Below are 64,872 nucleotides of genomic sequence, written 5' to 3'. Positions count from 1 at the left end.
AGTACGGCACCATCACTATACATTAGAGCCAACTCAACATTATACTCAATAGTATAGTGATTCAAAGGGCCTTCCCACTCCCAAATCAAGGTGAAAAATACCCCACAAGTCCTACCGACACTAAATTTCTCAAAATACAACCTCTCCTTGCCAAGGGCACCAAGTTCTATAGGGACAGAATATCACTTCGCACCATCATTAACCCTCGACTCAAGGAAGCAGCAACATTCCTATCCACAATCCTAGGGGTTAAGTGTAGCAAGAACTGATCCCTCCCACTCTACCGATCCCTCCCACTCTGCACATTTGTTTTGCTGAGTAGGCAGCTAAAGTAAGACTGGGGATCCAGCACTTAGTCATCTTCTTCACAAAGAAACTAGATGGTTTAGCTGGCCAAAAATGCAAAACTCCACAACTATTGGCTAAAATCATCAGTAAGGAAATAAAAGAGAAAGAAATGACTCGGCCTTCATCGCCAAAAGCTTTTTTTTTTTTTGGGCAAACAAAATTTTGTTTATATCTTAATCATCTGTACAATGTTGTCAAACCTTTGATAGAAAAGTTCACCTCTAATGAAGGTTTCCCGCATACAAAAAAACCTCTTTCTATAAATAAGAGGAAACAAAACCAATATCTTAACTTTAGGAAGTTTCTAGGTCTCAAAATATGTATCCCAGTTAAGTCCTTGATAGCCCAAAGAGGAGACAGAGTTTCATGGTAAACAGAAGAAAATAGCAGGGATTTGATGATATGCCATCTTTCAACACTGGAGCCTTTAGTAGTAACCTATGCATAGAGCATAAACAAGTGAGGAGCAGGATCCAGTTGGAGTAGACTATTCAGCTGGTTCTTCTTTGACTGGGCAGAGTGGAGGGAGGAGCTGAGCCTGCATGTCCAGCCTTGCACTTGAACATCTGCCTGCCTCTTGAGTGTGTGTAGACAATTCTGATAGCAATTGAGTAATCAGATCATTGTAGTTATGAAATTCTTGATCCAAGAGAAACTTTGCCTGGGGCACAACAGAGAATGTTCAATTGCATTGCCACCCCTGCCTTCATCATGACTTGTATAGAACCATATTCTTCTACTGTCAACTCTTTTTAGTCTCTTTTCCAAAGTGTGATTGTCACTTTAACCTCTTGTAAAGCAAGAAAAGTTGGAGACTGTGAGTTGAAAAGAGAATGGTTTATTTACCATTCTTGCTCTTCCCCTTTTTTAGCTTTGGGGGTTGGGCTTTTGGGTGGGGCACTCTGACCTTTTACTTGGGAGATCCTTCTTTTGTTCAGAGTTGTGGCTTGAGGTTTAGCTGGAGGTCTAGGAGAATTATTCTGGTTTTGGGCCAAGGGGAGTTCTTCCTCAGAGTCTCCTGGCTCTGACTCACTCATACTGACATCCACTTGATTTACATCTTCTTCAAACTCTCTGGACCATCCAGGTTTAATATCAGCTTCCTCCATTTGGGCATCTTGAATCCACTCTTCAGTTTCTTTGTCAATAAGAGCTTCAAAGGTATTATTGGTAGCCAAAGAAAAGGTTACCCTCTCCTTTTCTAGAGGTATAGTAGGTTTCTTCTACATCTCTATCTACTTGACTGATTTGTTTTCTGTCTCTATTTCAACAGACTTCTCCAAGTCCTGAGTTTTTGTCTTTCCTTTGACAGTCCACTTTGGTTTGGGAGGAGGAATGGATTGTTGTTGGGCTGGCTCCTATACTGGCTTAGGTCCATTTCTCTTTAGTGGGCAACCTTTGACTGTGTGATTTGAAAGCCCACACAGAAAGCAGGAATTGGGGAGGTTTTTGTAGATAAGGGGCTGCTCCATGAATACACTTCCATTCCTGTTAACTATAACCAGGGTTTCAGGAAGTTCCTTAGCTCTACATCCAATCTAACACAGATCTGAGGGCGACCTCTAGGGTTAAAAAATTGCTCCATTTCAACATCTATAACTTGGCCTAAGCTTCTACACAGGTTAGGAGCTTGGTTGACTAGGGAGAAAGGCAGATCAAGAAGTTCTACCCAAACAGGAACAAAAGTGGATCTTGGTTTGTGTCAGGGTTAAATCTTGAGACCAAAACTCAAGATAGAGACGTTGATGTCTTATAGTCCATAAAGCATGGTGTAGGGCCCTCCAAGCCATATCTTCAGTTCTAAAAAGAAAGAAAAAGAAGCCTTTTCTTAAAAATTTGACACTGGTAACTACAAGGCCTTTTCTAATCCAATTATTTCTGAGCCAACCTTCTAAGAAAGCAGTAGGGGGACTAGGGTCAGGCAAGTACCCAGTCAAGGCATGAGATTCTAACCAGTCAATTGATTGCTCATCATCTAGGAAAGCTGCCACCTTACCTTTAAAATGTGAGCTCTCCTTAGCTTCAAGCTGTTGATCTTGATGTTGAGGTTGTCGTGAGTCTGCTGATGGATGGCCTTCAGCTTCTCTTCTACTGTCTTTTTTAATGGTTCCTCCCTCTGTACTTGTGGATTTGGAGGCGGGTCCTAAGCCATTTGGTGGTTGAGAACTGGGGTGTCCTCCCTCCGATTTTCCTGCTATGTTTGCATAAACCTAAAGGTGGGGAGCAGGGTTCTAGTTGGGCGATGGAAGACTCTCTTCTTTATGGCTCTAAAAGAACCCAGTAGGCCAGCTGTCGGTATCAGGAACACTTGACCTTCATTTTGTTCTCCTCATTTGAGTTCTCCACATGATGAAGCTACTGCATTCTAGCTTGGTCTATTGTTGGCAAAGCATGGCCTGAGGGGGCTATAAGCTCCTCCTGATCCTTCATGGCTACCTTTGCTGGTAAGGCTAGCAATACTATGCATGAATGGGGGGTGAAGAGCCCTCCTCTAAAATTCTTGCACCACCCTCGCATAAGAGGGCCTTGGAGTCTACTGGGAGTCTCTACTGCCAAAGGCTATAGTGATAGAGTTTGCAGCGAGAGGTCTTGCACGTTGATTATCAAAAGAGCCACCAAGGGAGTTACTTACCCTATTCTAGGTGAAATCTAAGTGGTGGATCGTTGATAAAGGTGGAGTCTTGAGGGAGCATCCTACTTAGGCAAAATTAGCATGGATGGAGGGTAGTTTTCATGATAGTTTGACCCCCTGTTAGCGCGAAGCTCTCTTCAAGGCGCATGTCTATGTGCTATCAAACCTTGAATCAAACACTACAACAAAAAGTTATGTCTCTGTGTTTGACAGTCTATATTCATGATAATTTTTACCCCCGTCTAGTAAACTGCCCATAACTTTCTGGCTGCTTCTTTGTTTCTTACGAAATGTATATCATCGCAAAGCCCATCTCAAGGCGCATCTCTATATGTGTTTAAATCTTTGGTATCATGTCTCTACTGAAAGTTATAGGCCTCTATGTCTAATGATAGTTTGCAAAGTATTTTGAGCTGTGTAAAGGTATCTATGAAGGAGGTGTTAGATATCAATGCTCCACTCTCGTGTAACTACGCGGGAACCTAGCTAACTCTACTTGTAAGCCCCCCATATGAGGAGAAGACATTTGAGTAGCTCAATTACCCGGTAGGTCTTGGTTTGGACACCAGATGGGGGCCATGTGTGGCCTGATGGCTGGACGGCTTCAGATAGAGTTGGCACACCGCCAACTAGGCTACATGCAAGTGCAGGAAGGCATCCCTTGACTGACTGCACTAAGGGTAGACGGAGCATTTCCTAAGGCAGCCCACTCTCGGGTTGCGGGGCCCGTTTGGAGCCTCAGATGATCTCGGATGGTGGGCCGAACGGAGACCGTAGGCAAGTTGCTATGTTTTGCGCACCAGTTCTATCGTATAGTCGGTGGCCTATTTCAAGACCGACCCCCACTCGACCATTTTCGGTGGATTGGGTCGGTCACCCAATTGAGCCTAACTGACTATGACTGGTGGCTATATAAGAGCAAGCTCGTGAAGCCCATTTCATCATTGGCTACAGCAACCCTAATTCCTTAGCATCCAACCTCCGTCTTCTACTATTTCCAGCATGCCATCAAAGATTCTTTCACATGAGCGCACGATTGGGAGGCAGCGCCATCTATTGTATCAGTTCTACAGTAATCAAATTTTTGATTCTCCATACTATCTTGTTTTCTCTCTTGCGTACGAGATCCTGTTATTTGTTGAGCATAGACGTATTATTTTCTTACATGGTATCAGAGCCTCGACTCTAGCAAGAAGATTTGGTAGTTTGCGAGCAAATTGTGAGAGATGGCCCAGCCCACAAGACTACAAATCCCACCGTTCGGCGAAAGCAAAAAGTTGGATGGCTCTAACTATCCATTCTAGAAGTTCAAGATGAAGACCATCCTAAGTGCATATGAGCTTTGGGACACTGCTACTGGGGTGGACGTGAGGCCGGTTGTGAGATCAGATCCAGCCAATGCAGGACAATAGATAGTACCCATTGCAGACGAGATTCTCGTGTGGACAAGAAGAAATGCAAATGCACTGTGTTCTATTGTCTGCAGTGTTAGTGATTCCGTCATGGCGTTAATTCAACATGTCACCACAGCGGACGAGGCATGGACGGTCTTGAAAAATCGGTACAAGACCATGAATTAGATGCGGATTCAGAATCTGGAGACTCAACTTGCAAATGAGAAGTTGTCTGAGTCTGAAGCGGTATAGAAGTTCATCACCAAGGTGAAGAATCTGCATGATCAGATGACTGCGATTGACATCACCATCACCAGCGAGAATCTAGCAGGAAGGTGCATACGAATTCTCCCACCAAAGTACGACGGTCTTGTTACAGTGCTGAATACGCAGAACAAAAATCCGCCCCTCAACTTTGAGGATTTTAGCACGATGCTTCTGGAGGAGGAGATGTGTCAAAAGACGAAGATTTGCCAAAGACTTTCTGGGTTGAAGCATGTAACACTATAGTTTACATCCTAAATCATAGCTACACGAAGGCTATGAATGGGATGACTCCACTGCAAGCCTTTTCTGGTAAGAAACCTTCAGCTGCACATTTCAGAGTTTTTGGATGTGACTGTTTTGTGCATGTCCCTGATGCTACCAGGACAAAATGGGAACCGAAGAGCCGGAAGTGTATTTTCTTGGGCTACAGTGAAGAGGCGAAGGGTTATCGTCTCTATAAGCATGTTACCAAGAAGATAATTGTAAGTCGCGATGAGTCAAGATGTGGTCTTTTCAAAATAGCCGCATCAATTGGAGGAGGATGCTTCCTTCCCAAACAACCAAGACTAGGATATCCATCCAGTACCGCCACCAATAGTAAGCCGAACTCCCCCAACGATGCTTGGGAGGATTCAAGATAAAGAAGATGAAGAAGAGCCTACAGAACCACAATGGCAACGGCCATTCCCGAAGTGGGTAAAGTAGCATTTGGACGGCAAAGAACCTCCAGCCATTGAGGAGGAACCATCCGAACACCACCGGTCCAAGAGATTAGAGGAGCAAAGAAGGGCACATAAACACTTGGTCAACTATGCTTTGATGACACAAGTGATTCGTGTTGATGAACCCAAGTGTCTTGAAGAAGCACATGGCGATGATAGGTGGATGGAGGCTATGCAATCGGAGTATGGCTCCATAATGAAGAACAACACTTGAGACCTTGTGGATAGACCACCAAAATGCAAGGTAATCAGAACCAAGTGGGTGTACAAGACCAAGTACAAGTCCGACGACACGTTGGATAAGTATAAGGCTTAGCTCATGGCAAAAGGATTTGCACAGGTACATGGTTTTGATTATCAAAATACTTTTGCTCCCACAGCTCGACTAACCACAATTCGTAGTGTTTTGGCTTTAGCTGCCCAGGGAAGTTGGCCCGTGTTTCAGATGGATGTGAAATCTGCCTTTCTGAATGGAGATCTCAAGGAGGAGGTATAGGTGGAACAACCACCAGGTTTTGAGATCCCCGGTTCATAAGGTAAAGTCTGCAAACTGAAGAAGGCACTTTACGGGCTGAAACAGGCCCACGAGCGTGGTACCAGTGAATTGATGCCTACTTTCTGCAAAACGGGTTTAGGAGAAGCCCATCTGATGCAAATTTGTATATCTTCAGAGGAGGCAGGTGTATGATCGTGGTCCTTTATGTGGACGACCTTGTTATAACAAGGAACCATGAAGAGAAGATCTCTCAGACGAAGCATTTGCTAGGAAGAGAGTTTGAAATGACAAACCTCGGACTGATGCATTTCTGTTTGGGGATTGAAGTTTGGCAGGAGCCGAAATAGATCTTCATTTCACAGCTGAAGTATGCTGGAGAGATACTGAAGGGATTTGGCATGGCTGAGTGCAAGATAGCTGGTACCCCTATGGAGGTTGACGCGAAGCTCTCAAACGAGGATTCATCACCACTGGTGGACGAAGCGAAGTACAGAAGGCTTATGGGCTGCTTGATTTACCTGTGCAACACTCGACCGGACATCAGTTTTCCGGCTGGTGTACTAAGCAATTTTTCCAATAAGCTTCGAGAGAACCATTGGAGGGCAGGGATGCGGGTGCTGAAATACATCAAAGGCACACTTGATTATGGCATCACCTATACCAAGGGCAACATCTTGACCGGATTCTGTGACTCGGATTGGGCAGGAGACGTGGACAATAGGAGATACTGTTTCTCACTTGGATTTGGAGAGTTGTCATGGGTTAGCAAGAAGCAACCCACAGTTGTTCTTTCTTCTACCGAGGCCGAGTATAAATCTGCATGCTTTGCTTCTTGTGAGGTCGACTTGGTGTACTGTCTGACTATAGAGAGAATGCTGCGGACATCTTCACGAAGGCTTTTGGAAGAGACTTGCTGGAGAGGCATCTTCATCGACTTGGCATTCGGCCCAAAATTTAAGTTCACTTGCGGGTGGACATTAAGGGGGGGTGTTAGATATCAATGCTCCACTCTCGTGTAACTACGTGGGAACCAGCTAACTCTACTTATAAGCCCCCCATATGAGGAGAAGGCATTTGAGTAGCTCGGTTATTCGGTAGGTCCTAGTTTGGACACCAGATGGGGGCCATGTGTGGCCTGATGGCTGGACGGCTTTAGATAGAGTTGGCACACCGCGAACTAGGCTACATGCAAGTGCGGGAAGGCATCCCTTGACTGACCGCACTGAGGGTAGACGGAGCATTTTCCGAGGCAGTCCACTCTCGGGTTGCGGGGCCCGTTTGAAGCCTCAGATGATCCTGGATGGCTTTGGGCCGAACAGTAACCTTAGGTTAGTTGCTCTGTTTTGCGCACCGGTTCTATCGTATGGTCGATGGCCTATTCCAGGACCAACCCCCAGTCGACCATTTTGGGTGGACTGGGTCGGTCACCCAATTGAGCCTAACCGACTATGACTGGTGGCTGTATAAGAGCAAGCCCGTGAAGCCCATTTCATCACTGGCTCCAGCAACCCTGATTCCTTAGCATCCAGCCTCCGTCTTCTACTGTTTCCAGCACGCCATCGAAGCTTCTTTCATAGGAGCACACGGTTGGGAGGCAGCGCCATCTATTGTGTCAGTTCTACAGTAATCAAATTTTTCATTCTCCATACTATCTTGTTTTCTCTCTTGCATACGAGATCCTGATATGTATTTAGCACAGACGTATTATTTTCTTACAGGAGATGCAATGTTTCCTCGGAACCTACCCATTCGACCCAATGAACCCCTTTAAGCTCCTCGATATATATGAGTTCATGTGATGTTGAGCCGCAAGATTTTCTTTCAACAACGTATCACTCTTCTCTTTGGCACAGACCGGCTTGCTAAGATTATGGCCTCTGCTGATCTCTTCCTTCTCCCTATGCTTGAGTATAACATCACTTGGGATGTTACCATCTTCATTCTCATCTAAGGGAGGAAAGTATGGTGTGGCATCTGGGCATAAAAGCTTCTTTTTAATGTCCCTTTCTCAATGATAAATATCTTTGTCACTTAGTTCAAAAGCAATAGGAAGTGAAGAGGTGCGTGAAGTTTATTACCCCCAACTTTATGTCACAATACCAAGAGCTTGTGGTCGCTCTACAAGCGGAAGATCACTTAAAAGCATGAGTGCTTATCCAATGGAAGCACCTCCGACTCATGATCATATCCACTCATCCAAGCATCAAATGGGAATGTTCCATAGGGGAAAAAAATCTATGTAAAATTTGCTAAGACTTGTCCGAAGATGAAAAAAATATCGTTTCCCTGTCTACACATGCCGGGTTTATAGCACTCAGAACAGATGCTTTCATCGCATATGTATGCCTCATGGGCAGTCATCCCCTCAGGGTTATTGCTGGTTTGTTGCCATTGCTACAAAAGCCATCACTATTATCTATAAGGCATGACATAAGCAACATCCCACCCTTGTAGTTGATGATACCACCACACCAACAAAAGAAGTGTCAGAGGATGACATGGCCTAGCTCACATCTAACTTCCCATATCTAAATGCCAATCTCATAACCTCACTTACCCTTGCTATTACCAACCTCTTAACCTTCCTTGAGCTCCAGCCTAACATCTACTCCCTTCATTGTCTCTTTGATCATGCCTCTCACCACTGTCAACTAACCCAATAGTCGCAAACTTACCAGCCCCTCATACCTAACTTCTTCCCTTCCCTTGCTAATCCTACCCTTGAGGATTACCAAGCTGCTCAAACCATTTGTCCAATTCTTCCCTCCCTCCCCTCTGATTCCCCTCCCACAACTAATACTTTTTCATATTTCTCCCCCATGTCCCCAGATTCTCTCCCTGCCCCTCCATCACCTCCGACGCTACTTGTGTTGCCATCAGCAGAAAATGACCCAATATTTGATTTTGAATATCAAGATCCAGATAATCCAATTCACAGTCCCATGCCAAATTCCAACAATGGGTATGCTTTTGATGTAATACCACTTCCAAGTAACCCCAATAAGGATTTTTGGAGCACATATCCTGATATGAAAACTTGAGGTGGATGGACCCTGGACAACTTCCCTACCAACCTTCATCAGGACCAAATTGGTGAAGCTTGGGTCAGCAAGTTGGATCCCCAACCTGATCGGCGCCACCCCAAGCTCTTTGATGTAATCTTCTTGAAAGAGTACCTGCGTGCACCTCCATGTCTTAAAACATCCAAGTTCTGTGCAATTCCATGACTTCATAGATGCGAGGCCAACATACACACTTTGGGTGAGAATCGCACCAGTAATTGGCCAATGATTGAGCCATACTCTAGTGTAAAGACATCCAAGGCACACTAATCCAAGCACTTCAACAACATGAGAAAATAATGCACAGCAACATTGACCGCATCCTTTACCAAAGTGCTATCTTTTGCCAAACATTGGAATACATTCTGGAGGTCCCCATCCACATCGACCACCATTTACCTACACTCAATTTCAATCCCAATGAGTAGATTGGATGCTCAAACTACAAGCCAACTTTATCAAAGAGTCATCTTCTTAGAAGCATGCCACATATCTCTGTTCAAACAAATGGTGGATACAAGCTTCTTGGAAATAGAGTGAAAATTGTATTCTGCCAAGGCTTTACAACAGGATCGATTGGCACGCCACAAGTTCCATAGCCACTCGGTTACGCGCATGGCATCCCAACTCCATGATCATAATAAGCCATAACCCGAGGACAGGTAATAAAATGGATCCGAGAGTATGTTGTCTTTGTGCCAACATGGACTTAGGTAGCACAGAATGTGTGTGTAGAGTAGTGGCAAAGCTCTGCTTGTACTTGCATATGGCTAGGAATAATCTCTCTTATGAATCCTCAACATGCATCTTCAACATGCAACTCCTACATGCAACTCCTACATGCATGTTCTACATGCAAGTCCTACATATGATTCCTACATGCAGTTTCTACATGCATGTCCCACATGCAACTCCTACATGCAATGTCTAGATGCAAGTTCTACATGTAGAGATAGAATGTCTTACAATTCCTACATGCAGAGAGAGAAGCTCTCCAACTTGTATAAATACCCCATAATGGAATGAAGCCCACACTCTTTGGGGTATTGTGTTGAGTTCTACTTTGGTATTCCAAGCAATTGTCTCCAAGTGTCCATGCTTCCTTGCAATCCACGTCCAAAAGCATGTCCTAACCTTGCAACTCCTCCTCCCCTCTCCTCCAACCTTACAGTCTCTCCTCTCCCTCTTCTCCTCCCCCGGGGGGTCCACTAGGGTTTATCATATGGTACCACGTGAGTGTAAGGGAGGGGGGTTATATAAGGGAAGGAAAATACATTTTATAAGGTAAGGTCCCATAAATAGGGGGTAGATAAGGGAAATTTTCATATATTGCACACAGGTGACGTCTCCTTATTACTACTAGTGAATCCGCCGTGCCTCCTCCTCCCTTCTCTTCCCTCTCCTCCTCCCTCCTCCTCCACCCTTCTCCTCCTCCCTCCTTCTCCTCCCTTCTCCTCCCTCTCCTCGTCCCTTCTCCTCTCTCTCCTTCCCCTCCATGCACTTACATCTTCTTCCTCTGTCCCCCTAAACCCTTAGTCCCTCAACCCTTAACGTCCATGATCTATGAGGGAGTTGAGTTCTCTACCATGTAGTCTACTCTGAACCTTGGATCCTCCTTTTACCCTTAAACCCCTTCTAAACCTAGGAACCTCTTTTATCCCTTGGATCCTCTTCGAAACCTTGGAAACTACTTTTGAAACTTGAACCTCCCTCTAATCCTTAAAACTCCTCCTAAACCCTTTAACTCCCAATGAAAGCCAAAGCCTTCATCACACCAATCACGATGATGCACGTTCCTTTCACACATGCATGCACTATGTTTGCTTACCACACTTAAGCCTACGTCTCTCACTGGAATATGACCCGAGGTCCTAAGCTACACTTATACTACCAACGATGAGACATTTATTTGTAGGTGAGAAAAAGCCTCGGAACCCTGCATACTAAGAATACCATGCTCTTCCTGTGGAAGCCATGGGAAAGAGCCAACAACAACTAAAAGACATGTTTACAAATGCTTTTAATAGGAAAATCTCCTTCTTGTGGCAATCTAATAACCACAGATTTGCAACAAACTATGAAAGAGTGCAAGAGAATACAAACATAGACATTCACAAACCCCTCTTTCTATTAAAGGAGGCTTGAATGAATTGATTTACAACCTATGGCACATGGTTAAAGGACTTATGATACTGCAGATTTGGAAATATAGAAATAGTGGTGTTTAGAGGATTGCAGAGTGTTCGTAGAGGACATTAAGAAGATTGTTCAATTTTTTGGGCAGAGGCATGACGCTTTTAGAGATATAATTCACATTTGGGTCTAAATGCCCTTGCCTTTTTGGAAAAATAGTAAGCTTTCTTTTTCTTTATGCACATATTTCTTCACTTTGTTAATACAATTTTGAAGTCTTCACCCGCCCAAAAAAAAAAAACCTCTTTCTATTGGAGGGTCTAGTATGGTGTTTACAGACTAGGGCACTATGGGCACCACCTACAGATCATGGATGAGCAAGATTGCCCGCCCACATCCAGCCCACATATCATGGATGAATATGAATAATAATAATAATTTTATTTGATAAGCAAAATATGAATTTTGCAAAAGACAAGAAGAAGAAGAAATTATGGTGAGGATGAAGAAATAAAAGAAGAAAAATAAATTAGGAAGCTTATAAACCCTAATGTCCCCTAGGTGGCATAGCCATATAGGCCCTGCATAGAGAAGATGTTCGAGGGGAATTTTTACGGAGATTCTATAATGTACAGATGTAAGTGATTGAGTGGCTCTCATCCAGTATGTAATAGATGTCTTGTTTCATGAGCAAGAAATCCAACCTTTTCCCTAACAAACCGAGGAAGAGCTAGAGAAGCAAGATTGCAGACAACTGTTTCTGATGGGCTGGTGTACTCAATTATTTCAGTGCAAAGATTAGAAGACTTGATGGTGCCAAGATTCTGCTGATTGCTCTTCCTATCACAAGAATCCTGCAGTACAATGTTACTGTCATCAAGCAAAAAAAGGAAACGCCTAACAGTTGAGGTGTATAAATGTTACTGCCAACAACAAAAAACAACATTAACGCTACACCTTATAAAGCATGTAAGGGTTGCCTGTCTCAATCTGAGCTTCCAATATCGCAAACCAAAGCTTTTGAGCTCGAACCATCTTTCTAGCTTTTCCCTGAAATCTAAGACACAAGAATCACCAAGTTGCAACAGATGCACTAGAGTCCATTGCCATGATGCTTGATTAATTACTTTAGAGCCTTCATATGGGTTGAAGAAAACGGCAAAAGGAAGATGCACACGATCTATGTGAGGCTCTGAAAGCCCCTAAACTCCAGGGAGGAGTCGGTCTCCTCGATATCAACATCAAAAGCATAGCCCTCTCTAGCAAATGGCTCTTAGCATTGTTTGAAAAATCAGCACCGTGGGTCGCAATAGTCAAAGAGGAAAGGTAAAGGGGTTGGACACTGGAAATAATTATCATGGTACGATAAGCTATGCTCAACGTTTCCACCTTTTATTGTAGGGTCTGATCTTATTTTTGGTCTAGTCGCAGCTTGGAAGACCGCGCTCGACAGGGTCTCCTGGAAAGGCCGACCAGGTCTTCGCGGGGATGGTAGCCTATTGGAGAACATTTGGTGGAGCATCGCTTCACGACAAAGCAATAACCCCTTCGCAAGTCAGGACCTGTTGGCGAGAGCCCGAAGTCTAACCAAGAAGGGCATTTACACATGGCTTGACATTTGTGATGCTTCAAAGGCGAACTGGAGTCTCTAGAGATATCTAGTTCAAAATAGAAAGGGTAATCCACAACTCGGGCGTGATGAAGACTTTTAGGTTGGGAGCTTAGTGGATGGTGACCTTGCTAGGTGATACCTTCAAAATGCCCTCCACCCTAGAGGCATGCTGGCCCTACGTGAGAGCGCCATGTTGGCCATTTGGGAGACTAGAAACCAAATCGTTTTTCAACACAAGCCAACAATAGGGTACTGCGAATCAGCAATCTCATCGTGCACGCTTTAGAGTTTGAGGGACTTCAATGATGGACTCCTTGGTGAGTTGCAGTCTGCTAGACATCCGAGATAGTATCCCTGCCAATCAAGGGACCCTTTCTAGTTCGGTTTTGCTTTTTGTAGCTGCTTGCGGCACTAGTTTTGTAACCATGGTCTCTTTTTGTTGGGCTGACCACCCCTTTCAATCAAATTGGCATTTTGTTCCAAAAAAGGAAAAAAAAACTAGGTTGCGGTAGGCAAGGAAAACTTCGTTCTACCGTAAAAAGCCCTTCTTCAGATGCACAAACTCAAAAACTGATGAGATAAAAAAAAGTAAATACTTATTCTTCATCTTCGTGTGCGTTGTGTTTTTTGCGCGCGAGCTTAGAGCTCTGTAGAGCCGCCATAGCCATAGCCATAGCCATAGCCATAGCCATGGCAGACCTTCATCCCCCCCCTCGCTTCGATAACCTCGGTCGTCGTAGCCGTGACCGCCCTGACCTCTTCCGTGATCGCCCCAGAGACCGTGACCCCGACCGTTCCCGCCCTTTCGACCTTGACCTTGGCGACCTTGACTCCTTCCCCCTCCGCCCCAATGGCCATGGCGTTGGCCTCAGTAGCCTCATTGTCCGTGCCGACAGTGGTGGCAGTGCTGGTTATGGAAGAGACCCCTTTGATCACCTGGATGCCGCCCATAATTACCGCCATGAGCCCTCACAGTATGGTCGAGAAGACAGATTTGCACCCGCAGGTTTGGTTCCTCGTGCATTTTCGTGGTTGGGTATTGGTTCGGCTTTCTGGTCTTTGGCTAGGGATCTTCGCGACATAGAATGATAGTTAGTCTCGTCGGTGGTTAGCGGTCAAAAAATGGCTTTTGGTAAGGCAAGAAATACTCCGGGATCATTCTGTTACTGGATCAGTTGACGGCAGACCTGTAACCCTTTTGGATGGGGCAAATTTTTTTTCGACTGGGCTAGAAAGAAACCTTGTTGGTCTGTTGGCAATCTTATCTCAGATCTCTGAAATCAAACAGACGGTTGCATGCGAGTATTGCTTGACATTTGAATTCAGGGACGAGGATTTGAATATTACCTTACGTTTTTAGCACCGCTGTTATCCAGGCGTCACAGACATAGAAATGTGCTGTTACTGGCTTTCTGACTACGAGGAAGCCAAGGTATTATGTAGACATGAGAGATACTATACATTCTTCAGTGTCCTCAGCCCTAAAGTTCTGAGCCTGTTGACATCTCCGGTTCCTCGAAATGGGGCACTTTGACTCTGAGGTCTTCCCTCTTTTGAATTTTGGTCAGTTGTCGTGAGGGATTCCACACACACATTAATGAGCGCTTCGAGGAGGGTTTCTCCAAGGTTTGCAAATTGCTTGCTGTCAGCAAGTTCTCTGCGTACTAGACCCGGGTCTTTGACATTCCAAGGCTTTTGAGATGTTTCAGGATATTTTGAAAGGGTGCACTTATGGCTTTTTGATTTTGAGGATTCTGAAGTATTCCCTTCTTGGTGTACGCTTCTGAAGAAATCAACTCAGCGTTGTGAGAAATTTCAGGTTCCGAAACATACACAAGGAGCTGGCTTTTTTGCACTGGTAGAGCCTTGATTTTTTTTTTCAAGGTTGTGTGCAAACGTGCATTTACTGGCTTTTCGATTTCAAAGAGTCTGAGGTATCCCGTAATTGGTGTGAGGGCTCCAAACACTAACGTGTTAACCTTTATGGTTGGGAAGTGTTACTTCGGTGTTTGTAACCGCTGACCTTTACAAGGGTCTGACGCTGTCAGTACTTGTGGGAGGAATTTATATGTGCAATTATTGGCTTGAGGTATTCCCTAATTGATGTAAGGGAAAGTGCTTGTCTTCTCTAAAGAGTGTTTTGAGAAGCGTTCCTTTGATGTTTGGAAGCTGCATGCACAAAACCCCCAATACACAACAGACTGCTATTATATTATCTAATGTCAAAGATGAGATTAAGGCATATGTGAAGGTGTGGACAAGAAATGTACGATGCTTGGAGCTTCATATCTAAGCTTTCATTAGCTTCAAAGCATTGGTAGGAGTGACTTGTGAGTTTGTAGCTGTCGAGTTTAAAGGTGTTGAGGAGACGGGCTTTAGGAACAAGGTGCGTTCCTTTCACATGGACAAGGGACTGGTAAGCAACGGGCTCACAAAAATTTGAATAAGCTGCATCCATGTCACAAATAACTGGCAAGATGAACCTGGTTAAAAGGCTTAAGAAGTTGAGATGCATGGAAACAGAGCTTAGATTCATTACATTAGGTCTACTCTAAGCTTAGGCATATGGCAAAATAACAGGTTGGGCTCGTTTCCAAATGTGGTCCATCACAGGTCAAACTCAAAGGTTGGTGAGAGTGTTGATTATACTCTCTATGATGTGTGGCTTAAATAGCCAGTGGGGTGGAAGATGTGAATATTGGACGCTTAGATGCTACCGTGGATTCATTAGTTAAGTCATCACCAGTTGATATTGGAAATACTATTGGAAATTTCACAGGGGCAGTGGGTGAAAAACGTTTTCTATACTGATACAATATTGGGTTCCTGAGCATAATTTGACGGTTATGCACTTGGAAGGGAAAACTGGCGCAAGGATATCTTATGTTAGTATACACGTTGAAGAGGTGGAAGCACATGTGTAGAAGGAGGCTGAAACGATGATGGACTTTATTTAAGCTACCTTGCTTTGGTCAGCCAAGCTTCTTTTATTTTTGGTTGTGGAAATCGAGTGAGCAAAGCGACAAATTGGTTTAGCTTATTGTTGGTGGAGATAGAGGAGGAAATGAGGTTGAAGCTGGGAAATTATTAACACAAATGATGAATGACATCTGCGAAGAAGGGGTGGGATGAGGCTGTAGGTAATGTGACATGAACTACTTGGGATCAGAAAAAAATAACCTTTAAGGTGCCTAAGGTGCTGCTCCAAATAAAAGCATGACATCCCAAGTTTTGCACCCAATTCGTTTTAATAGACTGGTAGGTTTGTCTTTTTTAAATTAGTTGTAGCCATAAATGTTGAAGTTTCTAAAGTCTTGAAAACCTTGTAGTCTTTTGAGTGGAAGCTTCCTTGTCCATTTGTATTTATCACAGAATTTCATGCAGGGATGATTGCTGGGCATGAAGCTGAGACAATCTATATTTCAAACATTTCTGAAAATGTCACAGAGGAAAGTCTGACAGAATTACTCAGAGAGTCTGGGTCAGTAAAGGTATGGGACATGGTTGCACTGGGTTTGATGAGCTGTGTTTTATTGTATTAAAATTTACACCTACAATCATGTCACATTCTCATTGTCTCAAATTAATACAGATCAGCAGTACGAACACTCACAGAGTTGTTTGCTTGTCTGAGTCATGCAAAACACATCATGAAATGAAAGGATAGCAATGCAATGTCATAAATGCGCAATGCCATAGTCTGCCTGAACATTGAGGTTTGATTTCTATGTCAATAAGCTGTAGGAACAGTATATATCTCTAAAATAGTACCAGTAAACTCTGCATCCTTTGTGCATTTGAGATTTATCTACGGCCAAAAAGTTGTACACGTGAGCCGGTGGTTAAACTGTCACTTGCAGATTGTGAACTTGTAAATTTAGCAACAGTGCTTTCTTACTTATTTGTAGGGTGCTTTCAACTTAACCGGACCATTTCTGGATCCCATTCAAAGCACCAAATTTCAAGGATCAGCTGTGTGGGTCAGGTTTGGCAGAACTTCAGAGAAATTATTTTACTTGCAGATCCTCTATCTGTAGAATCCCGTAGGATAGAATAGATGCATCTTGAAAGAGGTGTGAGAGCACAATGAAACCAAAATGTAGTTCTCTATTTTGGATTGTGAGAGAGAGGACTCTCTCTTATAGAAAGGGGGAGAAGGTAACACCTTCCCTACATAAGTGGCAATCAGCCCCTACATCAGTGGGAATCAACCCCTACATCAGTGGGACTGGCCTAAATCAAAGGAACCTCCCATGTGGGGGCCTTTGGCTTACATCATCACTTAGGTCATACACTAGACACATCATAGCACTTGATGTGCCTTTACAACACACACAAACACACATGTGACTCCCCTAGATGCACATATGCACCATAGAGCAAGCCCTTGATCACACTTATCCCAACATACCCTCCCTCCAGGGTTTGCCTCTTGCAGTGTCAAGGATACATCTAGTCTCATAGTTTCTCATGCCATCTCATGGTGGTCAAGGATAAATCTATGGCTAGGATCTCATGCTAGCAAGGGTTCCCAAGGGTGTGAGGTTCATAGAAATGGGATAGACAAAACACATATCACATGGTCTACATCATATGGTGATAAGAGGTGATTTACAAAAGACATGTGATATTCTTTTTGGAGCACTACTCCAGGGAGAGAACCTCAAAATTTGACCAAGTGATGATAGACAAAAATTCAAAAGACAAAGTGCTTAAAAAGCATAGTCTTCATAGGAGGCCTAATCTTGTGGAGGCACATCAACTGAAAGTAAATTGGAGTTTTTGGCTTTGTAGTTGCTTCCTTTTTGGCTTTACAATACTTTTCATGGTGATTGTTTTTGCCACAATGTTTGCAAGGATTGATCTTGAAGCAATCTTTTGAGAGGTGATTAGTGTTTCCACAATGTCTGCAAGGTGAAAACTTGCCCTTTTGAGTTTTTATGGCATAGGCTGTGTCATTGCCTCTCTGGAGTTCCATGTGCCTTTCTTCTTCTTGAAGAGCAGTAATAAGACCTTCAAGAGTAGGATTATGAAGATTTTTCAAAGTGGTAACAACATGATCATAATCTTCAGGCATACTTTTGAGCAATACTGCCATTGCATCATCTGTAGTGATTAGAGAGTTGATAGAAGCAAGTTGAGTCATGAGACTCCGCATGTGATTGACATGGGCAGTCAAGGGAGTGCCACTAGCCATCTTCAATTCAAAGAAAGTAATCTTAAGTGACAATTTTGAGATGTGAGAGCTAGCACCAAAAATAATATCAAGCTTCTGCCAAGCTTCAGAAGGAGACTCCAAATCAGAAATGTGATGAATATAGTCATCTCCTAAGCCAAGAGCAATAATGCCATAGGCTTTCTCCTCTCTAGCAGGATCTCGTGCCGGGCTTGTCGGAGCTGAGGATTCTCCAGCATTAGAGGCTGTTGAAGAAGAAGTTGAAGCAAGTTTGACAAGCCTCTCGAGGCTTTCCCTCATCAATGCAAACTTAACTTTCATCTGCCATGTGTGAAAGCCTTTACCATTGAACTTATCCATATTCAAGAAGGTAGCCATGAGAGGGTCTAACCCAAAGTGGGCTGTGTCTACTCTCTTACAAGGCTAGAAAGAGTTGAAAAACTTCAAAGTACAAGCATTTAGTGTAGCAAAGACTTGTAACCCAATTCCATACTACAAATCATAATGGAAATGATGCTTCAACTTGCATGCTTCATAGAGGTGGCTAAATTAAAGTATTCCAAGCAAATCCAGGTAAAAGGAAAGTCGTAGCCACAGTTGTACTGATGCTATTCAACACTTTAAAATATCAGAAATGCTAAAGTAGCATCTAATGTAGCATCAAACTCACAATATTGTCAAAACTGTCCAAAACAGAGGCGTGAACTTGGAGGGTGCAATTCTCGTAGCTCATAGCTCTATTCAAGGGGATTTTTATGCAGGAAGAAAGGCTTTATACCAGAGAAGGTCCTCCACCAAGGAAGAGCGCAATGTTGCGCCATGTCGCCATAGCCAAGCTTGAGAAAATCGATTGGTTTTTTGGCATTTTCTCCTCCAAATCTTGACCAAATGGGCTCAGATTTCATCAGTAGCTTGCCTGCAGTGTCCTCCAGCTCGGGCTCAGAGGAATCAGCAAACGGGTAAGCACAGAGGCGGCATTATGCTATAGATCGGCGAGCAGTTTTCGTGTTGGCGTTGCGCGTACAGAGGAAATATCCCTAATTGCTTGCAGCTGGAAGGTCGCCCGTACACAAGGAGTCTACAGCTTAAAGGGTTTGAACAATGGTCGCTTGTAGGTAGAGAACATGCTCTCACAAAATTTGGGGAAGAAAGAGGAAAATGGAGATGATGAAGAAGCTTTGAGAAAACTAGTAGTTTATGCTAGAGAAAGCATCTAATGCTAGGCTAGGCTAGATCTAGAACCTAAAGCTCTGATACCAAGTGTAGAATCCCGTAGGATAGAATAGATGCATCTTGAAAGAGGTGTCAGAGCACAATGAAACCAAAATGTAGTTCTCTATTATGGATTGTGAGAGAGAGGACTCTCTCTTATAGAAAGGAGGAGAAGGTAACACCTTCCCTACATAAGTGGCAATCAGCCCCTACATCAGTGGGAATCGACCCTTACATGAGTGGGACTGGCCTAAATCAAAGGAACCTCCCATGTGGGGGCCTTTGGCTTACATCATCACTTAGGTCATACACTAGACACATCATAGCACTTGATGTGCCTTTACAACACACACAAACACACATGTGACTCCCCTAGATGCACATATGCACCATAGAGCAAGCCCTTGATCACACTTATCCCAACACTATCCTGGTCCCTCAGCGGAAGACTCTAGAGGCACTCCTCTGCCACCCCCAAACATAGAGGCCATGTGCTAGCTAATGGCATCAACGGCCCCAATTAGGCACTACTAGCCTTTAGGGCTCTTAGGCCTACCACTAGGGAACTAGGCAAGGTGGAAATGTTAGAGAACAGGAGGGAATGAATCACTCAAACGTCCACCCAAGATCTCTCCAACTCTTACACACACTCAACTCAGATAGATGATCACAGATGCAATAAACACTCACTCAGAAATAACTTGGACGGAGAGAGAGAGAGAGAGAGAGAGAGAGAGAGAGAGAGAGAGAGAGTATATTCATCCACCGGATGGTGGGCAGAAAAAACAGCTCACAGGGGGCAATACAAAATACAGCAAAGTGCTGGAGAATACTAAAGGACTCTCTCTCTCACAAACTGCTCCAGAACTGAGTGCACAGCACAGCCTTGGAAGGAGGCTTTCAGTCTTGCACTGGATGCTGGAAACAATGAAGAAGTGGGCCTTTTATAGGCACTGCCCAGGCCCCTTGGGTTGACCGACCAGCAGGGTCGGTACCCTGTCTGGTGGCCGACCAGATGGCCCTAGAAAACCGACCAGGGTTGGCCCTGGTCGGTGGCCCTGGTCGGGCCGACTTGGCCTGCCACAGGCCTCTATTTAAGGGTGCCCTGTGCAGCCAGTCTGCGCAGCTGCAGAAGCCTCCAAGTGAGGCCTAAGGCCCCTTATATTCCTGCTGTTGCAGGCAGCAACCAGCCCGTGTGCTGGTTGCCTATGATGCCAGCTTGAGTCTCTCTCTTTCCCCAGCCCTCCTACCTCTCACTGCCCCTTGTCCCCTCAAATCGGGGGCCCACAGGTGGGCACAATGAGTTTCTAACACCCCCCCTCAATGTCACAACTGTGGGCCAATCCCCATACGTTTGATGAGGTGCCCCATTTGTTCTCGAGGGAGTGCCTTCGTGAAGAGGTCGGACAAGTTGTCGGCGGTCGGGCAGTACATAAGCTCGATCACGTTGTGGATGATGAGCTCTCGAACAAAGTGGTAATGAACTTCGATGTGCTTGGTCCGCGCATGGTACACTGGATTCTTGGCAATGGCTATGCAACTCTGATTGTCGCACATCAGCATTGTTGCGTCCTCTTGACACACGTCCATGTCCTCCAGAATCCACCTCAACCACAGTGTCTCACAAGCTGCTGTACACGTGGCTCTGTACTCGGCCTCTGTAGATGAAAGGGCCATTGTGGGTCGCTTCTTACTCAGCCAAGAGATGGCACCAGATGCAAGTAAGAAACAATACCCTGTTGTCGATCTTCTGGTGTCAGCATCACTCGTCCAATCACTGTCACAGAACCCGCCTAGTTCGATGCCTTTGGTGTAGGTGATCCCATAGGTGCAAGTACCCTTTAGATACCTCAGCACCGGTAAACGTGCATCTCAATGACTCTTCCTAGGAGAAGTAGAGAACTAGCATAATAGCCCAACTGCATAACAAATATGAGGTCGAGTATTGGTACCAATCGTCGGTACAGAGGAGTATCAACTGGCTGAGATGTGTCGTGAACACTTAGCTTGAGCCCGACCTCCATGGGAGTTACCGCTGTCTTGCAATTCTCCATTTGAAATCTCTTCAGAAGTTCTCTGCAATATTTCTCCTGTGAAATGAAGATCCTGCCTTTGGCCTGCTTTACTTCTATTCCAAGGAAGTAGTGTAAAAACCCAAGGACAGTCATCTCAAACTCAGACATGAGTAGCTCCTTGACCTGTGAAATCTTCTTGACAAGGTCACCTGTCAAGATAAGATCATCAACATAGAGGATGAGTACCAATCGCAACCCCTTCTCAATGAACAAGTAAAGGTTTGCCTCAGAAGGACTCCGACTTAGTCATGTTGGACTGCAGCAACAATGATGGGAGTCCTATCTTTTGAAAGAATACATCAATCCTTTGGTACCAAGCTTTGGGGGCCTGTTTCAGCCCGTATAACGCCTTCTTCAACCTGCAGACCTTTAATGGGGACCCTGGATCTTGAAAGCCTGGTGGCTGTTCCACGTATACCTCCTCCTCCAGGGTTCCATTAAGGAATGCGGACTTCACGTCCATTTGAAAAATAGGCCACTGGAATTGGGCAGCAAGGGCAATCACTGTCCGGATAGGAACCATGCGGGCTGTGGGAGCAAAAGTTTCATCAAAATCCATGCCTTCAGTTTGAGTAAAACCTTTGACCACTAACCTTGCTTTATACTTATCCAAGCTGCTGTCTTATTTGTATTTAAGTTTGTATACCCACTTAGTGTTGATGACTTTCCGTCGCGGGGGCCTGGCCACTAAGTCCCAGGTATTGTTTTTCAGGATAGCATCCATCTGTGCCTGCATGGCAACCTGCCATTCTGGATTGTCCTTCGCCTCCTCGAAGGTCCTTGGCTTGTCAAGCTGAGCCAACGCAAAATTCACGGATGGGGTCTTTTGAAGCGTTGGGACCGACGCAATCCAAAATTGCTACTCTCAGGCAATTCGGTGACCCGAGACTCTTCCAGTGTCCTTAGGTACCATTGGGGCAACCTTTTCTGCTTCTCAGTGGGAGGAGGAACTATAACTGCTTCTGGAACATCCTGCTCTTCCTCAGTATCTTGTGGAACATCAGCTTCCGATTTTGCCATCTCTTGGATGGTCAACCTGGGGCGGGGTGGGTTCGGGGGTTGAACAATCTCCTCCTCCTCAATCTGAGACTCCTCCTGGGGTTCAGGTTCCTTTTCCTCGAAGACAACATCCTGACTGATAAGGATATGCTTCTTTACCGGATCGAAGAGTCGTTAGGCCTTGGATTCTTCGCTATACCCAACAAATATACATTTTCTGCTCCGGGAATCAAGCTTGGTCCTGTCTTCCTTGTGCACATGTACCCATGCGTTAGAACCAAAAATGCGAAGATGAGTGAGAGGGTTTCTTACCATAAAATGCCTCATATGGAGTCTTGTCCTTCACGGCCTTCGTCTTGGTCCTGTTGAGAATGTGTACCGCTGTATTGATAGCTTCACTCCAATAGGCTTTAGAAAGGTTCTTCCCTCGGAGCATAGCAAGCCCTGTCTCTGTGGTGGTTCTATGCTTCCTCTTGGCTACCCCGTTTTGCTGAGAAGTATGTGCTGTGGTGAGTTGTCGCTTGATCCCATGCTTGCGATAAAATGTATTGAACTCATTTGAGGTGAATTCTCCCCCCTTGTCTGTGCGGAACATTTTGACATCCTCCCCTGTCTCCTTTTCAATTCTGGGCTTTTAGTCCTTGAACTTCTCGAAAGCTTGAGACTTTTTAGCCAAACAATATACCCAGGTCATTCTACTGAAATCATCCACAAAGAGAAGTGAGTACCTGGATCCTTCCCACGATGCTGTAGACATTGGGCCACAAATGTTGGCATGAACCAACTTAAGTGGTTTGCTGGCCTGAAACAAGGCCTCTTGTGGGAACTTATCCCTGTGCTGCTTGCCTTCTAGACAAGCCCTACAGACATCATCCTTGCCTGTAATTGGTGGAAGTCCATCCACCATCTTCGACTTTGACATTTCAGCCAAGATTCCATAGCTGACATGACCGAAGCGCTTATGCCAAAGTTTGGACTTTCCGTTGTCTTCATGAACGAACATTGCACTGAGGCGGTACAGTCCGTTCTCTTCAACTCCTTGAGCCACCATCTGTCCATTTGCTTTGGATGTCATGGTGACCTGGCCATCTTGAAAGAGAACTGCCATGTTGTTTTTGTCCATCTGACTTACAGACAGTAAGTTCTTGCAAAGGTTGGGTACATAAAGTACTCCAGAGATATCCTTCTTCTCACCCGCGGTTGTCCCTTCACAGGGGACGTCCGGCTATCCCCGACAGAAACTTTGGAATCCGGGTGTGTACTTTCCATGGTTTTGAACCAAGTCCTTCTGTTGGACATGTGCTTGGAAACACCGCTGACAACATACCAACCCTCTTTACCTTCATTGACTGCATATGCTGAACAATGTTCACTGATTAAAAACAGCTATCTAGTCGTCACATTGGCAGAGTCATTCTTAGGCTCTTCTTTGTTCCCTGTTTTTTTCTTTTGCTTTTGATCTGCGTTCTTCTTTCGGCATTCTTTGGCGGAGTGGCCAAGCTTTTCACAGTAATAGCACTTCATTTTCTTCTTTCGGTCAGCGTCCTCTGACTCCTTGTGCTCCTTTGGCTTGCCTTTTCCAGGCTTGTCTTTGGCCACTAATGCCTTCTCGTCGGTTTGCGTAAAGAGTTTCTCTTGAGCCTCCTCCTGAAGCAGGAGTGGGCCAAGCTCCTCAAAGGTGATTGGCTTAGTCCGTTGACCCGCAGTGACCGTAGTCACAAAACTTTTGAAACTCCGTGGCAACTTGTGGAGTGTGAGCAACGCCAATTGACTCGAGTCCACCTTCTGACCAACCGTTGCGAGCTGGTCCCGCACGACTTTCACCTTTGTCAAATGATCATGCACACTATCACCCTCATTCATATCAAGATTATAAAGCTGATGCAGAAGAGTAATGATACAGGCTGTATTATCGGTTTCATACAGCTCCTTCAGTATGGCCCACGCCTCTGAAGACGTCTCTGCCAACTGGATATGAGGAATCACAGCATCTGCTATCGTGCCTATAAGCATTGCTAAGGCTTGAGCATCCCTCTCCTCCCTTGCACTGAGTTCATCCGCATCTGCTTCAACTAAAACTTCACCTCTTTTGTCCACAATGTCCTCTGGCTTCTCCTCGGTCCCAATCACTATCTTCCACAGCTTCCGTGCCAACAGATGGCTTCGGATCTTGACTTTCCAGATTGGATAGTTCGTCCCATTGAGCTTTCCAGCTTCACCAAAATTGGGAATAAATGAAGAAGGAAGATGACTGGAGAAGGAGGAAGGACGAGCAATGGGTGTAGAGGCTTCTGAACGTTGATCCATCTCGGTGAATAGCAAACTGAAAAAACTGAAGCAAAAAAGATGTACTGACCTCCCGTGCTAGCCTGAGCTGAAAACAGAATCACCTTTCTGCCAAGGGACTCCTTCCTTCAGAGAGTGCTTTGATGAAGAAGAGTTGAGAGCCTGTGGCTCTGATACCATATCAGAGAATAGGAGGGAATGAATCACTCAAACCTCCACCCAAGATCTCTCCAACTCTTACACACACTCGACTCAGATAGATGATCACAGATGCAATAAACACTCACTCAGAAATAACTTGGACGGAGAGAGAGAGAGAGAGAGAGTATATTCATCCACCGGATGGTGGGCAGAAAAAACAGCTCATAGGGAGTAATACAAAATACAGCAAAGTGCTGGAGAATACTAAAGGACTCCCTCTCTCACAAAGTGCTCCAGAACTGAGTGCACAGCACAGCCTTGGAAGGAGGCTTTCAGTCTTGCAGTGGATGCTGGAAGCAATGAAGGAGTGGGCCTTTTATAGGCACTGCCCAGGCCCCTTGGGTTGACCGACCAGCAGGGTCGGTACCCTGTCTGGTGGCCGACCTGATGGCCCTAGAAAATCGACCAGGGTTGGCCCTGGTCGGTGGCCCTGGTTGGGCCGACTTGGCCTGCCACAGGCCCCTATTTAAGGGTGCCCTGTGCAGCCACTCTGTGCAGCTGCAGAAGCCTCCAAGTGAGGCCTAAGGCCCCTTATAGTCCTGCTGTTGCAGGCAGCAACCAGCCCGTGTGCTGGTTGCCTATGATGCCAGCCTGAGTCTCTCTCTTTCCCCAGCCCTCCTACCTCTCACTGCCCCTTGTCCCCTCAAATCGGGGGCTCACAGGTGGGCACAGTGAGTTTCTAACAAGAAAGACATGAAGCTCTGTCTGCTTTGAAACTGCTCTGATCCCTGTAGTAGGAACTGGTCCTCCTGAACAGACAGATCCGGATGAAAGTATTTGCCTGAGCTGCACATCTTGAGCAGAAGCTGGTGCTGAATGTTGCTTTTGTTGAAGAGCTCGCCTACGGAAGGAGCTGAAAAGAAGTAATGGATTGTCTAATTCTACCAATTGCACAAGGCGTTCAGAAGAAGTAGCAAATGCTGCTGCGAGGAGCAAGATGAGCTCGAGTAGAATAAGGAGAGTACGTGTAAGGGCCATATTTGTGAAGGCAAGCTAACAAAGAAGGGAGAGTGATTATGACACCTCTACCTCTACAAAGTTCACGACGGACCAAGAGCATTCGAACGAAAGATATGTGGTTGAGCTCACTTTGAATGGACATAAGATCCATGTCATGGGTGAATGCTTTGTCTGAGTAAAAGGTTTCCAAAATAGAATTTGTAAACCTTTTGCAACCGTTATGAGTATGCGAAGGTATCTTATCTTGTGTGTGTCAACCTCTCTAAGGTATCTATGATATTTTGTACTCCCCTTGTTTTGTGTGTGTCTTTATCATTGTAATCACCTCTGGCCACCTTACGATGTAGGCCATGTGAGTGTGTGTTCTGACACATCCGAGCACTCCTGAAACCTCTGATCTGCAAACAAACACACACAACGAGAGAAACTGAGCAGGCTGCTCACCACCCAACCATGACATCTACGGGATGTGATCCCAAATCAAGAGATGTCCCCTCCGAGCCACGAGCTGAGCTAGTGGCACGAACTCCCAATCAGATTCAAACCAGCCTGGTGTCCCATACCACCAGGTAGCGCTGTGAAGCCCTGGATCTGCCACTGGGCCTTGGGCTACGCTAAGATGCAGGCGCGCGTCCGCGACTCAATCCAGGAACAGACCTGGCACCTGGGAATGAAACTTACTCCCAACTGCACACTGAGAACTGAACCCCCTGGGCTCCTTTTATAGACTCGGGTCCCGAGCGCCAAAAATAGCGAAGACCTATAAATAGTTCGTACCCTTGCCACTCAACCCGAGAATCAAGCCTGCCTAGCTCTAAGCCTCCCCAGGCAACCCGAGCTAGTCTTGTGTACCTAGTACACGTCAGATACCAATCCGTGCACATGACATACTCCCCCTCCTCTAAGAACTCACTCCTGACTTCGCGAAAAAACTCGGAAATGTTCTTTGGAGGTTTTGTAATGTCTCCCATGTTGCATCCTCCTCAACACGATCCTTCCACTTGATCTTGTATTCCATGATAGATCGATTGCGAATCTGTCCGTCATGAAATTCAAGAATACACTCAGGTTCGTGGGGAATAAAAGTCAAATCTGTAACTTCTATTATCTCGTGAGGAGAAACAAGTTGATCATCCGCACCCAATACTTCTTTCAGTCTACTGACATGAAAGACTGGATGTACTTTAACATCAGGAGGCAATTCTAGTCGATATGCAAGTGGTCCAATTCTTTTAATGACCTTGAATGGGCCACAGTATCTGGGGGATAATTTCGGAACCAAACCAGTACTTAGGCTCTTGGATTCCTTTGGAATTCGTAAATATACCATTGTTCCTTTAGAGAACTCTCTAGGTGAACGATGTCTATTAGCATAAAATCTGTCCCGATCTTGGGCACTTCTAATAGACTCCTTGGCAAACTGCAACATTTCTTGCATATCTAGCAAGAAGTTCTTAGCAGCATCATTTTGAATTCCTTTTAACCCAACCATAACTGGTGACTTAGGTTGAAACCCGTACATAAGCATAAAAGGACTGTAACCAGTACTAGAATGATTTGCACTGTTGTAAGCAAATTCTATCATAGGTAGATAATCTTCCCATGAAGACTGTCTCTTAGATACATATGCCCGAAGCATGTCTTCAACCAACTGGTTGACCTGCTCTGTACTGCCATCGGATTGTGCATGATCCGAGGAACTCATACTTAGAGTAATTTCTAACTTCTCAAATACAAGTGTCCAAAAGTTACTTGTAAACTTTGAGTCCGTGTCATTGACTATGTCAGATGGCAAACCATACAGCTTAAACAAGTGGTCCACAAACTCGTGAGCCAGCTGAATAGCTGAAATAGTTGTTCTAGTAGGTAGGAATCTAGCCATTTTTGTCAAACGGTCGACTATGACCCAAATGGAGTCATGACCCTTGCGCGTTCGAGGCAATCCAGTAATAAAATCCATGGAAATACTTTTCCATTTATTACCTGGAATCTGTAATGGCTGTAATAAGCCCGCGCTTCTAAGGCGTTCTGCCTTAGTAACCTGACAAACTCGGCAACCTACTACATAGTTCTCAATAAATGCACGCATCTTAGGCCAATAAAAGGTATGCTTCACAAGAGACAGAGTCCTATGTATACCCGGATGTCCAGCACTGTTGGTCAACCATGGAGCTCCCATCCTGGACTCTCTGCCTATAAGAACTGAAATGACTATCAGTTGCGTATAGCCCTCTCAAGGATTGAAATAGGTTTGAGGATATTTTCGTAAATGACAGAGCATTTACAAACTTAACTCGACTTAAGGCATCCGCCACACTATTCAACGAACCCTTACGATAACGTATTTCGAAATCAAAATCTTGCATTAATTCTGCCCATCGAGCTTTCCGTCCCATCAATTCAGATCCATCACACACTCACTTAATTGACTGATGATCAGTCAATACAAGGAACTTTGAACCATACAAGTAGTGTCTCCAAACCTTAAGAGCTTACACTACAGCATAAAGTTCCTTCTCGAGTGTGGGCCAACGATATTGAGTGTCGTCTAGCTTCTTACTCTCGAAAGCTATAGGTCTGCCCTCTTGGAATAGTGCTGCCCCAATCGCATAATCACTCGCATCGGCCTCTAAAACATAAGGCCGGGTAGGATCGGGTAATGCAAGAATGGGTGCCTCCTTGATAGAAAACTTCAAGGTTTCAAAAGCCTTGTTCATTGCATCATTCCAAGAGATTGGCTGAGTAGACCTGCGTCCACGACCTTTCAATATGTTTGTTAGGGGTGTCGTGATATGTGAATAAGCACGCACAGACTTCCGTAGAAATACCGTAAATCCTAGGAAAGAACGAAGTTGTTTCACAGTCTGAGGGATAGGCCATTCTAAAACCTTCTGGATACGATCCGGATCAATGCTAATAGCTTCAGAAGAAATCTTGTGTCCTAAGTAAATGATCTCCTTCATAAAGAAGTTACATTTACTCATCTTGGCATAGAGCTTATGATGTCTTAGAATAACTAAGACAATCCGGAGGTGTCCTATGTGATTCTCAAGCGTTCGACTATATACCAAGATGTCATCTAAGAACACTACAACAAATTTGCCCAGAAAATCCTTGAACAAATCGTTCATCATCTGCTGAAAAGTAGCAGGAGCATTGGTCAAACCATCCGGCCAAACGGTCTATCAAATCATCGGAACGAGGTAGAGGGTATCGATTCTTAATTGTCACTTTATTTAATCGTTTATAATCTATACACATTCTCCAGGAAGAATCTTTCTTCTTTCTTAGGAGGACAGGTGCACCCCAAGGTGATTTACTTGGGCGAATATAGCCCATATTCAGGTAATCCTGTAGCTGGGTAGCTAACTCATCCTCCTCTACCTGGCTCATCCTATAAGGTGGTACACTGATAGGTTGAGCCCTTGGGACTAAGTCTATGTGATGATCTACTGCCCGTTCTGGAGGTAAACCTTCCGGCAGTTGAGCAGGGAATACATCCTGAAAACTATCTAACAACATTCTCAATTCCCGGTGTTCAAACACATTTAAATCATTTTTGTTTATTACAGAGACAACAAATGAAGAAAGCGGAATCGAAACACACCGATAGACATCATAATGAGAAGTGTTTAATATATTCCGAAGCTGCATCGCAGATACAAGAGGTCCCTGAGAAGAGGGAATTTTATCACACTGAATACAAAATTGGGTGTCCTGATCTACAAAAGAAAGTGTATGCTCCGTCCATCCAATTTTAATATTGTGGGTTTTAAACCACTCTATTCCGATCAACAAGTCTACATGCTCAAGATGCATAACATAACACGTGAGAACCCCTGTGTAGGCTTCAATCCGGATAGGAAGCGCTTCAACCTTGCGATCCCAAAACTGCTTTCCAGCTGGAAGCTGCACCTCATAGGTGTGATCGCTAGGTACTGTGGACAGCCCCATCTTCTGCACAAATTTGTAATTAACAAAGTTGTGAGAGCTGCCCGGATCAAAGAGAATGTGAACCTGTTGGTCCATAACTTCTCCATAAACTCGGAAAAGATCATGGGAGCCAAACAACGAAGTATTGAAAGTGCAATTACAAGAAAGTGGGCAGGTAATGACGTTTACAGAAATACCTGTCATCGAGACTTGGTTCGCTCCCTTGGCTTTGGTACTTGTACCCGCCTGGAGCTTCGGTCCAAGCACCAACTTTTGGTTCTTGCGCTTTGGACACTCATTCTTGGTGTGGCTCGGCTCCTCGCAATAGAAGCAACGTCCTTCTTTCTTGAGCCTCAAAGTACGAAGGAAACGGGCTTTACCATTCTTTGCTTGAGTTAAGTTTTTCTTGGAGGCGTTGTCCGTAGACTTCGTCTCCTCAGTACCAGTCGTAGGTTGAAAGAACTTGCGTTTGTTCTTTCCACTCGTGTCGGAAACTGTAGTTGCTTTGGCACCGGCCATGGTATCATCATAAATGCGCGCATAATTCATGGCCTCCTGCAACGTTGTGCATTTGTTGTTCTTTATTTGCAACTTGTATGAATCTGGCAAACCATCCACGAAGAAACCTAACAGGGTCACTGGATCCATCTTTGTGGCCCTGGTTTGCAGATACCGAAATCTTTGAAGATAAACTTCAAAGGATAAGTTTAACTTTGACATATCGAGGACTTTAAGCTTGCCAACGATATCATAATCGTCCTCCTTCTTCAGGAACTCCTTCCTGAAGATCCCTTCGAAATCTATCCATGTATCCGGCTTAGGCTGGAGTTCCTTCCACCATAGCAACGCTTTACCTGACATGAAACCGGCTGCAAGCTGGATTTTCTTCTCATCTGGGTACGGGTGGAACTGGAAGTGTACCTGCCACGCGTGTAACCAAGTGTCAACCACCTCCTTAGTTCGAGACTTTTGATCTCCCGGAAAAGGGTCTGGAGTTATGTTCGGGCCTAGCACTGAGGCCATGGCATCCACATGCGTGAGTGCCTGCACATTTGATCTCCCGGAAAGGGGTCTGGAGTTATGTTCGGGCCTAGCACTGAGGCCATGGCATCCACATGCGTGAGTGCCTGCACAGTGCTAGCCAGAAGGGTGAGAGTCGCATGAATCCCTTGGAGTTGCTGTGTCAACCCCGTTTGATTCGCATTAACCTGCTCGAATTTTCCATCCAGAGCAGTGGTGAATTCACTGAAGGCCTTCTTCGTAATCAAATCGTCATAAAGACCCTGATCTTCCTCTCCCACAGGAGTGTAATCCAAATCCTGCTCTCCCATGGTAAACTTGGGATTTGCAGAATCAGACATAACTGAAATCTGTTTTGAATATAAACTGAGAGAAATAACTGAGTGAATCGAAACGGAAAGGAGAATGGAGCAGAGGAAAACCGTCCCAAGAGATGCTGACGGAAGGAGATGCTGAAAACTGGCAAACCGGAGGCGCAATAATCCCGGAGTCTGGCTGAACTCGATGCAGGCTGCAGCGTACAGAATCCTGCCGCAATCCGTATCGTACGGTACCCTCCTGCTGACCGTACAGGTGACACAGCTGTACGGATGGCTGACATGGCTGTACGGCTGCTGACGCGATCCGTACGGTTGCTGATGCAATCTGTACGGATGCTGACGCAGTCCGTACAGTCGCTGATGTAAGCATACGGTGGCTGATGCAGGCAGTACGGTGATGACGCAGGCTGTACAGCTGATGACGCAGGCTGTACGGCTGATGACGCAGGCTGTACGGAATCCCAATGGCGCAATCACGTCGTAGAGCAAAGAGGGTTCCTTGCAAGGCTATGGCTGGGGTTAGAACCCTGTCCAACTATATAGGGAACAGGGCAGCCTAATTAGGAAGCCCTGCTTCCAAAAAAGGCTCACCCTCCCAGCTTTGGAGGGTGGTGCTTTTTCGAAAAAAGCAACCCTCTCGCAGGGTGGCCGCACCTTGTTCCTGCACATCGCGCCTTTCCCTGCCTTGGCCGAGAATCCGTACCAGCCATGGCGTCCAATCACCGCCTCCCCCGCAGCCCTTGTCAGTCCCTTCGCCTCTCTTTCCTTCTTCTCTGCTCTCTCCCTTCTACGTTTCCCTTTCTCTCAGCACCCTTCAGGAATTTCGAAACTCTCTCCTTCTTTCTCCTACCTTTTCCCTTCATCCTGACCACCCCTGCTAACCCAGGAACCCAGCAGAATTCTCAGCAGCAAATTTCAAATTTTAGGGCATACCTGGAGAAAGAATTCGTCAAAAATTCTCGCAACAGAAGTTCCTACCTCAGGAGCTGGCTCTGATACCAACCGACACATCCCAGCACTCCTGAAACCTCTGATCTGCAAACAAACACACACAACGAGAGAAACAGAGCAGGCTGCTCACCACCCAACCATGACATCTACGGGATGTGATCCCGAATCAGGAGATGTCCCCTCCGAGCCACGAGCTGAGCTACTGGCACGAACTCCCAATTAGATCCAAATTAGCCTGGTGTCCCATACCACCAGGTGGCGCTGTGAAGCCCTGGATCTGCCACTGGGCCTTGGGCTACGCTAAGATGCAGGCGCGCGTCCGCGACTCAATCCAAGAACAGACCTGGCACCTGGGAACGAAACTTACTCCCAACTGCACACTGAGAACTGAACCCCCTGGGCCCCTTTTATAGACTCGGGCCCCGAGCGCCAAAAATAGCGAAGACCTATAAATAGTTCGTACCCTTGCCACTCAACCCGAGAATCAAGCCTGCCTAGCTCTAAGCCTCCTCAGGCTACCTGAGCTAGTCTTGTGTACCTAGTACACGTCAGATACCAATCCGTGCACATGACATGTTCCCTCATGGTACCTCTTGCAGACATGTGTGTCTGTACACGCAGGAGAGAGAACCATTGGGGGGGTTGTGTTTTATGCCCTCTTGGTTGCCCTTGCAGACAGGTGTGTCTGTACATGCAAGGGTGATAACCTTTGGGGGGTTTTGTGCCCTCCATAATACCCGTGCAGGCCTATTTGCACATGCTAGGGAGATAACTATTTGGGGGGGTCCTTTTGTATCCCTTTGTTTGCCTCACACCCTTGGGAACCCTTGCTAGCATGAGATCCTAGCCATAGATTTATCCTTGACCACCATGAGATGGCTTGAGACACTATGTGACTAGATGTATCCTTGACATAGCCTGAGGCATTTCCTTGAAGGGGGTTTGTTGGGATGTATCAAGGTCATGCCTCCTTGTTAGCACACCTTTGGTCCTATATGTGTGCTAGAGGCACAGCTAGATGCCATCTAGATATTGGCTAGATTCTAGGGGAGTAGATGAGCTCGGTGGCCTTTGCTCAGAGGTCATCGATGATGTTAGTGATCATGTAGAGATGCCCTACATATGGCTCTCATTGTTCTTCATTCTATGAGCACTTTTTTTCATTGTGTCTATCTTCTGTTGCTTCCATGCTCTCTTCCAACATTGCCCACCTTCCCGATCGACTGTCAATTGGATGGACTCAATTACGATGTTTGGCGGGTCATGATGGTGTTAGAAATGGACCAACAGAGGGTATGCACAGTGGAAGACTGATAGAATAGCCCAGCTCGCAGAGTGTGTGTGGGGAGTGGAATGACAAATTTCTTAAACTTATGTCCTTCAAATAGATGTGCTGGTCAGGAAATAGACAGTAGACATAGCCAGATATAGAATCCACCAAAACAATATATTTCTGTCCAAAACTATGGACACAACAAAAGAGATAGATCTAGAGTCCCACCAATGGTGTGGTCCTCTGCGAGTCTCATCTAGAACCCTGAGTCTGCGTGCTCCACCTCGAGTGTATGTAGACTCTTCGTCCAGATCACAACACCTTGCTGCCCTAGAAGACAGTCAAGGTCCAGCCCTTGAGAGATCAGTCTGCAGCACACCTTATACTCTCCTTTACCTCCCAGATGAGGCCCAAGGGAGTGCCTTCAGGCTGCTCCTGTCTTCTCCTTTTTCTGCTGAGCTGTTGGATAAGAAGCGAGGGCCTGAATGGCTCCCTTATATAGGCCCAAGGGGCTGGAGAAACCTACTGAGCTAGGGCCTGCTACCGGCCGACCTGGTCAGTTCACTCTCCCCCCTCCTAGTCGATTTCTCTGGCCCCTTCCAGGAGCTTATAACCAGGGCATATGCCCTCCAATATATTGTGGGCCCCAGCCCCCATAGCTCAGCCCTGTAGCTGAGTAGGCTGCCTCTGACCAGCTGTCATGTGCACGGATTGGTATCTGACGTGTACCAGGTACACAGAACTAGCTCAGGTTAGCCTGGGGAGGCTTAGAGCTAGGCAGGCTTGATTCTCGGGTTGAGTGGCAAGGGTACGAACTATTTATAGGTCTTCGCTATTTTTGGCGCTCGGGGCCCGAGTCTATTAAAGGGGCTCAGGGGGTTCAGTTCTCGGTGTGCAGTTGGGAGCAAGTTTCGTTCCCAGGTGCCAGGTCTGTTCCTGGATTGAGTCGCGGATGCGCGCTTGCATCTTAGCGTAGCCCAAGGCCCAGATCCAGGGCTTCACAGCGCCACCTGGTGGTGTGGGACACCAGGCTGGTTTGGATCTGATTGGGAGTTCGTGCCAGTAGCTCAGCTCGTGGCTCGGAGGGGACATCTTCTGATTCGGGATCACATCCCGTAGATGTCATGGTTGGGTGGTGAGCAGCCTGCTCAGATCTGACGTTGTGTGTGGTTTGCTTGCAGATCAGGGGTTTCAGGAGTGTTGGGACGTGTCACCAGCCCTACCAGTCCACCACCTACTGGATGGCTGCTTCTGCAAGCTCCCCCGCCATCTATCTGCACCATGCTTTGGTCCTGCTGCAGGTCGTTACCTTTCCCATATACCTCGCCCAAGACCCCTCCTTGTAGGTGACTTTCTTCTGGAATACCACGCCATGTCTGTTGCTTCAGATCAGCCTCTTCCAGGCCAGATCTTGTTTCTGAATGCATCGCCATCTGCTCCTGATAACCAGTTCCATCTGTCGTAGCCATGCTGGTCCCTCCAGGTACCTCTTGCTGATTCCTGTCCCCATGGCAGCCATCTTTCTGCCCATGTGGCCATCCATCAGATCCCAAGTCCCCTCCCCCCCCCCCAATGCTCTCCTCATATGGGGGCTTATAGATGGGGAGGTGACCTTTCCAAAACCCCCTCTCACCGACACATCTAGGCCTAATGCTAACATGTTGATGATGTTGCCCCAGCAGCTCCCACGATGGAACCCTTTGGAACAATTCGGTGTCAATTCCGGTTCCTGCCAACCAGTGGCTCCTGCTTGGGTCCTGCACAAGCAAACCATCCTGGTACACAAGTCCATCCATCAGTCACGTTCCCGCCTTTGAACTCGAGCAATCCAGACGCCACGATCTTCTAGTTGTCCCCCTCATAATGAGTGAACATCTTGGAGTCTTCTAGGTACCATGCTCTCAGGGTCTGTTACAACCTGTCCTTCCTTTGGCAAGGTCCACAACAAAAGAACCATCTCGAGAAATGAAATCCCAAGAATATTTCTAGATACCTTGGACCAGGAACTCTCATTGAGCTCTCAAGCAAAGTACTCTTTTGGCTTTGGTACACCTTGTCTATCACCTTCCAGCAATTTGTGTTTGAGATTTGAAGAAGCACCCTTACTTCCCCTTTTGCCTTTGAAGAAGGCCCATTCCTTCCAATCTCGCATTACGTGAGACATATGAAGAGCGGATTCTCTCCATAGCATGCTATAAAGGCTTAACTTAAGAACATCAAGTACATATCAGATCGTTGTATTGCTTGTGTGCTTGCTTTGAAAGCAAACCAAGCACCTCATCGAGGCACATACCAATAACCTTTGCAATCTTGTATTGCCCCCTTCTGAATTACAGCAACCATTTGAACATGAAACTTTAGGGACTCCATGGAATCCACCCTCGTGTGAGTATCAACAGCCATGCACTTGGAAGATTTCAAGCACTCCATGCTACTTCACCTTCACAAAGGTTTTTGACTGCCTGTTGGCCCACGTCTCTATGACAGACATCTTCACTGTGGCTTCTAGGTCGGCATATCTAACTTCAAATATATCACCAAGAGAAATTCTTCGATTGCCACATTAGCTTTGGCTTTTGTGTCACCATTTGAATTTAAGTCGGACTCCTTCCTCTTGTTTTTATGATCTGCCTTCGTCTTTCTGCAATCCTTCGCAAAATGGCCTGGCATGTCACAATAGAAGCACTTCTTCTTCTACTTCCTCTTCTTGGAAGGTCCTTGTCATCTCCAGAGTCATCCTTCTTATTCTTGCCATCGTTAGGCTTGCCCTTTCCTTTTTAAGTATAATCCTTTGTCAGCAACGCCTTGTCATCGTTGTCGTTGTTGTAGAGCTTCTCTCTAGCTTCTTTTTGGAGCAATAATGGACCTAACTCCTCAAAAGTTAGAGATTTGGTCCTCTATCCTGCAATCACAGTCGTAACGAAGCTCTTGAAACTCCGAGGTCGCCTCCTTAGTACCATCAAGGCCAAGTGGCACGAGTCCACCTTCTGACCAACCGATGCTAGTTGATCCCTCACCACCTTGACCTTCATCAATTGGTCATGTACATAATCTCCTTTATCCATATCCAAGTTGTAGAGTTGATGTTGAAGAAGCAAGATCTGTGATGTGTTATTTGTCTTGTACAGATCCTTCAAAATGGCCCACGCTTCTACCGATGTGTCGGTCATCCGGATGCACAGAGTCCGCCGTAGTCCCTAGAGTCCCACCAATGTTGTGGTCCTCTAATCTTACTAAAGGTCCTTCTCTATTTGCTAGTCTCCTCTAGAACCCTGAGTCCGCGTGCTCCACCTAGAGCATATATAGACTCTTTGTCCAGATCACAACACCTTGCTGCTTTAGAAGACAGCCAAGGTCCAGCCCTTGAGAGCTAAGTCTGCAGCGCACCTTATACTCTCCTTTACCTCCAAGATGAGGTCCAAAGGAGTGCCTTAAGGCTGCTTCTGTCTGCTCCTTTTTATGCTGAGCTATTGGATAAGAAGTGAGGGCTGAATGGCCCCCTTATATAGGCCCAAGGGGCTGGAGAAACCTACCGACCCAGGGCCTGCTACTAGCCGACCTGGTCGGTTCACTCCCCCCCCTCCTGGTCGACTTCTCTGGCCCCTTCCAAGAGCTTATAACCAGGGTATATGCCCTCCAATATATTGTGGGCCCCAGCCCCCATAGTTCAGCCATGTAGCCGACCTACTGGCCGGCTCCTTCTGCAAGACCCCCGCCATCTATCTGCGCCATGCTTTGGTCCTGCTGCCGGCACCTGCTGCAGGTCATTACCCTGCCCAGATATCGCCCAAGGCCCCTCCTTGTAGGCGACTTTCTTCTGGAATACCACGCCATGTCTGCTGCTTCAGATCAGCCTCTTCCAGGTCAGATCTTGCTTCTAATCACATCGCCATCTGCTCTTGATAACCAGCTCCATCTGTCGCAGCCATGCTGGTACCTCTTGATCTCTCTGATTCCTGCCCCAATGGCAGCCATCTTGCTTCCCATGTGGCTATCCATCAGATCCCAGGTCCACCCCCCCCATGCTCTCCTCATATGGGGGCTTACAGATGGGGAGGTGACCTTTCCAACAGATGGACCTGATCCTCTTGCGGCCAATCAAGGGGTCCTGTAGCAGGAGCCTGATACTTTTGCTTAGCTGTGGGACCGTGTTAATGCAAGGGTAAGGTCGTTTATATTTCTTAGCTGTACTTAGGTGATTAATCACGCAAAGCACATGACGGTGGCCAAGTGTATCTGGGAGCACTTGGCGCCCCTGTACAATCCAACCTCTCCCATGAAGAGGATTTCTTTGGAAGTCTACATGAGATTGTTGGATCCCAAGAAGTCTTCATCGATGCGGGAACACATCAACAAGTTATAGGAACTTCATCAGGAGATCCTCCAGGTGGGGAAGCATGTATCTTCCGGAAATTAATCTCATTTCTTAATAACTGACGAGGCTTGCACCCACCATAACTCTATTGTCCTAGCTATGCTCTCAATATGTGCCTTCTATTCATCTTTGATAACCAGTGGAAGGATGAATTCGTCAACCTGGGAGGAACTGGTCCCAATGGTGCTTGAGTAGGAGCGATTGTAGGTCATACCTATGAGAGTTAGCTTGAGGCTTTGGCGGCTGAGCAGAAAGGACGGAAGCAGTTGACAGCTGAGGAACGGGAAGCACTCAAGTCGTCACGTACATGTAACCAATGTGGCTAGAAAAGTCATTATTGGCTGCAGTGTTCTCAAAGGAATGGTGAGGGACCAGTAACCAACATGACGGTGCTACCGCCACTACGACGTTTACTCCAGCCTTCTAGTAGCACTCGGCAGGATGTGTTGCTAGTGGCTTTTTGGATCCGGATGGAGGATTGCTTGCTTGTTTGTGGCAGTGGTACCTGCCAGACAGGTGCAGTGGTGATGGAGTCTCTGATCGAGGCAGGCTTTCAGACAAGACCTCAAGCCACGAAGAGTTGTTTTCGTTGACTCAGGTAGCAATATGTTACCAGTATGTATTTTGTTTGGGCGTTATGACCTGGCAGATCTAGAGGGGGTCTCCTAGTATTCTATAGCTATTGTGTGATGAACTGTTGGAGATCTGGATGGGTCAGACGATTGCCAGTGCGGGAATCCAGAGGCAGTTGATGATCCTTGTGAGCTGTTATATGCCCATTTCATTGGAGCACTAAAATTCATCGATCTGGCCACAAAGTACCAGTTTGGACCTTAGAGGGGGCTGTATAGCTCTGCGATAGGAGTGCCCATGCAGGGAAGCAGACGTTGCACTGGGGGCAATATCAGCTGGATTATTGTTCCAGTATCTTCTGTTGGAGTGATGTACCAGCACCAGCAGTTGGAGTGCTGTATGAGATGACCTAGTATACCAGTATCGGACCAGAGGAGTGTATATAACACATGTGGCCTGGGAGCAACAGTATCAGGTTTCCAGTGATCGTGTTGAGGCAACCTGTGGGTGGTCTTCAGCGATGGAACATCACATGACGGATTCCTGCAGTTGTTCTTGCGGCACACCCAACTCCTTGGCGCTTGTGTTTCATCCAGGAGTTTAGAGGGGGTGTTTTCAATATATCCTGATGTCACTGCAGAGAGAGAGGGCCTTGCTTGTGGGTGTGCCTGTGCTCTAAGAGGTTAGGGTAGGCTGAGTGAGGGCCTTTACTTGTGGGTGTGCCCATGGAGAGAAAGAAAGAAAGAAAGATGTATTAATGTCCGTGGGAGGCCTTGCGGGCCTACGGGACAAAGTGCAAAGTACACCAAATGGAAAAACTCATACAAGCCTCTATGGGCTGGAGCAAAGGGTGCGCTGAGTACCATGCTGAAATAAAGAGCTGAAGGAGAAGGAAGAGTAGATAGATATTAGATTAGATGTGTCACCACCATGTAAATATCCTAAGTCAAAGTATAGCTGACCATTTATTTGATCATAATTAAAGAGTTTTATATGTGTTAATTATGGTCAAAGAGTTATTTTAATGGTCAAAGGATTGACTACGCAAAGATACTTGACTCCAGTCAAGTAAACCTGACTGCGGTCAGAGAGTGTTGACTTCGGTCAACAAGACTTGGCATACGCCAAGAGGGTTAACCCCGGTTAACCAAGATGTGCCAACTTCGGTTGGAGAGACTTGGCTATAATTAAGGCGCCTTGACCTTTGGTCAAAGCTCTTTAATTATAATCAAGAGTGTTGACTCCAGTCAACTAGAGAAAAAATATATATTTATTTGTATATATATATTTGTTTAGATGTGCACATGTGTTCAGTGGGGACGCCCACCGTGACTAGGATTAGTCCACAGTGTGTTATTTGCATGCAAAGCGCTAACAATTAATGGGTACCATGGTGGTGCGCTTTAATTAATTGTTGCAGGTACTAGGAAGGATTATTTTTCCTAAGCGAAATGGGAGCCTGACAAGCATCTAGGAGGCGGTTCGTGTGACCGAGAGCTTTGAAGACTCCAGAATGGCCCTTAGTGGCTTGTAATAGGATTTAGTCTAGATTTTAGACAAGTGGCATGTTGCCAATTTGAATGGAGCTTGAAGCTCTTGTAAAAGAAGGGATTTTTCACGTTTTGAAGAGAGAGTTTACGAGACAGCTCTACGCTGAACTTCTGTAACAGATTTTCTTGAATGAATAAAGACCTTGGGGGGGTCCAGCCCGACAATTTGTCGTGGGCCCTAGTGTATCTTCAGAGAGAGGGAGTGAGGGAGAGCTTTTGGAGGGTAAAAATTCCGTCGTCGTAGTGAAGCCATAGCTGTTTTTTTTCACTCACCCGTCAGTCTGGTTTTATTGGTATCAGAGCATGGCTTCACAGTTTCCTTAAACTGTGACGATCCAAGAGACAAGGAGAGAAAGAAAGCATAGACCCACCGTGACCTTGTATAGTACGGGGTAAGCGTGACGTGCAGGCGCAAGTATACCTGAGCAAAGGAGGTAGTCGCCAAAATTGACGAGGACCATTACGACAACGACGCATAGCTTGTTGGCGAAGGCAAAGTGCGGTGATTAAGCGTCTGCAAACAGAAAAGCTGGACGAGAACTGGAAAGCCTGAGCGAATCTGGTTTCAGTAGTACAAGCAATCGACGCAAGCACTAGTCACGGGATTTTATTCGGAGGTCTCGTCGTGAGCAGAAGATTTTGTCCATCGCTTGGAGCTTCCGATGCTATGCGTCAAGTTGCAAGTATAGATTATCAGGCGATGTAAAAGGTTCGGTGTCCACGAATTAATGAGCAGACGGCTGCGTGATGCCCCTGACGGAGAGTAAGCGCCGATGGGAGCGATTCTGGTGATTCTTGGCCTCCTAATTGGCGAAGGAGTATTAGGGAGGTCGCAGGATGGTATGCCCAAAGGAATTCGTGGAGATCCTTGAAGACCTTATGAAGACAACGCACGGTGTGCTATTCTGTTGTCCGACAGAGAAATTGACGAAGACCTTCAACAAATCTTCGTGAAGGCTCAGATCGACGGTCACCAAGGTGCGGCGGGCGTGGCTCTATGCACAGATACACTGACACGTGTCAGATGACGTGGCAACCAGTCCAATAGATGACGTGGCAGGACATGTGGTAGCTGACCTGGAGTGCCAGCTAGACAGGTGGCTGAGGTGGCAGACCCTGGGTTTATCCAACCTAACCTTGGTTAGTGGACTGGTTAGAGGTCCAGTTAGTTGACCCAACCAGACCAGTCTGGTCACTGCAACCAGACTGTGACCAGTCCAGTTGGCCCAGTTGCAAACTAACCAGACCAGAACCAGTCAGTCTGGTTAGAGTAACTAGCCAGTTACTCTATCTGGTTACTGTTCTTAAAAAAAAAAAAAAAGAACAGTTGCAGAGACTGTTTCTGCTAGCAATTTTTCACCTGCTTGTCAGACTTTTACTGTCAGAAAATAGCAGAAAAACAGAGGAATCAGAGATTTGCAGAAAAAGAGTATGCATGCTTTTGAGCAGAAAAAAAAAAGAAGGGGAAACAGATGCCTTTTGAAGCCATCTGCAGCAGCCAGAAAAGGGCAATATAATTGTTGATGCTTTGGCAACTGTGTGGGTATATGCCTTGAACTGACAGCCAGTACTGGATAGATTGTAAATGCAAAACACCTCTTGTTGAGGTACCTTTTCTGTTGAAAAAGTAAAAGTAGAGTGCATCAGTTACCCGCACTGTGTGAGAAATCTGCAGATCTCAGAATATGGATCAATCACCTATCCAGTGGGATTCACAAGATAGGGATGTACATCCAGGACAGAGAAATGTGCCGCAAACTCAACAAGAATTTGAACAGATGGTACGCACTCGTATACAAGAGCTGGAAAATCTAAAAAGGGATCCCAGGGCTCAGCATTTGTTTCAAGTAGAAGCTATGCCTAATCCAGTATATGACGTGCCAATGCCGGAGGCACACTCTCGTGTACAGCGTGAGAGAGAGAGATCTCATAGATCTCATAGGAGACGGTCCCATAGTAAAAAGAGATCGAGGCATCATCACCGATCTCCTAGTCCATCACCGTCTACCTCGAGTTCGATCTCTGTGTCTTCTTCTTCTTTATCAGATAAACCATCCAGGAAAAGAAGGAAACACGAGAAGTCTAGGAAGAGAAAGTCTTCCAAAGCGACCAAGGAATTTAAAGAGGGAGGAAAATCTGTCAAGTTTATGACCTACAATGGACAGTATGGTCATACAAACAAAGCATTGCAGTTTATCAGACAGTTTGATGCTGCATTCGGTACAGAAAAATTTTCAGAATCCTCCAAATTAAGAATGGTCAGTTTACACTTGACAGCAACAACTAGTGCATGGTGGAGTGCACTGACCACAGATGGGTCAGCCCCAAGGAAGTGGAAGGGCTTCAAGAAAGCCTTCTACCAGCAGTTCATGCCTAAACAGTTTAGAGACCATGTTCTACAAGATTGGGACAGCTTGCACATGGATGCAGGAGATACAGTGGATGGGTACAACCAAAAGTTCTGGGATGCTTATTTGCAGGTTGCACCGTTTCAAAAGATCTCCAAAGGCACCCAAATGAGGAAGTACAGAGCAGGTCTCACTCTAAGAATTCAGGCAGTAGTGAATGCTTTGGGGGCAAAGAATATTCAAGATCTTATGCATTCAGCTTCAGTAGCGAGTCTTGTGCCGCTACAAGATCCATCTACAGTGCCATCCTTGCATGCAGGACGTGCTGATAAAAAGAAAACTGATTTTACAAAATCAGAAAAGAAATAGTACCCCAAGGCTGAAAAGAAAGGGTTTCAGCCTCAGAAGCCGAGGGGTACTCAGTTTTCAAAGACTTATAAGGGCAAATCTCTATTTACCCCTGAACAGATAGCGGAATTCCGTAGAGATGGGAAATGCCTCAGGTGCGGTAAAGAGGGGCATGTGGCTGCCCAGTGCCCAGAAAAGCCTTCAACATCGAAGGGAAAAGAGGCAGAGAAGCCACGAGGACCGCAAAAGCCAATGGCAGGGGGAATTCCTGATATACTGGGTCATGCTTTGAACCCAGAAGAACGAGAATTGCTGCTATCATGGGGCAAAGTTAGAGACCAGCAAGCGCTAATTTTATTTGATCCAGGGGCTACTGATAATTTCATATCAGAGGATCTAGCCCTGAGGCTGGGAATAAAGACGGAAGAGTTAGGCAGGGCTTTGGATGCCGATGAAATGTTTTATGGGAATCCTGTGCCAGTTACTCCCTTGATAGGGAAGCTCCGTCTACATGTTCAGAGTTATGTGGATCAGGAAGACTTCTTCATTTCTCCATTGAAATATTATGATGTAGTTTTGGGAATGCCTTGGTTTCACCGCAAGGCAGTGAAGTTGACCCTACCTGAAAGAGTGCTGGAGTTTGTGCATAGGGGGAAAAATCAGCGTTTAATTGCCAGGAATAAAGGGGACACTATCCCCATTGTATTTGATGTTTCATGCGGTAAAGCAATAAAGTCTGCAATTTCTGCGTACATGGTTTTTGTAAAAGAAAAAGAGAATGATATGCATGCTGAAATGAATGATGCAGACAAAGATAAGTTTCAGTTTCTTGTAAACTTTAAAGATTGCTTTTCTGATGTTTTGCCAGGGGAGTTACCCCTAGAGAGACCAGAAGATCATCAGATAGAGTTAATGCCTGGTAGTGAGCCACCAAACAGACCCCCTTATAGAGTCAGTGCGACTCAGAGAGAGGAGATTATGGCTCAGGTACAGGACTTGCTGTCCAAAGGGTTGATTCAGCCCAGCTCGTCTCCTTTTTGTTCCCCTGTACTGTTAGTACAAAAGAAAGATGGCTCATTCCGTATGTGTCGATTATCGCGCACTGAACAAAATGACCATCAAGAATAGATTCCCTATTCCGCGTATTGATGATGTCCTGGATCAGTTAAATGAAGCTTCAGTTTTCAGCAGGATAGACTTAAAGAGTGGCTACCACCAAGTGAGGATACAACCTCAGGATGTGCACAAGACAGCATTCCGCACTACATTCGGGTTGTATGAATACTTAGTGATGCCTTTTGGGTTGACAAATGCTCCAGCCACATTCAATAGAATGATGGATCGCATCTTCCGGAAGTACAGGCATTTTACGGGTACTTTCTTTGATGATATCTTAGTTTTTTCTAAGACAGAGGAAGACCACAGAGAACATCTTGCTATAGTGTTTCAAGAGCTGAGAAATCATCAGCTCTATGCCAATAGCAAGAAAAGTGAATTCTTCCTGGAAGAAATCCACTATCTGGGGCATATTATATCCAAGAATGGGATACAAATGGATCCAGCGAAGATCCGTGCCATTCAGGAATGGCCAGAGCTGAAAATTGTGCATGAAGTTCGAAGCTTTTTAGGCTTGTGTTCTTACTACAGAAGGTTTATCAGACATTTTGCTGATATCGCAGCTCCATTACATGACCTCACTGGGATTATCACAGAAGAAAGCATTCAATACACTCAAAGAAAAGTTGACTACAGAGCCTATTCTGGTAGTTCCGGATCTTTATCAGTCTTTTGATGTGGATTGCGATGCTTGTGGAGAATGTGTTGGGGCTGCATTGCATGAGAATGGTCATGTAGTAGCCTATGAAAGCAGGCGACTTCGCGATGCGGAAAGATATTTAGGAATCTATGAGAAAGAGTTATTGGCTGTAATTCATGCCATCCATACATGGAAACACTATCTTTTGGGTGCAGATTTTACTGTCAAAACAGATCACCAAAGTCTGAAATACTTTTTGACTCAGACCAAGCTTTCAGAGAAGCATATGAAATGGGCAAACATGCTGTCAATGTATCATTTTCAGATTGTCCATACTCCAGGAATTCGGAACAGAGTGGCAGATGCCTTGTCCCGAAGACCCCAGGTCAATAATGTAACTATTGCTTATCATCAAGACCTGGAAAGCATGAGGGAGCAATATGCTCATGATTATGATTTTGGTAAAATTTTACAGCAAATGCAAGAGGGGCAATCCACCAGTCACTATTCCCTGAAAGATGGGTATTTAATGAAAGATGATTGCCTATGCATCACCCAGGAGATGAGGAAAAAGATTTTGGGGGAATGCCATGCACCTCCCTATGCTGGACATAGAGGAATTACAGCAACAACTCTAGCACTAGAGAGGTATTTCTTTTGGCCAGGAATGCGGAAAGATATACATCAGTTTGTTACTGAATGCCTTACGTGTCAGAAAATAAAGTACGATAGACGGAAGGCACCTGGCCTACTTATGCCTCTTCCCGTGCCTCAGGCACCATGGGAAAGTATTACAATGGACTTTATTTTTTATTTGCCGAGATCAAAGTCAGGGAATGATAGGATTTGGACTATCATAGACAGATTCAGCAAGCAAGCTCATTTCCTTCCGGTTCGCAAAACCATAAAGGCAGATCATATGGCTAAGCTGTTCATGGCACAAATCTTTAAACATCATGGTATGCCTAAGTCCATTGTTAGTGATCGAGATCCCAGAATGACCAGTCTATTCTGGAGAGCTTTATTTGATAACATGGGGACGAATCTGAATTTCTCCTCTTCTTTCCATCCCCAAACAGATGGTCAAAGTGAAGTAGCAAATTCTACCATTTTGGATATGCTGAAATGCTACGTGGGTGACCAAAGTTCAGACTGGGAAAAGTACCTACCGTTAGTAGAGTTTGCTTACAATAATACAGTACATAGCTCTACAGGGAAAGCCCCTTTTGAAGTCATATATGGGAAGGTGATTTTGCCACCTATATTAAGGACTAAAGATGAAATATTTGCAGCTGATCAGTTTGTTAGAGATCTCCAGACAGCTTACAGCCAAGTCCGGACAGCAATTGAAAGGTCTCAAGAGAAACATAAAAGAGCTGCAGATAAGCATAGGAGACAGTTAGATCTCAAGGAAGGGGACTAGGTACTTCTGAGGTTTGAAAAAGCTAGGCTCCGTAAGTTTAAAGGCAAACAGAAAGTGTATGCAAAGTTATCTCCCAGATACTATGGCCCTTTCAGGGTTAGAGAAAGAATAAATGAGGTTGCATACAAATTAGCATTGCCAGAGCATTGGAGGATTCACAATGCATTCCATGTGAGTCTTCTAAAGAAATTCCAGGGACCAGAGCCTACAGATCCAGTATCAGAAGATCCACCAGAAGTGGATGAGCTGGAGGAAGTCCTTGAGCCAGAGCAAATTGTGTACCATACTGTACGTAAAAACCCTCAGGGTAAGCAATTTTACAGATATCTTGTAAAATTCAAGAATTATACGGCATTAGATGCCAAGTGGATGGACGAAGACATGTTATCCGATCATCCACAACTTTTGGATGTTTACAAGGAAGCTTTTCAGTTGAGGTCAACTGAATAGAAGCCGAGGGGATGTCACACCATGTAAATATCCTAAGTCAAAGTATAGCTGATCATTTATTTGATCATAATTAAAGAGTTTTATATGTGTTAATTATGGTCAAAGAGTTATTTTAATGGTCAAAGGATTGACTACGGTCAAAGATACTTGACTCCAGTCAAGTAAACCTGACTGCGGTCAGAGAGTGTTGACTTCGGTCAACAAGACTTGGCATACGCCAAGAGGGTTAACTCCGGTTAACCAAGATGTGCCAACTTCGGTTGGAGAGACTTGGCTATAATTAAGGCGCCTTGACCTTTGGTCAAAGCTCTTTAATTATAATCAAGAGTGTTGACTCCAGTCAACCAGAGAAAAAATATATATTTATTTGTATATATATATTTGTTTAGATGTGCACATGTGTTCAGTGGGGACGCCCACCGTGACTAGGATTAGTCCACAGTGTGTTATTTGCATGCAAAGCGCTAACAATTAATGGGTACCATGGTGGTGCGCTTTAATTAATTGTTGCAGGTACTAGGAAGGATTATTTTTCCTAAGCGAAATGGGAGCCTGACAAGCATCTAGGAGGCGGTTCGTGTGACCGAGAGCTTTGAAGACTCCAGAATGGCCCTTAGTGGCTTGTAATAGGATTTAGTCTAGATTTTAGACAAGTGGCATGTTGCCAATTTGAATGGAGCTTGAAGCTCTTGTAAAAGAAGGGATTTTTCACGTTTTGAAGAGAGAGAGAGTTTACGAGACAGCTCTACGCTGAACTTCTGTAACAGATTTTCTTGAATGAATAAAGACCTTCGGGGGGGTCCAGCCCGACAATTTGTCCTGGGCCCTAGTGTATCTTCAGAGAGAGGGAGTGAGGGAGAGCTTTTGGAGGGTAAAAATTCCGTCGTTGTAGTGAAGCCATAGCTGTTTTTTTTCACTCACCCGTCAGTCTGGTTTTAAGATGTCTTGTTACAAGAGTGGAGCTATGTAATTCCCTCCATTATCCCCCCCTAACCCTCACTAAAGCACCCCTAGATTAACCCCTTTTTTCCCTTCATTATAGAATTGTTTATTGAGTCCGGGTCCACACAGGTAGAGTTTATTAGAATCTCGCTTCAATAGCAGTTAGGGCCAAATCACCTGACAGTATCAAAAGAGGGTCCTGCGGTGAGAAGTGCAGCAGAATTGAACTAAAATGAAGAGAGAGAGAGAGAGAGAGAGAGAGAGAGAGAGAGAGAGAGAGAGGGAGCCAACCTCACACAGACCAAAAGGAAAGGGGAGAGAGAGATGAGAGATCTGCGAGTGATCTCAGGAAAAAGCCCCTTTATTGCTTGGGATATATATAGCCTAGCATACATATAGCTTTGGCTGAAATTTAAATCTATCAAATGTATTTGTGTGCTGTGTATCTGTCCCGTCTCTAAATGCTTCCTGTATTGTCTTTGAATCACCTTCTGTTGTGGAGTTGGTGGCCTATAATAACAGGGATCATGTATCAGATGTCCACTAATGCATTGTTAAGGCAAGTTGCTTCTGTGAGTGCCCTCACTTAATAGGGAATATGCTAAGTGTGTAGGAATGCATTTTGACATAAGGTCCACATTTTAAGAGCCCTTTCAGTATTGTATTGTGAATCTTGCTACTTAACATAGGTGAGACTTGCTAGATTAGGTGTAATGCACATCGGTGAACCATAGAGGTCATAGGATGCTCTGTACAAGCACATGACTCTTGATTGCTGTCAATGTTTAGGCGATTTAGGAGTCTTTGAAAGGTTTGGATTGCTAACATGGAGTATGAAAGGACTAAATTAGAAGCCTAAACTGATGTTTCTATCTGCAGGTTGATCGAAAAACAGGGATCCCTATCATTAGGATATACAGAGTGAAAGAGACAGGTATAAGAGAGGCAGAGGTGATCCTGGATGATCCAATTGCGGCAATGGACATTGCTGAATGGCTAGATGGTATGCCAAGGAATATACACGTCTTCAAAGCTTTAGGGCCGTATGCAAATTATGATTACCTTTAAAATCTTGCAGGATATGTGTTCGAGGGAAGCAAGATGAGGGTTTCCTTTGGACAACCAACTCTTGGTTCTAGTCCAAAGCGGCATAGGAGGCTGGACTCATACGGATCTGATTATGACAGAGAAGCCTTTTCCCATGGAAGCAGCTACAGAGGTGGCAGGGGTAGAGGTCCTGGCCGAGGCAGGGGTAGGAGCAGAGGCAGGGGCAGGGGAAGATTTGGAGATCATCCTCCCCCACCATTTCCTCCTCCTGCGATTGGTATGGTGCAGGATATGCCTCCTTTTGAAAGAGACCCAGGTGGACCTGGTTACGGACCACCAAATGAATTTTCTTCTAGTGGTGATAGTTTCAGAAGAAACAATCCCAATGTAGCCCCGAGAGAGGGCGATTGGATCTGTTCTGAACCAACGTGAGGCAGTTCTGATTTTCTTGCATTGATTTTTCCTGCAAGTTCAGTTATTTTTGAGTTGGTGTACTGCCCCCCAATATAAATTAGTCATCTTGACATTATGTGACGATTTTTGCAGTTGTGGCAATCTAAATTTTTCTCGGAGAACTCACTGCAATAACTGTGGCAAACCAAGGAGGGAGGTACATGATTTTGGCATTGGAGTGGCTGGGCCTCCAGATAGCTTCCAAGGTGCTCCTCATGCAGATTTTATTGGTGGTCCTTCAGGAGGACGTGGTGTTGAAAGGGGGTTGACTGGCTTTGGGCCATCTCCTGGTGGGTGGAATTATGGTGGGCCTGCTCGTAAGTTTGAACGTGACTTCAACCAGGGATTGCCACCTCGAATGAATGAGAGTTACCGGCCAGAGAGAGATATGAGGGACAGACCAGGTTTTCATGACAGAGATGATTATCAATCTCGTGAGAGGTTCCAGAGGCCTCCTATGGATCGAGGCTTTTATGGTGGCAACAACAGGAATAGAGAAAGGAATGATCGCTACCATGACAAGAGAGGTCTGGAATACGATTTCAAAGGTGATAAGCGGCAAGCTTCCCCCCAACACATGCGATGGGGCAGAGACATTCATGAAAGGAGTAGATCACCTGAGAGGGGTATGCCAAGAAATTATCATTGTGATCAGCGTAGGGATGACAGAAGAGATGAGAGAAGAGATCACTGAGTGTATTTCTTTTAGTGACATTGCTGCAGCATTATTTGATATATATTTCTTCCATGCATTTCATACTCCTATCTAGTTGCAAATTCCTATGCTGCGGGTTCTAGGAAATTTGTGGATGAGGTTAATGTGCGGGTAGGATACTTGGTTGCTGAGCCCTTCATGACACAGTGGGTTTCCATGCTTTTTGGGATGAACAGTAAGACTTTGCTGACAGATACGTTGACCCTCTTTGGTGTATATAATGTGCTAGAAAATGCTGGCTAGTTTGGTTAGACTATACAGAATTTAACTCTATATTAGCAGCTTTCAAAACACTGGCTCTTACATGGAGGGATTTAGAAAAGCTGACAAATCTTAAATAAAGAAATGGCTCAAGTAATGAACTTTAATTTCATGGTTTTAAAGTTCTACGCAACTCCGACAAGACACTTGAAAATAAAGGTTGAAAAAAGAGAGAAGAATAATTACACGAATAAATATCTATTTCTGCCTTGTGCCCCATCATTGCTCCTCTTGCCTTTCCCCCTAACTCCTTGAGGTTAAAGGACTGGATCGGATAGGTGCATATTCAAGTTGACATTCCCATGTAAACTACTTGAAATTGGGTATCTGTTCTTGGGTGACCTTACAAAGGGTTCCTAGAAAAAAGGAATGAGAGGTGAGGGTTGTGAACTTTGGCTGTAGGGGTGGGGGATGCGAGTGTCCTTGCAAAGGAGCGGAGGGAGGGATTACTAAGTGGGCCCTCAGTTGAGGGCCGGTCTACAGAAGTGTCACCTTACTCTTAAGTTGTAGTCTTTCTAAGAGAAAAATGAACCCTTTTCCCTGGATTGTGGAATTCTTTCATTTTTGTATATGCTTCCAAACTGCGCAATGCAAGCACTTAAGGGGAGGTGAACATGTGAGCTATTCAGCCTTAAGTCTTTTGAGAATATATGAGCTATTCACAGCCTCTAAGTCTTATGAGAATCTGTATGTTTCTCCATGGCTAAATTAATTTTATTTATAGACTATGTCTAAGAGGGGCTTCCCCAAACGTTCAAGCAAAGATTCGAAACCAAAACCTTGTTTATCCCACTCCTGAGCCGCTACAGAGTATTATAAGTGCTCGCTCGACCCCCTCCCCCTTTGGGACGCCCTTTCCTCTTTAATGCCCTTCCCCCTCCCCAATCTCAAGTCCCTCCCTCTTTAATGTTCCTTCCCCTCATCCTTTATTTGATTCAAGCTCCCCCCTTCCCTTGCGAGAGAATAATTAACTCCCCTTCCCCTCCTTTTATTTAATCCAATTCCCCCTTTATCCCTAATATTTGCCATATACAACACCCCCCCGCCCCCCCCCCCCCCCCTCCCTCCCCCTCTCTCTCTCTCTACAAGAGACTAATTATTTAGTAAGTGCTTTTTTCTCATTGGGGGGAGGCCCTATTTTACACTTTTTGGAAAAGTCAATGGGCCCTTCAAAAGATATATTGCATGTCACTTGGGTAGGGGGCAAAGAAGTGGGATAATTAGAGATTCAAGTTAAATCTCAAGCCTATGGTTAGCATTGGCCTAGTGTTTCAAATCAATTGAGTAGCTCATGAAGCTATGTGACCCTTCACACCACTAAATTTCCTTCTTCAATTCGTAATGCTTATGTTGAATTAATATATAATTAAATTAAGCCATAGAGTTCTACATGGGTTTTAATTAAGCCTCCATGCATCAAAACTAATTAATTAATTGAATTTGGTAGGAGAGGTGAATAGGAGATGTCTCTCTTTCCTACAAGAGGGTTTTTAAATGAGAATTGATAAGTTTAATTGAATTCGGTAGGAGAGGTGAATAGGAGATGTCTCTCTTTCTTACAATAGGGTTTCTAAATGAGAATTGATAAATTTACATCTTTTGTAGTCACCTTTCTAGAAAAAATGGCCTCATGGATTAAGGACTAACCATGCCTACCGATATCCCCTAATAAGTGCACCCTTGCTAAGCTTTGGAGGGGTCCCCACATTTGAGCCTTGGGACATTCCCAAACTTTGCTAAAAAGTGCACCTGTCTCATGGATAACACTCCTTAAATAAAAATGAAAAATTTCAAAATTTACCCAAATGAGCCACAACCCACTTTGAACCACCCCAAACCATTCTTGTGCACCTTGGGTCTTTCCTTACCCCAAAATACTACATCTTGCATCCCCAAACTATTTTCCAATCCCAAATACTTCTTGTTATGTATTTATACCCATCCTCAAATCCTACATCTTATCATGGCCTCAATTGGTTGTTCACATTGATCTCATCTATGTGCTATGACCAGATGGTCTATATATATCAGATGACCTTCTAAATGAAAGTCGCCAATCATTTGTGATTTGGGTTAGATAGGAGACTAGAGAGGCATTTGAACGCACCCCAATACAGACAAAGGTAATAGCCTCAAATCTTGTAGTACACACATCATCTGAAAGCAAAGTGCCCTCCGACTCAATCTCCTATTGATCGCATATCGAGTGCAGATACAACCCTCTCTAGTTGCCCACTCAATGCGCAGTTGGTACAATGAGATATGGAACTATAAGATCGAGAGATATGGCCTAGTGGGTCAATGAATCCCTCCTCTGAATCTTGATATGCATAAGTATGGTTCTTGTAGAAACTGAGCTTTACAAGAAGCTTGTTGGGGGCCAACAAAGTCCTGAATGTGTGGCTGTAAGAGACCCTCCTAGATAACTTAATCTTGAATGAATGTGGCTATAAGAGATCCTCCTACATAACTTGATTAACCTCATGATAGGTAAGCAAAACAGAAGGGCCTATTGCCATACTAAAAGTAGGGTAATGTGTCCATGTGGATCCCTAGACTCTTAAACCAAGTCCATGAGGATAACTTGGTTAACCTCAGATTCTCAAGCCAGCTGCATATATTTGTGTACCCTCTAGTTGCTCTTCGCAGCTAGCCATGGAGCCTACATTGGCTTGATGTATAAGAGCTATACTCACTGACTTGGTAGAGGTATGTGATTGCCTAGATGCTATGTCTAGTTGGAATGGAGATGCCTCAAACTGAGGACTGATGGCTTATTTTGGATCATTCGTGACAACAAGAGAACTTGGAGCCTCTCCACTTGAGCCCAAGTTGCCTCTAGTAGGATAGGATGTGACGACCTCCACGATAGTTCGTCGAGCATTAAATGCTCTCTATGCATGCTTGAGATATGTTGAAGGTCATGACCTTGGTTTATTTGGGGTTAATCTTCAAGTCCCCTGTCTCTTAGAAGGTATGGAGTGTATCCAAGTGTTGCTTGTGGCCCTTCATTAAAGGATGAGAGTAAGAATACATCATTTCCATATAGAATAATTTGAATCAAGGAGTTAGCAAGGGAGTAACCTACCCCCCTTGTGTCCCAATGAAAGTCTCAAGCTCATTTATGTAGAGGCCAAACAAGGTCGGAGAAAATGGACAACCCTATTTGACCCAAATGGTGCTCATGATCTCCTCTGTCCACCTTGTACCCATTCGAACCTTGCTTGAGACTCTCTCATATAGTGCCATGCCTATCCAAATGATCTTCCAACCATACCCCAAGTCTATGAGGTGACCTCTTGGCACTATGTCAAAAGCTTTGTGGAAATACACAAAGTAACAATTAACTACCTATCTTCATGCTGTGACTTCGTCAATGACAACTCTGAGTGTGAGTGTGTGATCTAGAATTGCATGATCATTCTAGAAGCCTCCTATCCCTTGGCCCTAACTCCCTGTAGCTCTGCAAGCTTGCTGACCTGTGTGTTGAGCACTGATGCATAGATTGTGGACATGACATGCCCAATCATAATGGTCTTATAATTTTTTGAGCTTATGGGATCCTCTATCTTGTGAATGGGAGTGATGATGTTAAAGGTCTAAGAGCGAGGGAAACTAGTGCAAACAACTTCATTTTAAACAACTTCACTAAGATCGGGGCCATGGTTTATGCACTGTATTCATATGATTTTATTAGGCCATTGTGAAGCTTCAAAGCTATATGTTTGATCCTACTAGCTATGAAAACTGTGCAAGAGGTAGGATGGGGTAGTTGTGATAGATGATAACTATTGAGAAATGTACATTGTGTGTGCATAGGAGTGCCATAGTGTGGTTTACGTGAGAGGATCATCGCTTGTTACACAAAAAGTCTTTAGAGTTGTTACTAAACATGTTTATTAATTCCTCATTTTGGTAAATGAATACCTGCTACTTTTGGTTCTAGATGATGATACTCATGTATCATCTCTTCCTCACTTGAAGGTGATGCTTAGTATTGAAGCTGAGTTCATGGGGCCCTCCATCGTAAAATAAGATTTGTTTAAATATGAGAACGTGTATGCATGCCTAACAAAGGCCTAATTTTTTTTTTCCAAAAAAGAAAAAGTACAAATTTTATTACAATCTACAAAAGACAAGGTAACCTCTTGAACAAGAAGACTAAAACAAGATTTAGCCCTAATTTAGAGCGGCTATGCGGTAACACATCAAGGCTACTCTGACTACCTCTATAACCTTATATATATGCACATCACTCCACAGTTTTTGCTTGAACTTCATGCTATTGCAATGATGCAAGAGAGCCTAAACTACCACGGCCCTATCTACCTACCAAATTTCCATAAGTGCATCATTCATTTCACCTCTATCCTAGAGTAATGCCTGCTTCCACCTAGGCATAAAAACAATCTGCACTTGACTTAGCCACCTCGTGCGACTACATTCCACACTATCCACATAGTCGAGCATTCCCATAAAATATCGAATTGTCTTTCCTTCTTACTTTTATAGTGAGCACACAAGGGAAAAACACGAGGATTTCATTTGGCTATCCTCACCTTAATCGGTAGATTTCCCACCAGGACTCTCCAAAGCAAGGGAGGGAGTGGCACTCCATACCCTTGTAAGCCTTTGCCTCCATACTCCCGTGCTATCATCAAGGGCTTTGTCAGTCCACTATACTTGAGCTAATGTTGCAACACTCTGTCCCTATGAAAGCTTAAAATCCTTAAGAGAAAACGTTTGCAATGGTTTACTTGAACGATGCATAAATCCTTTGAGTTCTTATAAAAAGAACTCGTTGGTTTGTCATCACTCAAACGACCTAAAAGATCCATCATGAATCTTTTTTCAGTTTGTATTAACTACTACCTAGCCATAATATCATCAATAGACGTCCACTTCCTTCTCTTTGGATCCCAAATGTCGTAGAATGCTTGAATTCCCTTTCCCTAAAGATGCTTTACACATTTAGAAGCTCTCTCCATTGGAGAGAAACCATCCTTAAATGCCCAATCCCAACAACCACACTGACTTTTACAACGAGGCATTTGCATGTAAAGACCTTAGACAAGTCCAAGTCATGTTTGCAAACATAATCTTCCAGACTTGCATCATTTTATTCAGGTATTTAGACGGAGAAATCTTGAACTAGTTCAAGAAAGGACTATATCCTCTAATTCCATAGGGCTCGTTAACAGATATCAAAGGTCTTGTAAACTTAGGCCATGGTTAGTCCCCTACGAGCTTATATAACCATTTAGAGCATAAAGAATCACACTTCTACTTCATTCCTTGCAAATTCAAAGCTCCATCCACCTTCTTCATCACAACTAAATCCTAAGCAAAACAATGGCACTGTTTCTTCCATAGAAAATCATGCATCAAATGATACAACTTTCATTAAACCTTTTCAAAAATGGAAATATTGCCGACAGACCTTTAACACCTTTCCATTTATCAATTTTGTCTACTAATTTTTTTAGGCACCAAACTTTTCCTTCAAATGCCAAACCAACAGGGCATCCCATTAGGGGAGATTCGGGGTCTCAAAAGGGCCTTATAAGGAATGGATTAAGCTAATTAGAAATGAACCTACTATGGTAACCCATGGGCTAAGGGATCTATAGCATTGACTCAATTGACATGGGTACCTTTATTTTGAAATTGGGCAATCTTGGCCTTTGGATGGAGGTGATGGATAGATCAAAGGTCTAGGATGCCTTTAGTGGATGGTGGATGCACTTTGGTGGGCTCCAAAAGGAAAATTTGGGGAGGCCTCATTAAGAGGGGAAAGGTGGTTGTCTTTCCCTCTCATCTCATCCCTTGATCTACTTCCAAATCTAGGGCCCGGATTGAAGCGCCATTTGTACTCATCTCCTCCCTTGGATCTACTAGCAAATCTATGGCCCATATTGAAGCACATTTTCCTCTCATCTTGTCCATTAGATCTTTGTGTTAATCAACGGTGTAGATTTCATCCTTCTATCCTTTGATGGTATCCCTTAGATCGACCCCTTGATCTAATGGCTGGGAGTGCTTTACCTCAAATTTGAATGTATCCCTTGGATTGAAGATTAGATCAAGGCCTGGGAGTGAAGATCATGGGTCCAAACTCTAGGTTAGAGGTCTCCACACAATTAAATGCTTTTGTCAACTTCAACATGGCATTGCCCCACACCTCAGAGCACTCTCATTGGTACACCTCAAATTGCTCTCTAATCCCTTGAAATTAGGAAACACTAATTGGGGGCCCTTTTGAGACCCCAGATCTCCCCTAATGCAAATACCTTACACTTCCCTTGCTTATACCACGGTCATAACTTTTCATTCTAAACTTTTATCTAGATGTTCATACACATATAATTGTAGATCTTCTGGCTCCTAGCATAAGATATGTCCATAAGTTACGCTAAGAAAGAAAAGTCCGGCATGCCAAGAAGCAGTGCGGAAAGAGCATATCTAGAAATAAAACTAAAACTCAAACCGGCATGATTCATAGAGACCAGGCATAAGGACCACCACATTATCTTATGTAAACTTATGAAACCAGGTAGTTCTATAAGTAGAGGCAACAACTTTAGGTGAAATTACTCGTGAGCCGTTTGGGTTCTTGCCAAGCGCATGCTCAAGCGATCGGAACAATGGTGATCAATGGAATGAACATGCTTTTCCTATGAAAATGGCATGCTTGCCCTATGAAAATGGCACCCTTGTAGCAGGAAGAGATGATGCTGGCTTGGAGTAGCATAGACAAAAGAATGCCTTCATCAAGTCACAGCAATGCACGATCATCCCAATCCGAGAAGTCTTTGAACTTCAACAAAATGCAATAAAAGGAGAGACATCCTAAGTGCGGGAGTCATTGCTACACTGATGACGTTTTGGCACGAAAATATGAGAGTTTCTCCAAATAGAAAGGAAATCTGTAAAAAGCGGTTGGGACACAAGGTGTTTGAGGAGCACATCATACACATGCTTTGATACAATGCATGTCAGTGGTGCCTAAACCAACCTGGTGGTTGTTTGTGATTGAGCTTTGGGATAGTTTACTTGTTTAATTTCTTAAACCAGGCTTAGACTAAATGTGATTGTCCTAAACCAACTCGGTGGTTGGAACATGATGCAACTGTAGGCTGGTTTAGCTCAATCACTAGTTATGTGATTGTCCTAAACTAGCATGGCTGAACACACATTAATTGTTGACCAGCCGGATGGCGTGGTTGAGTAGAAATAAAAAAAAATATATTTCACAATAGAAAAGCAATATAATGTTATTTTACTAAACTAGCTTGGTGGTTGGAACATCATGTAACCATGGCTGCTGTAACTCAATCAGCACAGTTATGTGATTTTCCTGAACCAACGTGGTTGAACAGACATTAGTTAAATCATAGCTGGTTTAGCTCAATACCAGTTATGTGATTGTCTTGAATCAACGTGATTGAATAGACATTAGTTGTTGACCTACCCGGTGGCATGGTTGAGCAGAAACTAACAGCAATATATTTCGCAACAGAAAAGCAATATATTATTATTTTACTAAACCAGCTCGGTGGTTGGAACATCATGCAACCATGGTTGCTTTAGCTCATATCACCAGTTATGTAATTGTCCTGAACCAATGTGGTTGAATAGACATTAGTTAAATCGTGGCTGGTTTAGCTCAATCACCAGTTATGTGATTGTCCTGAACTAGCGTGGTTGAACAGACATTAGTTATTGACTAGACCGATGGCGTGGCTGAGCAAAAATTAACAACAATATATTTCACAATAGAAAAGCAGTATATTGTTATTTTACTAAACTAGTCCAGTGGTTGGAACATCATGCAACTGTGGCTGCTTCAGCTCAATCACCAGTTATGTGATTGTCCTGAACGAGCGTGGTTGACATACATTAGTTGTTGGTGGTCTCAGTGGTTGAAATTACTGTGTTTCTTAGTACTTAAATTAGTTAAATTTAATTTCCTACTATTCGAGTCATATAGCACTTAATTTCTAGACCGGGAAATGTGATTGTCCTAAACCATTCCGCTTGTGGTTCAAGAAAACATCAGTTTACTGATTGAAATTGTGAAATTCAAAAATGAAAAGTAATATACTTGTTATTGTCTAATATGTGAAGTAGAGACCGTCATGCTAAACCAGCCCGATGTTTGAAATTGTGACTATCCTAAACCAACCCAGTAGTTGAATTGTGACTATCCTAAATGTGTCCTAAACCAGCCCAGTGTTTGACTATCCTAAATGTGTCCTAAACCAGCCCAGTGATTGCAATTATGACTGTCCTGAACCAACCCGGTGGTAGAAGTTGTGATTGTCCTAAACTAGTCTGCTATTTGAAATTGTGACTGTCCTAAATGTGTCCTAAACCAACCCAGTGGTTGGCTGTCCTAAACATGTCCTAAACGAGCCCAGTGATTGAAATTGTGACTATCCTAAACCAACCCGGTAGTTGAAATTGTGACTGTCCTAAACCAGCACAATGATTGAAAATTATTTTCCTTTATTATATACATAAATTAGTCTGCAATTTTGTGCATATTGTGTTTTGTCTTGTTTTAGTAGTGCAAAAAAGGGTTCACTGTACTGTTGTTCCATTTAAGAGAGGGCTCATTATTCTATTGTTCCCACATGTAGGGTCAACAGATGGAGTTATGTCTCAAGTTTATGGATCAAAATCCTAACATTTCAATTGGGAAGATGAGCTTTGAGCATTGTAAGCCCTGGTACGTCACGAAAATCAAAGACGCTAATGTTTGTTATTGCAAAACACACATGGACTTTGACCTAGCCCAACAAGCTATGAACGACTTGAGATCTAGTTGTGTTTGAGCATTGCTCCATGGGGATCGATGCCATGTCTCCACGATGAATGCACAGTCTGTAGGCCACCTATATCCTCATCATGTGTTGCAAGGGAGGCTCAGTATTTTGTAGCCTAAGGTCTTTGTGGGAGCTAATGGTTTGTCCAAAGGGAGACTGTGAGTGGCACCGCATTGAATGCATTCGTGGCACATGCAAGCATTGCAGTCTGAAGCTGAAGAAGAAGACATTTCATGTCTATCCAAATGAAATAAGGGAAGACAATTGTGTTGCTCTAAAATGGAGGAGATTAGAAAATGTCAATGTTGAAGGATTTGATAAAAAGAGATGGCTACCGTTCACATAAGAGCACTTAGTTGAGGGACCTTATAGGTCACGTGATTCAATCCATCCCAAAATATGTGCTTCACAATTTCACGGCTGAGCCTTGCCAACTTTTCCCCATGGCTCTATTGTCTTTGCAATCATTATGAAAAAAGGAAACTCATTTTGGTGCCTTTTAGCCTAGAAGGAAAATAGCTCTCCACCAGTCAAAGGAGGGCCAACGTAACATTGATATAATACCAAAAAGGGAGAAAAAAGAAATATTGTCAAGTTTGTATTTGAAGGTGCATTGAGAAGAGAGAGAGAGTGTAGGTATGAAGGAGACGAAGTAGAATAGCTGTCACGTCAAAGTCTTAGATAGACGATAACACACAAGTACAAAGTACTTGTACCTAGACCTAGGACTAAGTGTCCTAGGTGTCACATAGGACTAAGTGTCCTATGTGGCCTAAAAGGCACTAACACTATAAGTGCCTACACTTATGCCTACAAGGCACATACCATGGCCTATAGGGCATCACTAGAACCACCAGAAGATGGCCTACAAACCCCCCTCCATGGGATGGGCTGAAGTACTCTGGAAACGTCTTAGAATACCTGGTGGTTTCTGGTCATGGTGGCACATGTTCATCCAAAAGGATATAGCCACCTATGAATGTACAAGGAATGTCAGATCATGTAACAAAGGGAACCAAGTGTAAAGCATGTCGGAAGACTTTGAACTTGGGACAAGGAAGTGCCTTTGTAAACATATCTGCGATGTTGTCCTCTGTGGGAAGATAGGACAAGTCTATGTCTCCTGTCGACAACCGCTCCCGAACATAATGATAGTGAACTTCTATATGCTTGGTACGCGCATGAAACACTGGGTTATGCACAATGACCAAAGCACTCTGGCTGTCAGTGTAGACAATAGTGGAGGATGTCTGGCAAATACCAAGATCTGTAAGTAACTGTCGAAGCCAAACACACTCTACTGTAGTGATGAAAGCTACCCTGTACTTAGCCTCACAGCTAGACATGGCAACTGTCGATTGCTTCTTGCTGAGCCAAGAAATACATGAATTGCCAAGCAAAAAACAATTGCCAGTATGTGACACTCTGGTGTCGGAACATCCTGCCCAGTCACTATCGGTGTAAGCATGCATGGTAAGTGAACCCTGATCACCATAGAAGAGGGCTAAATCCTGAGTGCCTCTGAGATATCTAAAGACTCTCTTCACTGCCAACCAATGCTGCGAACTGGGCATGTGCATGAATCTGCTGAGCTGAGATACTGCATACTGCAAGTCAGGTCTGGTGTGACATAAATAAATAAGGCATCCAATAGCCTACTGATAAAGAGTGATATCACATGGTGGGCTCCCATCATGAGCTGAGAATTTGAAGCCAGGGTCCACTGGAGTAGAGATTGGCTTGCAATCCTCAAACTGAAAATGATCAAGGAGCTGTCCAATATACTTGGACTAAGACATCATGATACCCCCCTCAACATGTGCAAACTGATTGCCCAAATAATAATGGAGCCATCCCATGTCTGACATGTCAAAAATCTACTGCAAATCAGCCTTAAAAGCTACAATTTGCTGAGTATCTGGGCCCGTGATGAGCATATCATCCACATATAAAGTTAGCACTAAAAAATCAGATCACTCCCACAGACATAAAGAGTGGGTTCTGTGGGACTATTATGAAAACCAAGGGATAGTAAGTGTGCATGAATTTTGGCATACCATGCCCTGGGTGCCTACTTCAAACCATAAAGGGCTTTTTTAAGCCGACATACCTTATTTTCAGAATTAACAACCTCAAAGCTAGGAGGTGTGTGACATAGACTTCTTCCTGCAGATCCCATGAAGAAAAGTGGTCTTGATGTCAAGTTGGTGCACTTGCCAATGATGATAGGGTGCAATGGCAATGACACATCGAATGGTAGTAATCCTAGATGTGGGAGCAAATGTCTCTTCAAAGTCAATGCCTTGTTGTTGGGCATACCCTTTTGCAACAAGACGGGCTTTGTATCGATCTATGCTGCAATCAGATTTCCTTTTTAATTTGTAGACCCACCACGTTCCAATGGCATGCTTGCCAAATGGGAGATCTACTAATTCCCATGTGTCATTTTTGTCAATACATTGTAACTCAGCTTTCATTGCATCCATCCACTCTTTGCTGTCAAAAGCATCTTTATGGCACAAAGGCTCTTCATTGCAAGCTGTAGCAAGGAGGGCAAACTCAAGAAGGTGACCATGCTGTCTATTCCCTGATCTTGTCCGAGCAGCAAAAGGCTGATCTTGTTTGTTGTCCCTCAATGTATCAAGAAGCCATCTGGGAACTTGCCTTTGCTGTCTATTGACAACTCTTTCTTCAATGATTGCATCATGAGTAGTGGGATCATTTTGAGCCGAAAGAGAGACCTGCAAATCAGCATGAGGTTGAGGCTGATTATTGCTTAGTGGAGGGCCTGCAGGAGGCTCATGTTGCTACTCAAAATCCTCTTCTGATGATGGCAGAGGTAACCAAGATTCAAAGGCATCAAACATGCAGTATCTGGCTTTGCTTTGCAGTCCACAAGAGGAGAAGCTGAATGTTCAGCAAAGATCAGATCTCTACTAACAATAATCTTCCCAGTATTTGGTTGATATAACCTATACCCTATGCTCTCCCGGCTGTAACCAATGAATATGCATTTGATTGCCTTGTCATCAAGCTTATGTCTCAGTTGAGATGGTACATGAACATATGCAAGAGACCCAAAAACTTTCATGTGTGAAAGTGAAGGCTTCTTGCCTTTCCATGCTTCATAAGGTGTAATATAGTCTTCAATGCCCGTGTAGGTGATCTATTCAGCACATAGTAGGCACACATTACTGCATTAAGCCAAAATTTATTGGGCAAAGACTTGGCCTTAAGCATGCATCTGGCCATCTCCATTGTGGACCTATTTTTCCTTTCAGAAACAGGATTCTGTTGAGGAGTGTAAGGAATAGTGCATGAGTGAATAATGCCCCGTGAGAATAGAAATGCATCAAACTCCTTTGACATATACTCACCCCCCCTATCTGTGTTGAGGGTGACAAGCTTGTTTCCTGGTTCATTCTCAACCATATTCAGCCATCTCTGAAAGCATAAGAAAACTTTAGATTTTGCCTTTAAAGGATATACCCAACAATACCTTGTGAAATCATCAATGAGAGTCATGAAATACTTGTATCCTCCAATGGCATTTGTCCTCATTGGGCCACAGACATCACTGTGTACCAGCTGCAATTGCCTTTGTGAGAGTTTTGGACAATTCTTTTGAAAAGGAATCTCTTGAAGGTATTGAAAGCCCCAAATTTTGCCAAAGTCCCGCAAGAGACTTCACACATTCAACACATGTATGACAGTCTCGAGAGAAGCAATAGCTGTACAGATAGCTCAAGTACGATGTACGGCTGTATTGTCAACTCAAGTACGGCTGTATGGCTATACGGTTATATGTTGTAGAACTGAAGGTACGGGGATCTGAAGTACTGCAGGTACGGGAGATCTGCATGGGTCAGTACAGACAGTATGACGATGCAGGTACTGGTCTGTACAGTGGTGCAAGTACGGATCGCAGTGTATAGATCAGGTACCACTGAAGGTATGATGACACAGATGTACGACGACGTGGATGTACGACAACACGCAAGTACGATGATGCAGTATGATGATGTAGTACGGCGATGCAGTACGGCGACACGCGATGCAATACGACGATGCACGATGCAATACGATGACCACTCCTCAGCAGGTATGGTATGATATCCATACGTGGTTGTACAGACGTCTGTACTGTTGTACGGATAGTACAGACAAGAGGCACAGGAAGCAAAGTTGGGCTCTGATACCACTGAAGGTGCATTGAGAAGAGAGAGAGAGTGCAGGTACAAAGGAGATGAAGTAGAATAGCCATCACGTCAAAGTCTTAGATAGATGATAACACACAAGTACAAAGTACTTGTACCTAGACCTCGGACTAAGTGTCCTAGGTGTCACATAGGACTAAGTGTCCTATGTGGCCTAAAAGGCACTAACACTATAAGTGCCTACACTTATGCCTACAAGGCACATACCATGGCCTATAGGGCATCACTAGAACCACCAGAAGATGGCCTACAGTATTCAATGACGATACTTGAGCTACTTTATTATATCTAATGCCCTTGGCCAACTTGTCAAATCGCCTTCTTTAGTACACTTTTTTTGCGGGGCCTTTTTGGCCTTTTTCGGGCCTTTGAGTGTCAATTTTCAGTGTTTCAAATGTCGTTCTATAGGTTTTGGCCCACTTCAGACGCGCCGATGATGTCAGAAGTATCGAATTTTGCACCGTGCATTAGTGGAGTTATGTCATATTTTAGTGTTTTAGAGGAAAGAAAAATGAAGAGATTGTGAATTTCTCTTAGGGGCCCAAAATGAGCTCCCTTTTTTCCTAATGAGATTTTGCTAAAGAATGTTCATTTCAAGAACAATATGAGATACAAATTTCTCACTAGTACAACAAGCAGATAACAATTCTTATGCATATCACACATAGTCATTTGTTTGATTCTACTCTACTGATGCCAATCTACTTTTGTTGACTCACAGTAGTTCAGGTCAATGCAACGCACATACCATTTCCACATTTCAGATGGTAGGGAACATGACACCTTATTTGTGTAGCATGCTTTTCTACTGCATTGGGAATGGATGTAAAAGGAAAATACCCATGCAAAAAATATAAATCAACATTAGGGGTGGTCAGATGGTGCTGCCTCTCAATTTAAATCAGTGGATTCTGGTGCTGTTATTAAGAAAGCTCTATTTAAACACCAATTAGCATTCCCTCAAGAAAAACTCAATGTCAATGCCCATGATCCTGTAACATGGCTTACAACCAACCTCTCCATAGGCATGCATTCAACATATAGTAAAAAAAGCCTTAAGAATAGTGTAGTCCATAGAGTATTCCATGAAGTGAAAGTGGATGAAGTGCAAAGGAGAAGCCGGTACAATTGCAAGAAAATTAAAGGACTTTGTGGTCTACACAGCATATGGGGATTTTCAAACAACCACCTGATTAAAATAAGAAAACTTTCTTGTTTTTGAAGTGTGTGCATCATAGGGGATCATGACAAGTGTGAGAACATTGCAACGGTGAAGACATGGGAGTGAGCTTAAGTTTTCCCTCTACATTCAGATGGAGTGACAAAAAATGGAGAGACAAACAACAACTCACTGATTGTCTAGAAGAGGGGCTTAACTTTATAGTTGTTGCTGCCTCTGGGGAGAACGAGAAAGATGATCCATACTTTTCGTTGTAGTGCACAAAACCTAAGCATAAGGTTGAGTTAAGGATAATTAGGGAACAACCTATGAGAAGGGGGATGTAGTCATCAGAGCTTTTTGGTAAAAAAAGCATCCAAGAGAGGCCACAATTACAAACTGCTACATAAGAGTCCATAAAAATTGGTGTATATTCATCTAGTAAGAGCTATTAAGTTCCAAATGCAACCTGTGCCACAAAGAAAGAAGGCAAGAGTGTCTTCAAACTGGATTTAGAAATGCATCTTGGGGTGCCATGGAGTGGTGGACGAGGACGACTAAGATAGTACTAAGAAAATATATTCTCGTTGCAAGGAAACAATATTTCACTTATCTTGGAAAATTGAAAATATATTTGAGACTTCCTTCTTCTGGTAAATCCCAAACTAACCATTGCACTTGTTTTTGTAAATCCTAAACAATAAATCCCATGCTTGTTTTTAGTTTATCCCAAACAACCAATGCACTGGTTTTATTAAATCCCATAACGAATCCACAAATCTATTCATCTTGTAATAATAGAAGAAAGCCACCACACTAGTGTCTATTAATATCCTAGTGTGCAACCAACCCACCATGTTGGCGACCACTTATCCTGCACTACCACTGTGTAGCTATCCTAAAATTCATTGCATAGCACTATACTAAAACAGTCCCCTTTAGGATGGTTATCTTTAACTATCAGATTTCAACCATTGGGCTACTTAAGAGATTTACGTATTAACATGGAAGGAGGTGGACACAAAATCAAGTATTACTAGCACCATAAATCATGGATGATGGCACTTCAAGAAAGTCCATAAGTCCAAGAAATTCCTGCAAAATTTTTAATTTTAAAAAACACAATGAAATTTTGTGGCTTAAGGAATTCCAAACTCCCAACTATCTTATCAACCTCTCTATAAATAGCAAGCATCTCCTAGCTGTTTAAGCTAGCCTAATGCACTATTGTAGACCTCAACACACACTTTTCTCACCAATTGCTTGCTACTCTCTACCTACTTGTACACCCATAGTAACTCCTCCTTTCACTGGGGGTCCTCTTCATCCTGCTCTTGACACTCTATACATAGTCG

At 44.4% G+C, this 64,872-nt stretch overlaps 1 protein-coding gene across 1 annotated transcript; it reads left to right on the top strand.

Annotated features, from left to right (window-relative positions):
* The first annotated feature begins 13,269 nt into the window (after positions 1-13,269).
* LOC147887345 (uncharacterized) lies at positions 13,270-49,392 on the top strand. The gene is made up of 5 exons (XM_087394675.1): positions 13,270-13,672; positions 16,051-16,157; positions 47,717-47,840; positions 47,916-48,312; positions 48,431-49,392. Exons 1-5 carry the CDS (start codon positions 13,357-13,359, stop codon positions 49,029-49,031), a joined length of 1,545 nt encoding a protein of 514 aa, XP_087250801.1. The 5' UTR covers positions 13,270-13,356; the 3' UTR covers positions 49,032-49,392.
* Positions 49,393-64,872: the final 15,480 nt, after the last annotated feature.

The sequence above is a fragment of the Dipteris shenzhenensis genome, chromosome 23 (genome assembly GCF_047967505.1).
Source record: "Dipteris shenzhenensis isolate YYH24624 ecotype China chromosome 23, Dip_SZ_1.0, whole genome shotgun sequence".
Lineage (NCBI taxonomy): Eukaryota > Viridiplantae > Streptophyta > Polypodiopsida > Gleicheniales > Dipteridaceae > Dipteris > Dipteris shenzhenensis.
Note: the sequence above shows the minus strand (reverse complement) of the source record. Positions and strands in the feature narration are given on the sequence as shown.

Excerpts from the sequence above, each read along its gene's own strand:
- LOC147887345 (XM_087394675.1), top strand. The coding sequence starts at position 13,357 with ATGGCAGACCTTCATCCCCCCCCTCGCTTCGATAACCTCGGTCGTCGT. Across the intron at positions 47,841-47,915 it reads CATTGCTGAATGGCTAGATG|GATATGTGTTCGAGGGAAGC; the intron begins GTATGCCAAGGA and ends AAAATCTTGCAG. Across the intron at positions 48,313-48,430 it reads TGGATCTGTTCTGAACCAAC|TTGTGGCAATCTAAATTTTT; the intron begins GTGAGGCAGTTC and ends CGATTTTTGCAG.